This window comes from Camellia sinensis, chromosome 15 (assembly GCF_055761805.1).
Source record: "Camellia sinensis isolate YWXY chromosome 15, ASM5576180v1, whole genome shotgun sequence".
Taxonomy (NCBI): domain Eukaryota; kingdom Viridiplantae; phylum Streptophyta; class Magnoliopsida; order Ericales; family Theaceae; genus Camellia; species Camellia sinensis.
Genome location: NC_138975.1, coordinates 141637422 through 141709510, shown reverse-complemented (window position 1 = coordinate 141709510; position 72089 = coordinate 141637422). Strand labels below are relative to the sequence as shown.

Below are 72089 nucleotides of genomic sequence, written 5' to 3'. Positions count from 1 at the left end.
ATACTTCTCTTTATCATCGGTGCATTACTTCTAAGGGACTAACTTTCTAGTTAGACCTTTGGAAATCACAAAGGAAAGTGTCATTATAGCTTATTGTCAAGTTTGGATTTGGAGTCATTATTGCTCATTTTGGATTTGATTAGTCGTTATCGCTCTATTTGAGTTTGACTAGTCATCATCGCTTATTTTGGGTTTGACTTAGAATTCATTATTGCTTGTAAGTGAGTTTAATTCTTCCTTTGTAATTTTCCCCCATAGAAAAGGGCTTGAAAAGTTCATTTCTCGGGTTAAGTCGTGCTTGCTATTCTTTATTGCTTTGGATTTAGTGGACGTAATGATCACCTTTGGACAAAACTGGAGAAAAGATAAGAAATGGAAAGGTAATGTAAAAAAGGGCTAATAAATTGAAGTAAAAAAAGTAATAAAAGTGGGTTAGGTTTAATCAGACGTTATATTGAACCTATTGCGTCTTGAATCATTGCATACTTTTTTAGTGATGTTTAATGATTCATGAAGCAATGTATACCCCTTTCCTTCAGGTAACTCCATGATAGGGAGAAGGTATTGCCTATCTTTTGTTTAAATTATTGACCTCTTGTCCTATCATTTCTAAGATCATCACACAACAAATTAGTGACAATTGATGATTTGAGAAATGAATCTACTCCTTCCTTGATCATCTTCATGATAGGGAAGGACAGAGAGGATAAACATCTCTTAGAAGCACTCTGTTTTTGCTCTGTTTCAACTCTATGGTAGCAAGGTATCCTCCAGAAGCAGTGGCTGGCCGGCCGTCATTCTGTATGGCCGGCCACCTATTTTGTACAAGTAGTGGCATTTTTATAGCAGAACAAAGCAGAATTTGAGGCCAAAACAGAGTAATTTTCTAACTGCAAATAAAGCAGATTTTGGCAGATTTTGGCAACAAACAGAGAGGTTTCCGGGAGGATGTTCTCAGTTTTGCACATATGGCTCTTTGCCTTCCGTTCAAGTCCATTAAATTAGTGCTTTAACATTAGTATGTTGTAATTAATTATTTGCTCTACCTTTTATTTGGACTTGTAACAGATAATTAATTAGTCTAGTTTATTCATTTGAGTTTGTAATAATTAGTTTAATTAGGACATTCATTCGGACCCTCTTGTGTGAGGGCAAACTTGTAATATTTTGTACGTCTTCCAACCCCCATTTCTTTCTCCCTTTTATTTATATGCTTACTGTGGTAGTATCATATTTTTCATTTCATATCATTACCGTGCTTAATATCCATTTTTTGCATGCATTGAGTTCAGCTCATCATTCTAAACATTGTTGTCATTTTCTACTTACTTGAATACATGCGTTACCGCATGCTTTGAGTTGATCCATATGACATGTTAAATAAATCAAACCTAGTAGTCACATTTTATATGTGTTGTATTAGTCATTTGCATATTTAGGAACATGCATTTTTCTAATTATTTTATTTTCTTTGGCTTGTCTCGGAGTACTAAATGAGCATTTTTTGCTTTAGCATATTACATATATGTTTGTGTTGCCATATCAAGCATATTACCATGAGGCTAAGTGCTTATTTGATATACCTCTTTGAATGTTTGTGGATAAAGGCTATTTCGCTTAAGTTGGAATGATTTTGATAAATGTACATGTGAGCTCAGTTATTTAAGTAGCACATATTCAAAACTCTTTTCACACAAACATGAAATCAAAGCATTCCAAAATGGGTGACGTAGTCTATACTTGTGTGCCTCACATAGTAAGCTAGTATAATATTGAAAACATGAGCATATATTGTCCATAAAATTCACATCATGATTAGTAGAGGCCAATCTTTGATCGGGTGAGTGGGGTGCTCAATTCATGACCTTCTCCTCTCATACCTAAGTTCCCAAGCTGAGACACTTTGGTTATGACAAACAAGTGGCTTTTGGCACGAGTTATGGATTTCCTAAATTTTTCAAAAAAATATTTAGGTGACAACTCTGAAATCTAGCAATGCAGTCCATTTTTTGGCATTTCTAATTGTAAATAGATTTTTCAAAGATTTGTCAGATTTGGACTCTCATTTGTGTTTTTCTATTTCATATTACACTTGTGAAACCAGATTCAAAACCACGGGAGTCCGAACTGTAGGGTTATCATATACGAGGTGACTAAACCCCTCCAAGGAGCACAAAAAATCAATTACACCATCATGCCACACTGGAATTGGAAAAAGTTAAATGTAGGGTTCCCAAAACAAAGGGCAGTTGGGATAAGAAGAGGGTCCTCAAGAAAGACAAACCTAGAAAGACAAAGGGCATCGAGAATGCAGTGGTCCTCCAAGTCTTGTTCCAGAGCTCTGACTACTCTGTCATACCACTTTTCCCACTCAGTCTTCAATGTGGGCTAGCAGCGGTGAGGTCAGTTAACCCTCTAACTTCTCCAGTTATAGCTTCCTTCGTAGAGAAGGTAGTGTTCTTCCAAACGTGGCTATAAAGAAGGAAGTGTAGCAGGAGCCTCCTTAAAGATGGGGCCAAGGACGTATTCCCCTCGAGCGTGGTGACGAGGGACGAAGATTCTTCCATCAATCACGCTTTGGCCCTTAGGTGTCTCATATTTGGCTATCTCTTCAGTAATACATCTCCTCAAAGCCATTAAGGGACGTAAATGCTCGACAACCAGTACTTTTACAGAGGAAGAAGAAGTCATCGGTGAAGGATAGAAAGAAGGGTGAGTAAGAGAAGAGTAAGAAGTTGAAGATAACAACAATGGGAGTGAAAGTAAAGACTGGACAAACAAATAGGTAAGAGCACGAGAAATCAGGGCTTTAAACCTTCCTATCCAAAATTACCCATTTAACCTAACGGGTCAAATAGGCCCAAGTTATTTGACTGTTTGTTCTTAACACATGTGGGAGTAAGGCCTTTATTTTAAAAGTCCTGGAAACACATTTTTTACCTTCTATAAAGAAGTATTCCTTCAAAACAGCACTTTGGTACCTTGTAAAGGAAGAAAATATGCTTCAAAGTGTTTAGCCTGGCTTCGAAGTGTTTAGCTTGGCTTCGAAATAAGCAATTAGTTTCGGAGCCAGTTTTTTGTTAAAAGGGCTTACAACTATACCTTAACTTGAGTAAAGTTAGAGCATGTTTAACAATTCGAAGGTCTAAAAAGCATAATCCTAGGCGTTCTGCCAAAGAAGATTTCCTTCAAAAGAATATTTTATTATCTTTTGAGGAAAGGAAATGTACTTTTAAGTGCTTTGTTGGGCTTCGAAATAAGGAGGTACTGTGAGACTAATACTTGCTGGAATAGTGCGAGAGTTTGTGCAGATTATAAGATTTGCAAATTGGCAAAAAATTAAACCTATGCCTTTAAAATTTCAGAAATACAAAAGTCCATTCTTGGACTTTCTTCTGAGCAAAGCCCTTCGAAAGAGTATATTATCACTTCTTAAGGGAAACCATGCAAGCTTCGAAATAGATGGGTTACTTCGAAGCTAATATTTGTTAATTATATGAACAAGTTGAGTGACAAAAATCATGTATATTGACAAATATGAACCATTCAATTGGAACACTGAAACCCAATTTTATTGATGTAAACATCTACATTGGGAAAGCCTATTTGGCTACATTCTCAATTTCATAAAAGTAAGGAATAAACAAGGTTACAAGGTCATGAAACTTTGCCCAGCAAAATTCAATAAATACATGTTCCTTGTCTAACCTTTCCTCTATCCTATCAAAGTTTGGCTTGTCTAATTTGTGAGCCCTTATTTGGTAGAAAAATTATTGGGCCCTCATTTCAAATTCCCTTTGCTTCATATTGAGTTTGGATGCAAACAGCGAAAATCTCTTCTAATGATTCGCTGGTGGCCAAGGCATTCTTGTGCCAGTTGAACAATAAAGGGAGTTGGTTGAGAAAAGTGTGAAGTTCTGTTTAGGCCACAGGGTTGAGATTATGACTTCGAGAGATAATGTCACAGGCCCATAGAAAATTTTTATGAGGAGTGTGTAGCTTGCTTTTCGTGCTCCTTAAAGGGGTTTAGTCTCCTCAAATACGATAGCCCTACAGTTCGGACTCCCGTAGTTCAGAATCTGATTTCATAAGTGTAATGTGAAATAGATTAAACAAATGAAAGTCCAAATCTGACAAATCTTTGAAAAATTGATTTACAATCAAAAATGCCAAAACATGGACTACATTGCCAGATTTTAGAGTCGCCTTCTAAATATTTTTGAGAAATTTAAGAAACCCATGACTCGTGCCAACGGCCACTTGTCCGTCATAACCAAAGTGTCTCGGCTCGAGAACCTAGGTATGATAGGGGAAGGTCATGAATTGAGCACCCACTCACCCAATCAAGGATCGGTCTCTAGTAATTATGATGTGATTTTTATGTACATTATATGCTCTTGTTCCGATTTATTAATGCTAACTTTACTGTGTGAGGTACACATGTCATGACCCGAACCCGTCCCTATGGGTTAAAGACATAATCGGCCAGTAATCCTGAGATTACCTACGGCCTCAAACCAAAATCAGACATAACTCAACAGAGTAAAGGGGCCAAATAGAAGCAATAATTAAAAACTTTGTCCATAGAGCCATGCTTATATGCACTTTAAAACAAATCATACACATGTACGTTAATAACCCACATCAAAAGACATTACCATAAAATCCTTTACAGATAGGATCATCCAAACCAAGTCAATCCATAACAAAACCATATACAGATAAACACAAAGTCCTTGCCAACAAGACAAAATATAAATACATAACAAAGTGGCAAGGATGGGTCTCGTACATGAAACACAAGGGCTGACCCTCCAAAACTTTTGTTGTTCCTGACAGACTTCACTGGGGCTGAGTTTGGACTTCTCATGGCTCACCTACAAACACATGAATGAGCGTGAGCGATAGCCCAGTGAATAATATCAAATACAGAGGTTACATAATAATATGTAGAACAACATGCTCCAAACAACCTTGGGCCTAATTCATACTTCTATTTAACAGATATATAACTATACGAAATTTAAATCAAGTGACTGTAGTTCCAAACATTCTGGCCTTTGGCCCATTTAGATTTCCATTCATGACAAAACGGCCTTCGGCCCATTCACTTATGTCAAAACGGCCTTCGGCCCACTCATTTCTGTCAAAATGGCCTTCGACCCATTTATTTATGTCAAAACGGACTTTGGCCCACTCGTTCATGTCAAAACAGCCTTCGGCCCACTCATTCATCTCAAAACGACCTTAGGTCCATCCATATATGTCAAAACGACCTTTGGTCCACTCATTTCTATCAAAACGACCTTCGGTCCATTCATTTCTGTCAAAACGACCATCGGTCCATTCATTTCTATCAAAATGACCTTCGGTCCATTCATTTCTGTCAAAACGACCTTCGGTCCATTCATTTATTCATGTCAAACTTTTGTCCACAATCCCAATTAGCAACTCATAAAGTTTATAAGGGAATAAACAATTGGATATTGACAAGATTTCGAATATTGATATTACTCACAGTGATCGGCTTGCAGATTTGCCCTGGAGCTTGACCCTACACATTTCATGAACACAAAAAGGTCACTAACAGTTCAATCCGTTCTTTAATTCACATATGCCTCTTTAGGCTTTATTCTTATCTCATTAACTCATTTACAATGTTTAACACATGCCTAAGAGTGCTTACAAGTGAAAGAGAACGGAAAACGAAACACAGAACGAGCATACAAAATTTCAGAAAACAGGGTCCCCGCTCGAGTGTGGACTTCCCCACCTGAGCGGACCCAAGAGGTCTGCAAAAGTACTGGTTACTTCAAAATTACACTCGAGTGTGATTTAGGGCACTCAAGCGGAAGGCCTGTCTACAAAAGCTCCCCGCTCCAGCGTGAAATATCCTGCTTGAGCGGACATCCAACTCTGCAAAAAGTGCTGGGAGCACGATTTTCCCGCTCGAGCGGACATAAAAAATCTGGGTTTTCCAGATTAAGTTCTTGAGCTCCAATTCGATTTTTAACCAACAAATCATGCATGTTATGGCCCAATTCTCAAATATAATCATACTAACATGATGTAAACCCCAAATCACAACCCAATGAAGCTCAATTCACAAATAATTCACATGCATGCCCCAGTCTCCCATCAAACTCATTCTAACATAACAAATTCATACATTCAAGTTCATATCTTCATAAATTGTACATGCATGTGATGAATTGCCACATTCTCAACTTAGACAACACAAATGGTGATCAAAACATGAGTTTCAACCAAAACTCTACATAAATCATGTGTTTCAAGCTCAAACATGCAAATTCAAAGTAATTTCCTACATGCATGAGTTCTAAGACTTCAAATTTAACAAAATCAACTCATTGCATGCTCTTGATCACAAACAACCCTTGAACTTACAAGATCACAATTTCAAACTTATGAATTCAAGACCAAATGCTTACCTAGAGGCTCAATCTTCCAAACTATTGCAATTTCTTGAGTTTAATCCTCCAATTCTTCACAAATTTGAGCCAAACACCCAACTCTCTTCTTTTCCCTCTCTCTAGCCGACTTCGTTCTCTATTTCTTAAGTTTAATTCAGCCAAGAAGAATAACAAAGAGGGTATTTGAGTGTATAATGCCCCACTAAGTCATAATATAAATAATTTAGAGTAATTGGGTACTAATTCATCAATTAAATCAGCTTAATCTGGTCCGAATCAATTTTTCAATTAAACTTCACCGTAGGCTCTAAAATTTACGCTATTCACAATGGCGTAATCAATTTCGGGTTCCGTGGCCGATAAGGCCTTCAATTTAATTTCTAAAGCAGATTATTCAGACAGATATTCCTATGGTGAACAGATAGAAACCCAAAATCACATACATTCACATAATGGCATACAAAATCATGTTAAACACATAATCATATTCAAATTAAGGATCAATTAGCATATTACAGAATAGGGGTATCACAGTCTTCCCCCCTTTAGGAAGTTTGGTCCTCCAAACTTAAGCTACCTTCGTCGGGAAACAAATGTGGATAGCGTAGTCGCATTTCCTCCTTTTTTTCCCACGTGGCATCCGTCCCATAGTGTTCTTTCCATTCGACTTTCACCATTGGGATGGACTTGCTTCTCAACTATTTCACTTGCCGGTTAACAATTCTTTCTGGCCATTCAGCATACTCCATATTCTCATCAATAGCTACCCGGTGATAATCAATCACATGAAATGGGTCTCGAAGGTAACCCCTCAACATCGACACATGAAACACATTATGGATTTGCTCGAATCCCAGTGGCAACACAACTTTGTAGGCAACTGGACCGAGCCTCTCCAAAATCTGGAACGGCCCAATATAACGGGGCGACAACTTGCCTTTTTTCCCAAATCTAACTTGGCCTTTCATTGGAGAAACACGGATGAACACATGGTCACCAACCTCATACTCAAGGGGTCTTCTCTGAACGTCTGCATAATTCTTTTGTTGGTCTTGAGCTGTTTTGAGCCTTTGACGAATAGTCTTGATTTTCTCAGAAGTGTCTTGCACAATTTCTAGCCCAAGCAAAGCTCTATCCCCGACCTCTGTCCAGCAAATAGGTGATCTACACCTCCTACCATACAAAGCCTCGTATGGTGCCATACCGATGCTGGAGTGGAAGCTGTTATTATAAGTAAATTCTGCAAGTGGAAGATAATCCTCCCAACTCCCCTGAAAATCCAAAGCACAAATGCGAAGCATATCTTCCAAAGTTTGTATCGTTCGTTCTGACTGCCCATCTGTCTGTGGGTGGAATGCAGTACTGAACCTTAGTTCTGTTCCCATACCTTCCTGCAAACTTTTCCACAATCTAGATACAAATTTCGGATCTCTATCCGACACAATAGATACCGAAACTCCGTATAAACGGACAATTTCATCAACATAAATAGTAGCCAATCTATACGCAGTAAATGTAGTTTTGACAGGTAGAAAGTGTGCAGATTTAGTCAGTCTATCAACTATAACCCAAACAGAATCCATACTTTGAGAAGTCCGAGGTAGGCCAACAACGAAATCCATAGCCACATGTTCCCACTTCCATTCAGGAATAGGGAGAGGTTGAAGTAGACCGCCTGGTTTCTGATGTTCAACCTTAACTTGCTGACACTGACGGCACTTGGACACATATTCTGCAATCTCTTTCTTCATTTTAGGCCACCAATAGGTCTGTTTCAAATCCCGGTACATTTTATTGTTGCCCGGATGCATAGCAAATACGGATCTGTGGGCTTCATCTAAGACCCTCTTCTTTAGTTCCAGGATATCAGGGACACATATTCAGTTCCAGAATTTCAACATTTCATTCTGAATGCTAAATTCTGCTTTTGAACTCGTCTCAAATTCATCCATTACCTTTCTAAAGAACTCATCCTTTTTCTGTTTCTGCTTGATTTCATCAACAATTGCCGACTCGGCTGTAATAGCGGCTATCAATCCGCCCTGTTCACACATTACCACTTCAATTTCAGACTTCTCAAAATCTTGCAAGATCTCTTTCTGTTCGGTAAGCAAACAAGCCATACTCCCCATTGATTTTCTGCTCAAGGCATCAGCCACTGTATTAGCTTTCCCGGGGTGATACTGAATCTCTAGATCGTAATCTTTTATCAGTTCCAGCAATCTTCTCTGACGCATGTTCAACTCTTTCTGCGTGAAGAAGTATTTCAGGCTCTTATGATTCGTGTAGACTTCACACTTTGCCCCATACAAATAATGCTGCCAGATTTTCAAAGCAAAAACAACTGCGGCCAATTCTAGGTCATGTGTTGGATAGTTCTTCTCGTGTGGCCTCAACTGCCTGGAGGCGTAAGCAATAACTTTTCTGTTCTGCATTAACACACAACCCAAACCTTTATAAGATGCATTACTGAAAATTATGAAATTTTACGTACCTGAAGGTAATGTCAAAATTGGTGCAGTAGTCAATCTCGTCTTCAATTCATGAAAGGCTGATTCTCTTTCACCATTCCACTCAAATGGTTGCCCTTTACATGTCAATTGGGTAAGAGGCACAGCTAATTTCGAAAAGTCCTTCACAAACCTCCTGTAGTACCCAGCCAAGCCCATGAAACTGCAAACTTCTGTCACATTAGTCGGTGTAGGCCAATTCACAATTGCCTCTATTTTCTGCGGGTCCACTGAAATTCCTTCCTTGTTGATCACATGCCCTAAGAAAACAACTTCATCCAACCAAAACTCACATTTCTTTAGCTTAGCAAATAATTTCCTTTCCCGAAGTATTTGTAAAACAGTTCTCAAGTGATGTTCATATTCAAGTGTATCTTTAGAGTATATCAAAATATCGTCGATGAAGACTACAACAAACTCATCAAGGTAGGTTTTAAAAATTCTATTCATTAAGTCCATAAATGCTGCCGGAGCATTAGTCACTCCAAATGGCATAACAAGAAACTCAAAATGACCATACCTCGTTCTGAAGGCGGTTTTCTCAATATCCTCTGCCTTAACTTTTAGCTGATGAAACCCGGATTTCAAATCAATCTTAGAAAACACCTGTGATCCCTGCAACTGGTCAAATAAATCATCAATACGGGGTAGGGGGTATTTGTTCTTTACTGTTACCTTATTCAATTCTCGATAATCGATGCACAGGCGCAAAGTACCATCCTTCTTTTTCACAAATAGCACTGGTGCACCCCAAGGCGAAGTGCTAGGTTGGATAAACCCCTTATCAAGTAGGTCTTGCAACTGTTCTTTCAATTCCTTCATTTCAGCAGTAGCCATTCTGTAGGGGCTTTTAGAAATAGGTTGGGTGCCCGGCACAGTTTCAATGGTAAACTCTATCTCCCTGTCTACCAATTCCCCTGGTAAATCCTTCGGGAACACATCCGGAAATTCTCTAACAATAGGAATATTATTCAATTCAACATTTTCAGATTGTTCAGACAACACATAGCACAAATAATCCTGGCACCCTTTCCTGATCAGTTTACATGCTTTCATTGCAGATATCAAATAAAGTGGAGGCACTACCCCATTACCCACAAACACAATCTCCTTATGTTCTGGTGGTTTAAACACGACCCGTTTTGTTACACAATCAATGGTGGCACAATACTTGGTTAACCAATCCATGCCCAAAATTACATCAAAATGTCTAAAATTCAAGGGTAACAAATCTACATACAGGATAGCATCCTCAACACGCATTTCACAAAACCGGTATATGGATTCACACAACACGGATTCCCCCGATGGAGCAGATACACATAGCAAATATGACAATAATTCTAGGGGTCTATTTAGTCTAGATGCAAATGTACATGTCACAAATGAGTGTGTTGATCTAGAGTCAATAAATACAAAAGCATCCTGATTACATATTGAAATAGTATCTGAGACAACGGCATTGGCATTCCGTGTATCACCTGGAACAAGCACAAAAACTCTCCCATGTCTCACTGTATCCCCAGTAGTAGCAGATCTCAAAGTATTTCCCGGCTTTGGAACTGATGCAGTTGAACTAGCTACTGGTTTCCCACTATTCTGATTACATTCTCGGGCTATGTGCCCTTGTTTCCCACATTTGAAACAGGCTCCTGATGAACGGTAACAGACTCCACAGTGCCTTTTGCTACAAATGTTGCACATGGGAGCTGTGTCTCGGGAAGAACTTGAAGTAGTTGAGGAGCCCATGTTTTGTTTTTTCAGAAATTTCTTCTTCGAAAAGAAGCCTTGCCTTTTGTTGCATTTCTATTCTGTTGTTGGCTTAGCTTGTTTAGCTATGTTAGCCTCTGATATGATGGCCCTGTCAAGCACCCCAATGTAGGTCTCCAAATTCACTCTCTCTAAGATGTCACTTCGGAGCCCACTCTCAAAATGTCTTGCCTTCTTATAATCAGTGTCAATTACATGTGGTGCAAACCTGGCCAATTCAGTGAATTTGGCCTCATACTCAGCTACAGTCATGCTGTCTTGCTTGAGTTCCATGAACTCGGCTACCTTCCTATCCCAAACACATTGCGAGAAGTACTTGTCATAAAAGATCTCCAGAAATTTTACCCAGTCCACCTCTTTATGATTCTCATGCATTAGCATCCACCATCTTCGAGCCTCGTCTTCTAGCATAAAAATGGCTAGAAGCACCTTCTATGTCTCTGAACAGGGGAACACTTCAAATAATTTCTCAATGCCGAGGACCCACGCTTCGGCTTTCAACGGATCTAATCCCCCGTGGAACTGTGGTGGTTTCATTTTCTTGAATTCCTTGGTGAGAGCTATTATCCGGTCATCATTTTGATTATCTAGCACGGGTGGTGCCGGAGGTGGAGGTGGAGGTGGCGGGTGTGGTTGCTGCCACTGTTGTTGCCACTCCTGTTACTGTCTCAAAACCTTTGCCATTTCCTGAATCAGTCTTTCCATTCTGTCCAGTCTGGCAGTAGAAGATTCTTCTATCTCGTCACCTCTGGTTCTCACCATCTGATTAAACTTGCATTATATTTCATACAAAAGGTACATAAGTATGCATACATTAAGAAGCACATATTTCCAGATAATTTGCAATGCAAGTAGTTCACAACTTACACATATAATTGTTCATATCAAAACATTTAAGCATATAATCAATGCTTCCTAATTCATATTTATCACATGAATGCATCCTAGATCTTTTCTAGACGCTTATTGCTCTTTTTGGACAAGTGTGTGAGTTATTAACTCGTGCTCTAATACCACTCTATCATGACCCGAACCCGCCCCTATGGGTTAAGGACATAACCAGCCAGTAATCCTGAGATTACCTACGGCCTCAAACCAAAATCAGACATAACTCAACAGAGTAAAGGGGCCCAACGGAAGCAATAATTAAAAACTTTGTCCATAGAGTCGTGCTTATATGCACTTTAAAACAAATCATACACATATACGTTAATAACCCACATCAAAATACATTACCATAAAATCCTTAACAGACAGGATCATCCAAACCGAGTCAACCCATAACAAAACCATATACAGATATACACAAAGTCCTTGCCAACAAGACAAAATATAAATACGTAACAAAGTGGCAAGAATGGGTCTCGTGCGTGAAACACAAGGGCTGACCCTCCAAAAATTTTGTTGTTCCTGACAGACTTCACTGGAGCTGGGTTTGGACTTCTCTTGGCTCACCTACAAACACATGAATGAGCGTGAGCGATAGCCCAGTGAATAATATCAAATACAGAGGTTACATAATAATATGTAGAACAACATGCTCCAAACGGCCTTGGGCCTAATTCATACTTTTATTTAACAAATATATAACTATACGAAATTCAAATCAAGTGACTGTAGTTCCAAACATTCTGGCCTTTGGCCCATTCAGATTTCCATTCATGACAAAACGGCCTTTGGCCCATTCACTTATGTCAAAACGGCCTTCGACCCATTTATTTATGTCAAAACAGACTTTGGCCCACTCGTTCATGTCAAAACGGCCTTCGGCCCACTCATTCATGTCAAAACGACCTTAGGTCCATTCATATATGTCAAAACGACCTTCAGTCCATTCATTTCTATCAAAACGACCTTCGGTCCATTCATTTCTGTCAAAACGACCGTCAGTCCATTCATTTCTATCAAAACAACCTTCGATCCATTCATTTCTGTCAAAACGACCTTCGGTCCATTCATTTATTCATGTCAGACTTTTGTCCACAATCCTAATTAGCAACTCATAAAGTTTATAAGGGAATAAACAATTGGACATTGACAAGCTTTCGAATATTGATATTACTCACAGTGATTGGCTTGCGGATTTGCCTTGGAGCTTGACCTTACACATTTCATAAACACAAAAGGGTCACTAATAGTTCAATCCATTCTTTAATTCACATATTCCTCTTTAGGCTTTGTTTTTATCTCATTAACTCATTTACAATGTTTAACACATGCCTAAGAATGCTTACAAGTGAAAGAGAACGGAAAACGAAACACAGAACGAGCATACAAAATTTCAGAAAACAGGGTCCCCGCTCGAGCGTGGACTTCTCCGCTCGAGCGGACCCAAGAGGCCTGCAAAAGTACTGGTTACTTCAAAATTACGCTCGAGCGTGATTTAAGGCACTCAAGCGGAAGGCCTGTCTACAAAAGCTCCCCACTCGAGCGTGAAATATCCCGCTCGAGCGGACATCCAACTCTGCAAAAAGTGCTGGGAGCACGATTTTCCCGCTCAAGCGGCAGTCACCCCGCTCGAGCGGACATAAAAAATCTGGGTTTTCCAGATTACGTTCTTGAGCTCCAATTCGATTTTTAATCAACAAATCATGCATGTTATGGCCCAATTCTCAAATATAATCATACTAACATGATGTAAACCCCAAATCACAACCCAATGGAGCTCAATTCACAAATAATTCACATGCATGCCCCAGTCTCCCATCAAACTCATTCTAACATAACAAATTCATACATTCAAGTTCATATCTTCATAAATTGTACATGCATGTGATGAATTGCCACATTCTCAACTTAGACAACACAAATGGTGATCAAAACATGAGTTTCAACCAAAACTCTACATAAATCATGTGTTTCAAGCTCAAACATGCAAATTCAAGGCAATTTCTTACATGCATGAGTTCTAAGACTTCAAATTTAACAAAATCAACTCATTGCATGCTCTTGATCGCAAACAACCCTTGAACTTACAAGATCACAATTTCAAACTTATGAATTCGAGACCAAATGCTTACCTAGAGGCTCAATCTTCCAAACTATAGCAATTTCTTGAGTTTAATCCTCTAATTCTTCACAAATTTGAGCCAAACACCCAATTCTCCTCTTTTCCCTCTCTCTAGTCGACTTCCTTCTCTATTTCTTGAGTTTAATTCAGCCAAGAAGAATAACAAAGAGGGTATTTGAGTGTATAATGCCCCACTAAGTCATAATATAAATAATATAGAGTAATTGGGCATTAATTCATCGATTTAATCAGCTTAATCTGGTCCGAATCAATTTTTCAATTAAACTTCACCGTAGGCTCTAAAATTTACGCTATTCACAATGGCATAATCAATTTCGGGTTCCGTGGTCGATAAGGCCTTCAATTTAATTTCTAAAGCAGATTATTCAGACAGATATTCCTACGGTGAACAGATAGAAACTCAAAATCACATACATTCACATAATGGCATACAAAATCATGTTAAACACATAATCATATTCAAATTAAGGACCAATTAGCATATTACGGAACAGGGGTATCACAACACAAGTATAGACTAAGTCACCCACTTTGAAATGCTTTGATTTCATGTTTGTTTGCAAAGAGTTTTGGATATGTGCCACTTAAAAAAGTAAACTCATATGTCCATTAATCAAAGTCATCCCAATTTAAGTAAAGTAGCTTTCATCCACCAGCATTCAAAGAGATATATCAAATAAGCACTTAGCCTCATAGTAAATATGCTTGATATGACAACACAGACATTCATGTAATATGCTAAAGAAAGAAATGCTCAGCTAGTACTCAACCGAGATAAGTCAAAATAGAAGATAATAGTTAGAAAAATGCATGCTCTAATAATGCAACCACTAGGTTCAGTTTATGAACATGACATACGGCTCAACTCAAAGCATGCGATAGCGCACGTATTCAAGTAAGTAGGAAATGACAAAGATGTTAGAATAATGAACCGAACCCGATGTATGCAAAAATGGATATTTACACATGGTAATGATACGAAACCAAAATATGATACTACATGCAACCATCGTAAGCAAGTAAATAAAAGGGAGAAACAATGGAGGTTGGAAGACATACACAATATTACAAGTGTGCCCTCATACAAGAGGGTCCGAATGAATGTCCTAATTAAACTAAATATTACAACACCAAAATTAACTAAACTAACTAATTATTATAAATTCAAATGGAGCAAACTAGTTAATTACAACACATTAATATTAAAGCACTAAATTAAAGGATGAGAGACGAGGAGCCACATACACGCAACTGAGAACATCCTCTCGGAAACCTCTCTATTTGCTGCCAGATTCTATTCTGTTCGCAGTCAGAAATTTTTTTTTTTTTTGGACTCAGTTTTTGCTCTGTTCTGTCACAAAAATGCCACTGCATGTACAAAAAAATGTGGTCTGCTGGCCTTGAAAAGTGGTCAGCCGGATAGAAAAGTGGCCGGTCGGCCACTGTTTTTGGAGATTACCCTGCTGTAACAGATCTGAAACATAGCAAAACAGAGTGTTTCCAGGAGACGTTTATCCTCTCTACCATTCCCTATCATGAAGATGATCAAGAAGGAGTAGATTCGGTTCACAGATCATCAATATTTGCTCGTTTGTTGCTTAATGATCCTAGAACCGATAGGACAAAAGTTTAATAAAAAAAATAAAAAACCAACAACACCTTCTCCCTATCATGGAGTTACCTCAAGGAAAGGGGTGGGCATTGCTTCTTGAATCACTAAACATCACTAAAAAGTATGTAATGATTCAAAACGCAATGGGTTCAATATAACGTCCGATTGAACCCAACTTAATTTTATTACCTTTTTTATATTACCTTTCCATTTCCTTATTTTTTTTCTTCATTTTGTCCAAAAGTGATAATTACGTCCACTAAGTACAAAAAGCGATAAAGAGTAGTGTCAAACAAGAGGTTGTGCTTAGCATGAGAGAGATGTAATGCCTTGGTAATGAACCTTCGAAGAGATTAAACTATTAAGCATGGAAAGTCTATTTCTTATGCTTTGAGCAACAATCTAGTGTTGGACACAACTCTTAATCAAAGAAAGCAAAGAAATAAGGAAAATTACAGAAGTGATTATACAAAGGTGATTACTTACAAGTGAGACTATATGTATGAAAACTATGTAGAGAAAGCTATCAACTCAAATAGATTAGTGTCTATGGCCTAAACAACCAAATCTATGAGGACTTACAACAATACAAGCATAGTATTCAAAGCATAAATTAAATAAATACATTAAAAAGCCCCTAAATAGCACAAAACGATGTAGAAAGTCAATTTGAAAATGGGAGAAAACATGAACAAAATAGAATGAAAGAAGCCTAGTAAACAAACCAAAGAAAGGGTGGCTGACCCCTTTTCATTTTAGGACTTAAAATCACATTTTTAAGCTTAAAAACACTCTGAAAAACAGTGGCTAAAAAGCAAAGAAACAAGTGGAAAGAACAAGAATATAAGCTATGGGATAAGGTTCAAGAAAGGGTGGTTAATCCCTCCACCTTTAGTAGCTTTATATCACAAGTTTCAACCCTTAAAACCAGTCCAAAACAGTGTATATACGACAAGAAAAAGAGAAGAGAAGTGTAGTGTAAACAAGGCAAAAGATAGCAAACGTTATACCTCTTGAAGAGAAGATACTCTTGGTTAAGCAAACCACAAGGTGAACACTCTCAAGAGCTTAAATTTAGGGTCAAGAATCTCAGCAAGAAGCCTTAAGTTTTGTATGAAGTGTATGGATAGTGTATGTGTAATGCAAGAGTGAGAGGAAGTGTGTTGGACAAGTTTTTGGTTTTGGCCAAAATTTTCTAACCCCAAAGCATGAGGGGTGGTCATCTATTTATAGAAAAACATTATCTCACGTCAGAAATATCTGTAATAAGCCAGTTGGTGCAAGACATGCACTGGGGGGATAGCTGGCTGCAAAATATCTGTCTGACACTAAACATGGCCAGCCAGCCATGGAGAGGGACGATCGGCCAACCAAAAATGGCCTGCCAGCCACTTGTTGCCCAACAGTTTTTGGTTCAAAAGGGGTGCAAAGTTTAAGTTCTGAAGCTTGAAAACCAAAGCTTTTTGTTGAAGAATTTGAATGATTTGTACAGCGTAACATTTCATCATCGAGTGTTCAATATGACGCACCCAAGTCTTAAGGGCAATCAAAATAAGGTGTCTACAGAGGGTCATCTTGAAGGGCTTCAAAAGATAAATGAGAAAATGTAGCAAGCAGGGTCTAGGCTTTATACTGCTAATAAGCAATTAGAGGAACTGAAACCTGATAGAGAGCAAAATGCTGGCTTTCGAAGAGGGTAAGTTTCAATTCCTCTATTCAATTAGGATTGGGAGGAAGAGAAAGAGCAGTGGGGTCCTTTCCAAAAGAAGGTGGAAACTAAGGTTCATTCACACACTCTAGCCAGTTAGAAAAACAAAATTCTGATCTTTTAGCCAAAAGTGAGGGGCTCATTCCCAAAGCCTCAATGGGGTAAGGGGTCTTTCGCACTATTTTGGTTGACAAGGAAGTAGTATACCATGCCGAAAGCAAGTTGTCTTCGAGACAGCAAAGACGGTCGAATAGGATAGAGGGATATACCACAGAGCTACGCGAAGAGGGAGGAATTGCAGTGGGGTCATCAAATTCAACAAATTTGTGACGAATTCGCTCCCTTGTTTGAGGTTAGGTTGGTGTTGGCCAAGCATTGCAACCAGTATTTCCAGTAGAAGATAAGACAGCTTTATCCCATGCAAAAGGTTTTTGAGCAGATGAAGAACTTCCAAGATCCACTTGGGCAAGTTTTTGGTCTAAAGGCTCATATTTTGCGAAAGCCTCCATAACTTGAATAAATGGAGGAGGATAAATATGGCTAATAAATGCATGGAAGTTCTTTCGAGATGGATCATCATTGTCCAAAACCTCTTCATATGCTTGATCAATGAAAGAGACGGTTTGATTAGCCATTAGCCATCAGAGATGTATCAGTCCCTTTGTTTACATAGATAGTGGAGGTAGTGTTCAAGCACAAGGGAGAATTTAATGAAGTTCAGTGTTTCATTGCTTGGAGACAGTCACACTTCCAAGATAAATAAATTCCATGCATGTCCTAGGACGTGGGCAAAGCGCATTGACCCACTAATATTACCAAGTATTGGCTATATTAGTGCGAGGGGTAATGTTGGCTGTATATTTCGTGCAAACCTATCACAGCTTAACACGTGGATCATAAAGGGCAATTTGGAGAATAAGTAATGGTCTCCAATCATCAACAGACGTGTGGCAACTTATAGTAGTGGCAATGGATTCGCAACATATGGGAACAGTCAGGATACTCAATGTGACGTGGTCAAATGGTTGCTTATAGTTTAAATTCAAATTCATGAGGGAAACGCAACCATGAGAGTGGAAGAGTAGAAGCGAACTGTTCAAGGCCCCACTCAGTGATCATGGAGATCATTTCGACAGTTATCACCTACTTCGAGGGCTATCTTCAGAGCCTATAAATAGAAGGACTGTTGATAAACACTTCAAATTTCTAGGAGTAATTCTAAGTTAGTCTGTTACTATAATCCCCTTTGAAGCTGTGAAAGTGTAGAGGTACAATTGTAAACTTCTGTTTACTTAACGAAAGATTGATTTCTGACACTGTTGTTCTCTCTTTCTTTTATTTCACTTAGTCTTCTTAATTTTCTCCTAAAAACTAAGCCACCAATGAAGTCCTCTTCATTGAGGCTGAAAGAACTTCAAAGTAATCGCCTGACTAATTGGTTGGCATTTATTAATTTTTGTAAGGACTTATTGATCCTTGCTAGCAAGCTCAAATTACAATTCTAACCTTCGAAAGCCAAAAAAACCAACAGATGCATAACCAATACTAGAACTACTGAATATTTACCCTTGAGAGCAAAGGCAATCAAGGCCAACTTAAAAGTTGTTTGTTGGAGATTCGGAAAATAGAACTTGGTGAAGATGTACAATTTACAACCCCAATTCTTTTATTAGTAGAAGTCCTTGTTCTTTTTCTTTCTTCATCCTTTGGTGTTTTCTAAGTCTACATGATGTTCATGTTCTGTCATTGGGAGTTTTTCCCTTTGGATTAGCCAAAGATCTAGTAAATATATGCCAAGATGGAACATTGTACCATCAATCTTCAACTCTCAATTCTTTTATCCATGGAAGTCTGTTATTTCTGCACATGATTTCTTTTCTAGTTGCATCTTGTTGAGATACTCCTTTAAATTATGCAAAGATTGAAAGTTGTGTTTGGATCATGAATTTTGATAAAGATTTGGAAATTTCCTACTTTTTTTTTTTTTTGTCTTTTTTTGTTCAAATTCATGATCTAGCCTTAATAGTGTTTGTCCAAACTACAAAAATCTTTTCCTCAATGGGTTCAACTAATTGGTAGTGACATGCTTAATTGTCTCAAGGTATGTACTGGAATCCTTATGAATATTGCTAATCTATTAATAGTACTCATCCTCAATTCTTGATAAAATCAAAACATTTTAATTTTGTGTGAACTTGTTCCATTTCTTTAGTGACATTTCTACGAATATGCTACATAGAAGATGTGTGTGGCCATAAGAAATGTCTCGAAATGGAATTTATCAAAGCCAACTGTCTGTTGTAACAATGATTTCCGTAAAAGGACTCTCATCCATAGTAGTATACAATATACCTAAAGCTTGTGCATAGTTATCCTCTCGCTCATACACTTTGATGTATAAAAGCAATTGAAAGTTCACGTCAGTGGGTGTCACTCTAAGAGAAGCAAGCAATACTTGTTGATCTTGTAGAGCAATCCATGATCAACACATGTGAAAATACATGTAACAAGTCCAAACTAAAAAGTTATGCCCAAAACAAGTCAGTGACAGTCTCTCCGTATGATTGCACTTGTATTAATATACTTATATACACCAACAATTGCTCCAAAAGTTGTGGCATATTTGATCTCACAGTTTTCTATACCACTTTGTACGAATGATGAGTGTTATAGATTGTCTTCGTTGTCATTAAATTTAAGGCATTTCTTTATTTCAAAATAACAAATATCTTTTTTGGTTGCGCTATATTCTTTGACATATCAACTAACAACGATATTTTCTCCTAAGATTTCAAAATGTCGGATAATTGTGCACTCTACACAAGACATGTAATATTTAATCATCATTTGTGGGCAATTTTTTGCCCCTTAATACACAAATGGGCATCGACACTTTTTAAAATTGGTATGACTTTCAATTATTTTCTCTTGTTCTTCTATTGCCTTTATAGTAACCAACCCTTTTACAATTACGATTAAGCCTTGATTTTTACAATCACAAACTCATTTTTCTTTCCAACCATGCAGGTACATTTGATTAAGAACCAAATATTGAGGCTCGGTTTATTTTTATCTTATTCAATAGAATATAATTTGTCGTATCAAAATTGACCAAAAAATCACTTAGATCATCTCTAATCCAGACTCAAATCTTTCATCAAATTTAAATTTGATAAAAATTTGGTGAAAACGATGTTCCAACCATTTCACCAAATTGGTATTAAATAAATGGAGTCCAACTTTTTTCATCAAATTAAATGAGCGTTTAACCTTTCATCAAATCTCGTAGGTGACTGTTGGTAGAAAAATAAATTAAAATTATTTTTTTTTATTAAACCAAACCAAATCAAGCCTTAAGTCTCATAAAATGGGGGTTGGCAACAAGAATCATTCTTCTCTACTCGACTCTATCTAAGGCTATTTCGTTAGTCAAATTAAGGATATTTATATCTCTATTTACTACACTAATCCACGTCAATCTAGGTCTACTTCTTCTTCTAACACTACCATCTACCATCACTGTATCGTATCTTTTCATTACTGCTTCTGTTGGTCTTTATTGTATATGACTAAACCATCACAATCTATTCTCTCTCAACTTGTCTTCTATCAATATTATTTCTATCTATTCCCAAATATATTCATTCTTAAGGTATGTGTTTGTATTTTACCCCAAAAAAAAAAAAATATGACATTGGTTCACTATGATTTAAGTGTCCATTGCACAATATTTATTTATTTTCAGGTAATTTGGAAATGTTCAAAACAGTAAAAAGAAAAACTAAATACTGTATTTAGTTGAAAATTTTGAAAAAAAAAATTGAAAAAATATAATAAATAAATAAATAAAATATAAATAAAACATATTCACATTTTAACTAATTTAACACTTCTTCTCGTTTTTTCCTTATTAAGGGTTGGTTTGGCATAAACTAAATAATACAAAAAGTCACTATCCTATTTAAGTCGCATCATCTTATTTAAATCACATCACCTCTCTAACACATCACATCAAATCCAACCCAAATCCATTCCATATAAGTCAATAAATCAAAAAATACACTTTTTTAAAACATCCCAAACCAATCCTTAAATCGCCTAGCCAACCATGACTTAAAAGAAACAACAAACAAATAATAACGGTGCAATCCGAGGGGTTTAGACCCTCACCTCTCATCTGAGCCATCTAATTACATCAGGGGTTTACTTATTTTTGTACGAGGAAGAAAGAAGATTCACACATGGACGGTCGTGGTGTAGCTGTCATAATCCCAAAGACTGATGGTTGCTGTGAGATTAGCCTAACGGACCATTAGAAAATTCAAACTTTTTTTATTTTTATAGCCGTTACAAATCCAACTCCAACATTTCAAGCAGATCATAGTAAGTCTGTTGATTTCATTCGAAAAAGAAACAATGGGAGGGCTTAAATCAAAGAACCACTATGAAGCCATCAGAACTGCTCAAATTCTCCACAACCAAGTCCCTCTCTCTCTCTCTCTCTCTCTCTCTCTCTCTCTCTCTCTCTATATATATATATATATATAGATATATATCACTTTTTTGGGGTTTCTCTGCATTTTGATTGTGCGATTGTTGATATGAAATGAAGAACAGGCTCGATTGGCATCGATGGGATCGCGAAAGACGATCTCAGAGCTTCGATCCATGAAGAAGAGTCATGTCAGGAAATACCAAAAAGTCGATTATGGAAGCACTCCTCAGCGCCGTTCTGCTCGGTTGAATCGATTAATCGATGACTCAATCGCAACATCTGATCACATTCGATTTCGACGATCCAATCGGTTAAGAGGAACACATGGTGAACCAATTTCACCCCACAAAGGTATACATACATGTATATTTTGATTTGAACTGAGAGATGGGTTGTGTTGATTTCAAAATTGTTTTTTAGGCTCATTTCTTCTTGTTTTTGATTTGTGGGTTAGGTAAATTGGGGCTTTTTGGTAAGAGTGAAGAAATGCCGAGTAGTGAAAGGGAAGAGAAGAGGCCGGAGGTGTTGGATCGGCCTTGCGCAAGCGAAACCAGGATCAGTGTCTACCCCTCTGTTTCAAGGTTATGCTCCTTCTCTTATGTGGGTTTCAAGGTACTCTTAATTTGGTCATGCCATGTCCACTACTCTCTCTCTCTCTCTCTCTCTCTCTCTCTCTCTCGGTCAAATTTGAGTGAAACTTTGGTTAAAAAAGTTTAAGATCTTTTGAAAAATTCAAGAGCTCATCACAAAATGACCTGTTAACCAATCATTGCTCCTTGTAAAATTTCATCAGATTTGAGTAAAAAATATGACCTTTGTAAATTTGACTTATCATTTATTTGATTTGATGAAGGATTTGGGGCTCATTTTTAGCCCCTTTTCATTTGATGAAGGCTTTGAGATTTTCTTCTATAGTCTAGTTGAAGGTTGTAAACATCAGATAACTGTTCATTTTTAGCCCCTTTTCACTTCTTTTTTCCTTTGTCTTTGCTCTCTCTCTCTCTCTCTCTCTCTCTCTTTTGGGTTTGGGTTTGGGGGTGAGATCCAAAAGGAAATGACTGTTCATTTCTTGATTTATAAAAGTTTGAACATATTGTTTTGGATGATTAGAAATGGCCACCTTGAATCAGTTAAGCATCTCTGTCTTTCTCTTTTTAATGAATTAATTATTTATAGTTTTCTTGTTTACAAGTTGTACTGGATCATTTATCTTTTATGTTTTGTCTCTTTTCTTTTAATTGTTTTATAATGAGCTGTGTGTGTGTTCAAGGTGTTACTATTTTCGACTTCATTGTAGTGCGGTCATATGACCTGGTTTCAGGTAAATCTCTCGGTTTGCAAAGATGCAACATCTATGATTGCAGATATATTATAGGTGAAGAAATGAGAGGTGATCGCACCATAATTTGGTGGACCCTCTCAAACCCTTGGGGTGGTAGGAACCTTCCTGTAACATTGATGGGAAGGGCTGGGGATGGTTTGAAATAAAACAAACTTCACATGACACAACTCCTGTTTCTAGCACTAGGACAAAATTTTACATTCCTTAATGAGCTAAGATTAGCTCTAATATCACCCATTTCTATCTTCTTGACTCCTTTCCCTTCCAAACATGATACATAGTACCAGCAAGGGTCAACCTGTAAACATAATCTGTAATAGCCTTACCTCCACACTCTTCAGCAAAAGTCAGGCATTCTTCTACCAGGAAGAATTCTCCTCAAAAGAACAGTCCAAGTATATGCTGAAAAATCTTAACAAAAAAATAAATGATCGTTATCAACCCATTGCACAATACACACTTGTTTTCAGAAACAATCCCCCACTTAAACAACCTATCCATTGTAGCCAGTCCTCTCTGAACAGCAACCCATTACACAAAGCTCCACTTAGGAACATTTTGAGGAAACCATGCCAATTTATGTCAAGGGACGATAGGGTATACTGTTTGAATTGCTTGCCAAGCTATTCACCATTACTAGAGGGTAGCCAAAACACGGAGTCAGGCCTATTAGGATTCAATACAAAGCTAGCAGGGTATTAGCTTCAATCTCAGAACAGCAACCAATTGCACAAAGCTCCACTTAGCAACATTTTGAGGAAACCATGCCAATTTATGTCAAGGGACGATAGGGAATACCATTTGAATTACTTGCCAAGCTGAAGCCACAGTATATTCACCATTACTAGAGGGTAGCCAAAACACTGAGTCAAGGCCTATTAGGATTCGATACGAAGCTAGCAGGGGTATTAGCTTTAATCTCAGTAATAACCACTCTTCTACCTCTAGGCCACTTCCAATTCCGAAAATTAATGATAAGAGGAAACTTTGCTATTCAAAGCCATGCCCATATGAAAAGCAACCCTTTCCCCATATTTCTTATTCAAAGGACCCAAGGGATGCCAATTATCAAATCGCGGAAATGTAACAGTCCCATCACCAATGATATATTGATCAAAGGCTGCCCCACAGCTCTCAGTTCAAAAAACTTCCTGACAGTCCAAGATGCCCCAGTAGGAAGACACTTACCCTTAATTACACAAGTATGGACCCACTTAACCCACAAAGAATCAGCTTTCTTACTTAAAGCCCACAAAGGTTGTCTTAGCATAGTGGCCTTATTCCACTCTCTCAAATTTCTGAATCCCAAGCCCTCTTCAGCCTCTGGTGCACAAATATGCATCCACTTCACTTTTGCACTGTAGTACCTTAACTCACTCCCTGTCCGCAAAAAATTCTTCAGAAGTTTGTCAATACTACACAATGCAGTCTTTGGCAATAGAAATATAGAACTCCAGTATACTTGAATGCTGAATAAAATGGAGATTACAAGTTGTACTTGGCCCCTATATGATAGACATATTTAGTGGTCCAACTCTTAACTCTACCTAATATTTTGGACTTCAACAATTCACAGTCCTGGGAGGTTAACCTTGTAGATACAAGAGGGACTCCCAAATACTTAGTAGGGAAATGCCCTTCAGGAATTGTTAAGATATTTTTTAAACTAACAGTCATAGTCTCAGAAACCCCAGCAAAAAATATAGCAGACTTCTGAAGGTTAGGCTTCCACCCTGACATATAGAATAATTCCTGCAAAGTATCCTGAATTAACTGAAAATAATTCTCATCGGCACCACAAAGGATGAATAAATCATTAGCAAAAGCCAAATATGATGTTTCAAGCCTCACAACAGAAAACATTACACACTGCCTGATCCAATCCACAAACACCTCAGGAAACCCCATGGCCACCAAAGTATCAAATAAAAAATTCCAAGCAACTGAATCATATGCCTTCATGATGTCAATTTGAATAGCACATCGAGGCATACCATCATCTCTAAGATAGTTCTTCACAACTTCCTGCCTTTAATAAAAGCTGATTGGGCCACACCAACCACATAAGGAAAAACCTTATAAAACTCTGAATTGCTAAAACTAAATCCCCTCCAACAACATCCCAATTTTTCTGTTAAAAAAAAAAAAACAGCATTATACCCATCAGGTCATGGGGCTTTATCCCCGTTGATTGAAAACAAAGCAGCCCTTATTTCTTCATCACAGACAGTCTGAACTAAGCCAGTTCATTAGGAACTTTAGACTGAACAACTGTAGCCAAGCAACTTCTAGCATCCTTTTTTTGCTCAAAAGGAGTACCCAAAAAAGATTCTTATAAAAATCAATGATGCCATGCTTAATCTCTTTGGGATCATCCAGAAGCACCAACCAAACTTAGAATCCTGTTTTGCATCCTATAAATATTAACTTTGTGATGAAAAGACTTGGAATTTTGATCCCCCAAAGCAAGCCATTTTACCCGAGCCTTTTGTTTTCTAAAGGACTCTTGAACAACCAGCAATTCAAGGTATGTGCAAAGAAGGTTTTAACTTCCAACCCTTTCTTATCTATTTGAGAATATGCCCCGTTATTTAAATTTTTAAGAACAGGCTTCAACTGTTTCAATTTGAGATATAGTCTAGCCATAGGAGAACCAGCCACATCAGCCAACCAATGAATTAGCAAGTAAAGAAGGAAAACTCCAATGTCTCATTTAAAAATCAAAGAATTTAGAGGGTTTCCTTCTATTTGGATCATACAAAAAACAATCACAGTGATAGGGCAATGATCTGAAATACCTGGAACATGCATAACAGCTTCACAAGTAGGAAATTGATCCATCCAAGCCATATTCACCAAAGCCCTAAAATCCTACTTTTATTATGACCCGAGCCACCCCTTTTATTTGACCAAGTAAACCAGCACCCTTTAGCAGCCAGTTCTTCCACTTCAATAGCCACGATACATATATTAAAATCAACATCAGCAACAGCTTCAAATCCCTCAGTTTGGTATTAAAATCACCCAAAGTTATCCAAGCATTGTCCCGAAAACAAACATGTAAATATCGTAGCTCATACGGCAATCGTCTCCGATCCACAATAGGCAATAGTCACATAGACAATAGTCACATAGACAGTGTTCTTAAAACCATAGACAATAGTCACATAACTAAGTTTTTTACTAACTAAACTCTAATTCAAAACAGTAACGACTTGGTCAGACTTCATGAATTCAGAAACTTATCAGGTTCCAAGCCAAAATTACTCTAGCAATAGGAAGAGATCCCATATTATGAACATTTACCTAATGACAAGGAACACAATGACTAATAGTAGTATCCAAGTTCGCAGACCGAATTTTGGTCTCCACTGTACCCAACAAATCTAATTGATGATCAAGAATCAAGGATTTAACACCTTGCTGCTTAACAGGGTCATTAAGAGACCCCTAATATTCCAAGAACCAAACTTCAGCCCCACGTTTAGGCACACCGCCCCCTCAACTTTAGGCTTCAATTCCTGCAACTGATCATTTTCAATCATCTGAGCGAATTACTTCAGCATTGGAATCCTCCAAAACATCTTCTCCTTCCACAAACCCATGAGAAGGCCCACGTGTAAGGACGAAGATTTTCCATTCAAAATAATTCAAAGGCATAATCATTGTAAGGACGAAGATTTATATCAATCATTCTAAAAATATCTTTACTTTACAACCACGTAAACCACCAAAAACATGACACGTGTATAGCACTATCCGGCAAAGGAATCAAAAGTACTCACATCACTCGCACTTGGGCCCCGGGTGTGACTTCCTTTTAACCCCATCCATACTCATGTCCACAAGTACAATAATGGACGGTCCAGATCAGCACCAGCCCCCCCCCAAGTCACACCACTCACACCAGGTTTTTTAATTAACGCCCTTGTACGGCCGGTGTGAGTTTACTGTTTATCTCTACAAAATGCTTCGCCAAGCCTCTTTCCGTTTCTATGCCAATAATGCTTTCCTCACCTACCCACAATGCCCTTGCCCAAAAGAACAACTCTTAGAACTCCTCCAATCCCTTCTCCAACTAGCCTGTTAGCCATACTATATACTTGTCACAAGGAAGCTCCACGAAGATGGAAACCCTCACCTTCATACCATGGTTCACCCCCAAGCATCATGATTAAGCATACAATCAGAAGCACTATCCAAACAATTGTCATCTTGCCCCATAGCAGACACAATAATAGGTAGAGTTGGCAAAACCTTTGCACCAGAACTAGACACATCTCCAGCTACCACATTCAAAATTTCAAACATGTTAGAAACCTGGGACATGCTTTGCTTCTTGCCAAGAGAAGCAATAGAACCAACTAATTTCAACATAGATCCTTGTGCCAAATATCACATGCAGATTTAGGACAATCCAATTTGAATCCCTAGCCTTACCTGTACCTTCTTTCCTAAACATTAGAACCTCATTATGCCTAAACACCTTAGAACCTCATTATGCCTAAATATCACATTAGAACCTCATTATGCCTAAACACCTTACACACTCCACATCTACTAGGATGTCATGGATACTTCAAAGTAAGCTTAGCAAAACATAAGTCAATGGAGTCAGGCAAATCAACATTAACATCTACTTCAATGCAAATCATAGCAAAATTTAATTTTTGACAATTTTCCGTGAACATATCTACATACAAAGGCTTTCCAACTGCACTAACCACATAACTCAGGCCCTTCTCATTCCATAGTTCCAAGGGAACATTAAAACATTGAGCCCACAAAGGTACGTTAGTAGATGACTCCTTCTCCAACTTCATATAAGGCTACCATTGCTTCAGAATTATCAATTTCCCTCCAAAGTGCCATGGACCAGCTTCAACTTGTCTGTAAGCTCCATCCTTCTTGAATTGAAAGAAGAAAGAGGACTGCTCATTAGAAAAAACCACAGCCAAACCATACTTAGCTCATATTTTAAAGGCAATGCTCTTCACAGCAAAAAAATGCAACTTCTTATCCAAAAAGTAGCCCACTATGCATTCATTCCATCTCTCAACACCAAGGTTTTTTACTTCCACCAGAAAAGACCATGGACCAGCATCAATAGCTTGTCTGTAAGCTCCATCTGTAAGCTCCATCCTTCTTGAATTTAAAGAAGAAAAAGCCTTGCTCATTAGAAAAAACCTCAGCCAAACCATACTTGGCTCATATTTTTGAAGGCAATGCTCTTCGCAACCAAAAAATGCAACTTCTTATCCAAAAAGTAGCCCACTATTCATTCCATCTCTTAGCACCAAGGCTTTTTACTTCCCTCAAAAGAGACACAACCACCTTCTTATTCCTTAATGAAGGAGGATAATAAGAGAAAGACATTCTTTCATACTTCTGTTCCTTTGTAAACAACTTATTTTTCCATGAAACAGCACCAAAATCTTGACCAGTCGTGAACTTATCAGGTTTATCAAAACCTAGACTCCGGTTCACTTGCTAGTCGTAACACTTTGCTCGAGAATTCTGTTAGTTCTCACTGGGATTTCTTCTCTCACTGTTCTCTTTAACAACTTTCATCTTATGCATGATCAATACTCTTGCAGGATCACTTACCATGTCCATTGTTTACAATAGGGACATTGTTAGTGATTATTATCCAGAATGAATTAGTCCAATCTTAAGGTTGTGACCATTGGAACATAGAAAGGAATAAGTAGAGCATGAGAATTCTGCTAGTTCTCACTGGAATTTTTCCCCTCACTGTTCTCTTCAAAACTTTCATCTTTGTTCGTGATCAAAATACTCTTTCGGGATCACTTACCTATTCTCCATTGTTTTACCATAGAGACATTGTTAGTGATTATTATCTAGAATGCCCAATCATTTGATCCATTCTTTTGAAGGCGAACAAATGGTGACTCTTAGCATCCTGAGGAACTCCCACGACACTGGCAGATGGAAAGATATACCCATCTTTACTTCGGGGTTATTAGTCTAGCTCTTTCATTCCATAGGCATAAAGGATATAACCTGTTGTTTCAAGAATGGCAATTCTTGACACCAAATTCCTCGAAATACCTAATGTGGGTATCTATGTTATGCTTGACACGTGGCAAGCCCTACAGGCATCACGTCATCACCATCACACTTCCACGTGGCAAACCCCTGAGGCACTACAATGAGTTGGGGTTGTATGCCTAGCCTAAATGGGGGCATTCACACCACCAAGTATGAAACCAAAGTCACAATTCACTTTGATAGCTCTCTATGGTCCTTAACTCAAGAAATATATTCTCTACCCACTCACCCCAGCTCCATAGCAACATAGTTGGACTCTTGGCTCACGTATGTTTGGCTCACCAACATTTACTTAGCTGCTTAGGATGAGCGCTTGGCTCACTCATGCACTCACTCTCTTGGTTGCCTAGGTTGGGAGCAGGACCTAGGCACTCTTGGTTGGGATCATTAGAGGATTATGGATTAAAAGGCTAAGACCTTGGGATCGTCAAGGTCGTGTAGTTGTCTCCCTGCAATGACAGCTCCCCCCTTTTGACCTGGCTTAGAAAAAAGGACGTTGACCTTACACTTACACCTGATGCACATATGATACGCCTCTCAAGATATCATACCTACAGCTGCAGCTCCTATGATGCAACCTTCCCAAGGACTTGAATCATAGGACACAGCTATTAGGGATGATATCACCCTCCTGTCGAGTCGAGGAGAACTCACCACCACCTATCTAGAGGTTGTTTGGGCTCCAATACTCTTGGAGTTAACGGCATCATAAGTGCACCCAAGAACAACAAGAATTGATATACAACTAAGTGTTCAAAGTCTCTTACTGCCACCCCTTTCCTCTCTAAGCCTGCCTTAGTCTTCTCATCATCCTCCCCCGGTGATCTCAAGCCATTGAAATGCCTACCATCTTCCCAGAGGTCAACGACCAATCGCCTCTAATCTCTACAACCCACATTATACACCACTGGGGAAGAGTACACCTTTACATAGCACCCAAAAAGAACACCGAAACCAGCACAGCGGCATCCCAAGGTGGCAGTAGGGAGGGAGACTCTAGTGGAGACCTTGGAACACAACCCCGATGGCTTTCTGGAGGAACAATCTTCTCAACCGGCCATAGTGGAACAACTCCGTGCATTAGTCTCTCCAACAAAACTAACAACTCTTGATAGATGCCCACACTAACCTTATATTTTGTGAACAGCTCCTAGGTCTCTCCTTCAATTTTGTGAACAGCGTGAAAAGGAAACATCAATCCATCCTACCCTACATATGACTTCTTAAAGTCCAAAATCTAAAAATCATTTGCTTATGATAATTTTAAGTCAGAATTAAAACAAAAGTTAAATGAGAAATATCCCTCAATTTCTAAGAAAGATTTAGATCAAGTATAAAAAAGCAATTAAAATGAAGATGATCCAGCTCGTTGAGGCTGAACAAGTTTCCTCAGAAGAAGATAACTTATTGGACCCAATCTCTTAATGTTACTTATGTCCATTACCCTCCAAACTCACCACCAAAGATACCTACTCAAAACCTTGATGCTAACTACTTTGACACGTGTCAAGGTGTTGATCTCAATAATTTGTGATTTCAAACCCAACGCAAATATCTCACATGACAACAAATAACTTAACTTTCGGGTACCAACACATTCTACATCAAAAACATATTCCTAACAAAAGCAAGTTATTCCAAAGCAAAACTAGCAAACAAGACCATGTGATAAAAAGACTCTAGCTCATTATCTCTTCGGACTTCAAGCAATCTTCAAAACCAATTTATTTCTTAGGTCTATATAGCGATAGCCCAAAAGAAGAGAGGGACAGAGAAAAATTTTAATATCAATTTTATATTTGTGAAATTAGTGAAGTGTGAAGCTTGTGAATATATGTTGTGTTTGGTTTGCTTAGAATAGTGTGATAGTTTGTAAGTATTTTATGTACTATTTCTGTTTTGTGTATAAACGCAAATATCTCACATGACAACAAATAACTTTCGGGTACCAACACATTCTTTATCAAAAACATATTCCTAACAAAAGCAAGCTATTCCAAAGCAAAAGTAGCAAACAAGACCATGTGATAAAAAGACTCTAACATTATCTCTTTGGACTTCAAGCAATCTTCAAAACCAATTTATTTCTTAGGTCTATATGAGCGATAGCCCAAAAGAAGAGAGGGCATAGAAAAATTTTAATTTCAATTTTATATTTGTGAAATTAGTAAAGTGTGAAGCTTGTGAATATCTGTATATGTTGTGTTTGGTTTGCTTAGAATAGTGTGATTTTATGTACTATTTCTATTCTGTATAATATAATTATGTTTTATGGCAGTTCTTATTCATTTTTACTGTTTACGTAGATTAAGATATTATCAAGAATTATTATAAAAATTAGAAATTCAATATCCTCAGTTACGCATTTTACCTATTGAAACTTGGGATAAACAGCAAAGAATAATATATCAAATTTGGAAATGTCAAGACCTTTTAGATATGTTGTCTTCAATATTAAGATTTTATTTTACAATTATTAAGATTGACTACATGGGACTCCTTTTGGTATCAGAGCCATTTCTATATTGGAATTCTTAAATGTTCTTTAAATGATTAATAAGATAACCAGAGTAGCACACAAGTCACAGAAGTCTGTAAACCATTAGATCATTTAGGCAAGGAGCCGTGTTAAGATCGTGAGAGCTTAAGAATATTTAAGATGTTTTCCAATATCTTAACTGGTGAAGGTTCCTCTAGTAAGCCCTTAGTGGTTAATCAAAGTGATTTAGAAATAGAACACATTGAAGAACAATTATTTAAGGGAATTGTCCCACTATGTTGGGCTCGAATTCAACTGCTTTGGAATATCAGATGAATTTAGAAATCAATTGGAATCAATCTTACAAAACAATTATTATATTAACTATTCAAACAAAAAGATATAATATGGATTCAACTGCTTTGAATTTAATGGATATTTATCGTATTTACTACAAAGCTATGACAACTTCTTGTCCTAGATTCAAGAATACAACTAGTCTACAAGGATCTACAATCCTTTTCCAATCACATCAAGCTAGATCTGAAATTATAGTCCTTAGAGTTATAAAATGGAATGAAGTTTTATTAACAGATGGTGAGGATGATGACACTTGGCTCATCGATAATGCTATACACATACATAATACTCACACACAAACTAATCCCGACCACATTATACAAAATCCAAATGGATCTGTAGTATTGCAATTTCAGAAGTCTCGCTTCTTACGAGCTAGATCATTAAGATCTTCAAAGTCCACCCAATTTCACCTGCACAAACACCGTTTACTTTACATCATCATTCCATAAACACACACCTCTACAGGTTACTAGGCCACAACCAAATCACATTGCTCACACTGTCTGCCAAGACTTTAATCACTTCACAAATGATATTGGTTTTGATATCGAATTCCCTATCAATTAATAATATTGAAGAAGAATTTCAAATAAATCACAAGACACTAAATGAATATAATGCACCATATAATTCAAAAAATTAATTATTTTTCAAACGATCCCACGCTCAATAGGAGTCCCAAGTAGTCAAATCTTGATATTTCCAAATTTGATATAATATAGTCAACCTTAATGATTGTAAAATAAAATCTTATGTTGAAGAAAACACATCTAAGGTCTTGATATTTCCAAATTTGATTTTCTTTGATGTTCATCCCAAGTTTCAATAGGTAAAATGTGTGCCTGAGGATATTGTATTTCTAGTTTTTGTAATAATTTTTGATAATATCTTAATCTATGTAAATAATAAAAACGATTAAGAATTGGCATAAAACATGATTATATTATACAAAATATAAATAGTACAAAAAATACTTACAAACTATCATACTATTCTAAACAAACCAAACATAGCATATACAGATATGAAATTGAAAGTAAAATAGCATACTATTCACACCCACTAATTTCACAAATATGAAATTGAAAGTAAAATTTTTCGATGCCCTCTCTTCTTCTTGGCTATCGCTTATATAGACCTAAAAAATAAATTGGTTATGAAAATTGCTTGAAGTCCGAAGAGATAATGCTAGAGTCTTTTCGTCACATGGTCTTCTTGTTTGCTGCTTTTGCTTTGGAATAAATTGCTTTTGTCAATAATCTACTTTTGATAAAGAATGGGTTGGTACTAGAAAGTTTTTTGTCGTCTTGTGAGATATTTGCGTTGGGTCTGAAATCACAAATTATTGAGATCAACACCTTGACACGTGTTAAAGTAGTCATCATCATGGTTTTGACTAGGTATCCTGCTTTTGGTGGTGAGTCCGGAGGGCTAGTGGACATAGGTATCCTGCTTTTGGGTAAACACTGAGAGATAAGTCATCTTTTTCTTCTGAGGAAACTTTTTCTGCCTCAGCGAGTTAGATCATCTTCATTTTAAGTGCTTTTTTATACTTATGATTTAAATCTTTCTTACAAATTGAAGGATATTTCTCCTTTAGCTTTTGTTTTAATTCTGACTTGAAATTATCATAATGAAATGATTTTTATAAAATTGAAGGAGAAAACCAGGATAATGATTGTTTGGAATGGAATAATTCTTGCACCATTTGGTAGCAAATTGACGGGTTAAGAACAAAACATTGTATTATGAGGATATGAAGTAGTGTATTGCCAAGCCACGATCCAAAGAATTTTAAAGTCATGAATAAAATATAGAATTTGAGGGAAAAGAGGGTTGACCTTTTTCTAGTTAATTTCAAAAGTAAAGGTTTTTCTAGGAGAATATGGAAGTTAGGGCCAAAAGATAATATGGTTCAAGAGTCCTTTAGAAAACAAAAGACTCATGAATCCTTTAGGGCATCAAAGCCACTATATTTGGGATTCTTAAATGTTCTTTAAGTTATCTCAAGTCACTAAGATAACTGGACTAGTACCCAAGTCGCAGAAGTCTGTAAGCTGGTCATTTAGACAGGAAGCCATGTAAAGACCATGAGCTTAGACAGAACCACCTGTTGGCATCTACAGTTATCTCAATAGTAATGGCAAGAATATTTATGACATTTTTCAATATCTTAACAAGTGAAGGTTCCTCTAGTAAGCCCTTAGTGGTTAAGAAATAGAACACATTGAAGAACAATTATCTAATTGGACTGTGCTAAAGAAAAATATAGAACAATTATATAAGAAAAAAAAATTGAGTTAAAACAAACATATAAAATTAAAACAGGTGAACAAAATTTACCTGTAACACAGAATAATCAAACTTTTCAACTATTGGATACATAAGTATAACAAAATTAAAACAAAAATTCAATTATTTACATTTAGGATTAGTACAAGTTAACAAAATTCAATCATTTACATTTACATAAGTATAACAAAATTAAAACAAATAATTCAAAAATTCAATTATTTGCATTCAATTAAACCATTAACTAGAAACCAATTAAATAAATGAATAGTATGTAGACATCATGATTATGAGGATTCCTTATTGGGGATTAAATGTGGCTTCTTGTAAAGAAAAAACAGATTCGACGTCAACATCATGATCAACATCATGATTATGAGGATTCCTTATTTGGATTAAATGCGGCTTCTTCTTGTAAAGAAAAAACAGATTCGATGTCAACATCATCAAGATCTTCAAGCTGAAACGATGAATTGGCTAATTTGTCCTTTATTTTTATTTTTTTCCTTCTTTTCTCTGAAGACATCGCTTTGCATATTGGTCTTTTTGCCCCTAAATGTAACAACGGTCTGACTTCCATTGACCTTGCGTTAAAAAATAGCTCCATTTTTTTCTTTTGAGAAGAAGAGCCAGAAAAGAGTTCATAGCGGTGGATTTAAGCTACCATTTCTTGAAGTGGTTTTTCTTTTTCAGTCGGCAATAAAAAGATTGGCTACCTTTACATTTGATCTTGAAATCAGATATTTCACAAGCAGAACTAAGAAGTTTGCATTGTTATTCTAGTTGCTTAGGAATTTATGATGATTACACTACATTTCTAAGTTTTCTTCATTTCTCAAGCAGCAAGTGTTTTTTATTAGTGCTGCAACTGGAATGTGGATGACATTGTTCTTACAAGAAATAATGCTCAGTACCTTCATTCATTCAACAGCTCAATTCGGCTTTTGCAATGAAAGATCTTAATCTCTTGGTATTGAAGTTCTCAGATCCTTTTCAGGCCTGTTTCTATCTCAACCTAATATGATAAGGACCTGCTGTGTAAAGCAGCTATGACTGATTGATTGTAAGCTTGTTGCTTCTGCTGTCAAAATTAGTCCCCAATTGGATTGTGATGATCCGTTTCCTGATTTAGAACTCTATCAAAATCTTGTTGACTCTCTGAAATATCTTACTTTGATTAGATCTGAGAAGATATCATTTTGCATTCAAGGCTATTTGCATTCCTGGTCCACTCCATATTTCTGCATTTTTGGATGCAGACTTCGCTGCGGATTTTTGTGTTTATTTTGGACACCATCTTGTTTCTTGTTCTGCAAAGAAGCAACCTACAGTGGCAGATTATCTTCACTTTTCATCGGTTGCTCCTCCAATTCGTTGGTGTGACAAATATCTATGTGATTTCTCATCTCATAATCCTGTTTTTTCTTGCTTGCACAAAACGGATTGTGGTTTCACTTAGAAAATATGAGGAAGAAGAACTCCGAAAATATGAGGAAAAAGGAATATATTTCTGTTATATTCAAAACTTCTTATTTTACAAGACCAAATGACACTCCTTATATAGGAGATAATATTACAAACATCATTATAACCCATTATATGCCACTTACATATTATATATTACCACTATCTACCACTATCATATTATATACATGCCACTATCTACCACCAACACCACTATCATATTCTATACATGCCACTATCTACCACCAACACCACTATCATATTCTATACATGCCATCTACCACCAACACCACTATCATATGCCACTATCTTATTATATGCATTAACACAAATTTTCAGCACTCCCCCTCAAGCTGGTTTGAAGATATCTTCCATAACCAGCTTGCTAGTCAGCTTATCAAATTGCTTCTTGTGTAGTCCCTTCGTTAGCACATCAGCTAATTGTTCACCTGTTGGAAGGTAGGTCATACAGATTATGCCAGCATTGATTTTCTCCTTGATGAAATGTTTATCCACTTCTATATGTTTTGTGCGATCATGTAGAACTGGATTATGAGCTATAGATATAGCTGCTTTGTTGTCACAATAGACCTTCATAGGTGTCGGGTGAGAAAGCTTTAATTCTTCAAGAATTCTTTTAATCCACATTACTTCACAGATTCCATGGGCAACAGCTCTAAACTCTGCTTCTGCACTACTTCTAGCTACCACATTCTGTTTTTTACTCCGCCATGTAACTAGGTTCCCACCTACAAAGGAGCAGTATCCGGATGTTGATCTCCTGTCTGTAACACTTCCTCGGATGTTTCTTGAACAGTAAGCCTCTCCCTGGAGTTCCTTTCAAATATCTTAAGATCTTATAAACGGCCTCAAAGTGCTCTGCCCCTGGTGAGTGCATGAACTGACTTACCATGCTGACTGCAAAGGCAATATCAGGCCGCGTATGAGACAAGTAAATCAATTTCCCGACAAGTAGCTGATATTGTTCCCTCTCTTTGACTTCTTCAGCCTTAGCAGCTTGTAACTTCAAGTTAGGCTCGATCGGAGTCTCCACCATCTTACAACCAAGCATACCTGTTTCTCCAAGGAGATCAAGAACATATTTTCTCTGATTAACGAATATACCTTCCTTGGATCTTGTAAATTCCATTCCGAGGAAATACTTGAGGGCTCCCAGATCCTTAATGTGAAATTCTTTTGCGAGTTTCTCTTTGAGGGCTGCTAACTCTGCTTCATCATTACCAATTAAAATGATGTCATCAACATAAACAATCAAAATTGCAATTTTACTGTTTTTTGAATGTTTATAAAATATTGTGTGATCTGCTTGACTCTGCGAGAAGCCACAATTGATAACTGCCTTCCCAAAGCGTTCAAACCATGCTCTTGGTGATTGTTTGAGTCCGTATAATGACTTGTTCAATCTGCATACTCTGTCGCTTCCAAGTCTCTGCTCAAATCCCGGCGGTAGGCTCATGAACACCTCCTCTTCAAGATCACCATTGAGAAATGCATTTTTAATGTCAAGTTGATGTAGAGGCCAATCTGAATTTACTGCAAGAGATAACAGTACTCTGATGGAATTTATTTTAGCAACAGGAGCAAACGTCTCCTGATAGTCGATCCCATAAGTTTGAGTGAAGCCTTTAGCCACCAGTCTCGCCTTGTATCTCTCAACGCTTCCATCTGCGATACATTTTATCGTAAACACCCATTTACACCCAACTGTTTTCTTGTCTTTGGGTAGATCAACTATCTCCCAAGTACCACTTCTCCTTAAAGCATTCATCTCCTCCATGACTGCTAATTTCCAATTCGGATCATCCAATGCTTCCTGTATATTCCTTGGAACAAACAAGTGTGAAATCCTAGATGTGAAAGCTCTATGGTTTTTAGACAGTCTTTGATAGGAGAGGTAATTTGCAATAGGATGTTTAATGCAATTTCGGACACCTTTCCTAATTGCTATAGGAACATCAAGGTCGGAAATAGAAGGAATAGGATTACCTAAAATTTCGATGCCAGAACTCGGGTGGACATTCGGGTCATTAGGATGGACATTCGGGTCATTATTCCTCAGATGAAATCGCTTCCTAGTATAAACCTGAAGCTCAGGATTTAGATCATTTTGTAGTACTTCTCCCCTAAACAAGAATCTTCTTGACTAGGCACCATAGAACTTGGTTCTCCTAAGTGATCATTATCAGACAGATGTGGTTTTTGTGTAGGATAAATGACATTGGGGAGCGGGATAGAAATATCCCAAAAACGGTCTTCTACTCTACTTGTCTCCCCCTGAAGAGAAGTGTTGGGGAAATAGGATTTTGTTTCCACAAATGACACATCCATACTCACATGAAATTTCTTGGTTTGAGGGTCGAAACACTTATACCCCTTTTTGTTTGAGGAATAACCCAAAAAAACACATTTTATAGCACGGGGGTCAAGTTTTGAACGAAATTGACTAGGAACATGAACATAGGCAGTACATCCAAAAACTTTGGCGGGTAAATCAGAAAACAACCTCGTGTCAGGAAAAAAAGTTTTGAGACAATCGAAAGGCGTTTTGTATGTTAACACCTTTGTAGGCATCCTGCTTATCAAATAAGAGGCTGTTAAAATTGCTTCACCCCATAAATATTTAGGAACATGCATGTAAAACATTATAGCACGTGCTACTTCAAGTAGATGTTTATTTTTTCGTTCTGCAATGCCATTTTGTTGAGGGGTATCCCGACATGTAGATTGATGAAAAATTCCATTTTTTTCCAAAAACTCACCCAACTGCTCATTGAAATATTCTGTTCCATTATCAGAATGTAAAATACCAATTTTGGTTTGAAATTGGTTTTCAATCATATTGTAAAAATTTGTGAATAAATTTTTCACGTCAGATTTTTTATTCATCAAATAAATCCAACATAAGCGGGTATGGTCATCAATAAATGTAACAAACCATCTTTTACCAGAAAGAGTAGTGATTTTAGAAGGGCCCCAAACATCACTATGAATCAAATAAAAAGGTTTGGAAGCCTGGTAAGGTTTTGGCAAATAAGTAGAGCGATGAAATTTTGCAAAAATGCAACTTTCACAATGAAAAGAAGAACAATCAATCCCTTTAAATAATTCTGGAAATAAATGTTTCAGATAAAGAAAACTAGGATGTCCTAGCCTATAGTGCCATAGCATTATTTTTTCTCGAACAGAGATTGAACTAGTACTATTAAAGCTCTGAGTTTTTTTATTACTAACAGGTACTTCATCAAAGTAGTAAAGACCTTCAAGCATCCTAGCACGCCCAATCATCATCCCCGAGTTCTGGTCCTGAAATTCACAATGGGATTCAAAAAATGTAACACGACAATTAGAATCCTTAGATAGTTTACTGACAGACAAAAGGTTACAGGCTAAGTTGGGGACGTGAAGAACAGCATTGAGATTAATTTTCTCAGTTAGTTTAATAAATCCTTTTCCTGCAATAGGTGAAAAACTACCATCGGCTATTCTGATTTTGTCATGACCGGAACAAGGGAAATAGGTACTAAATAAATGGGAAAAACTAGTCATGTGATCGGAGGCACCGGAATCTATGATCCACGGAGAGAAGTTTAGGCAAGAGAAGGTTTTAGGATTTCTACCTGTTTGTGCCAACAAAACACTAGGAGTACCGGATGAGGAGTTGGATTTTATCAGCTTTAAGAGTTCATCAATCTGCTCTTTGTTGAAGGGACCTGAATCGGCTTCATTAGCGGTAGGAAAGCCACGATTTTTCTCTCCTTGTTTGCTGCTTTTCCAGTTGACAGGTTTGCCATGGATCTTCCAACACGTTTCACGTCTATGGCGAGACTTGTTGCAAAAATCACACCAGACCCGTGGCTTGTTGCAAAAATCACACCAGACCCGTGGCTTATCATCAAACCTGCGCTGGTAATTTGCAGCCTTGTTGGCCGCAGCATCGCTAATTAAAGCAGAAATTTCAATTGATTCACCAGTACCTTTTTTCTTAAGCATGACGCTCCTTCGGCTCTCTTCCCTTCTGACTTCGGCAAATACTTCGCCAATGGATGGGAGAGGAGGTCTGCCAATAATTCTTCCTCGCACTTCATCGAACTCAATGTTGAGGCCGGCAAGAAACTTGTAAATACGTCTGTCTTCCACAGTTTTCTTGTGGTGGTTGCAGTCGTCAACCGATTTCCATTCGTATGTGTTGAAGATGTCAAGATCCTGCCACAACCTTTTCAACGAATTGAAATATTTGGTGACGGAATCATCTCCTTGACGAATCTCTCCCAACTTCAAAGTTAATTCGAAAACTTGAGATTGATTTCCTAGGTCAGAATACATCTGACTAACATTATCCCACAATTCTTGTGCAGTAGGATAGCACATGTAATTAGAGCTTATATCCTCCTCCATGGAATTGACCAACCATGTCATAACCATGGAGTTTTCAGCGTCCCAACTGTCGAACAGCGGATCATTAACAGCAGGAGCCTTCTTGTCACCAGTGATGTAACCGATCTTTCCTTGCCCACGGATATACATCCGGACAGATTGTTGTTAGCATATTATATTAAATGATAGCATATTATATTCACCGAAAGGCACACTAGGGTCTGTCTGTAATCACTGTAATCATTTTATGCACTCAGGGATAGCACTCATGGATCATCCTGTAAATTGCATTTCTTGTAAACCCTAATCTTCTTTTATAAATAGGGGGTGATATTCTATCATTCCCCAAGCTGGTTACCCAAGCTTCATGGTATCAGAGCTACACCTCTAGGGTTAGGGTTCAAAACCGTACCTAGTTGGATCATCTGCTTCGTCGATCTTCAGCCACCGTCGTCACTCCGCTTCGTCTTCATCAGCCGCTTCGTCTTCATCAGCCGAGTGGATCATCTGCTTCGTCTTCGTTGATCTCCTGCTTCGTCGATCTCCTCAGGTCCTCAGCTCGTCTTCGTCTTCTCCTCAGCTCGTCGATCTCATCGCCCTCGTCGTCCTCAGCTCCTCTGTCGTCTCCGTCACTCGTCTTCGTCTTCCCCTCAGCTTCGTCACTCGTCGTCCCTCGTCGTCCTCACTGTGGTATGATCTCCGACTCTAGTATATCTACAAATATATATATATATATATATTGATATATATATATAAATAGCCTGATATATATATATTTATATATAGATATATGTATATATCCTGATATCTACATAAATCAAAAAAAAAAAAAATCAATATAAAAAAAAAAATCAATAAAAAAAAAAAAAAAACAAAAAAAAAAAAAAAACAAAAAACAAAAATGGTTTCTTAATTTTGTTATATCTTTATAGTGGTCATTGTGCCTGTTATATCACTACCACCTTCCAGGTTTGTGATTGCCCCTAGTTGTGTTGCGGGTTCGGTAGTATTGTATCCATGACAGATTCCACCAGTGTGTCCCCTTCTTCTCAAACACCAAAGAGTGAGAGTCCCATTCTACCTACTGCCATGATTGAGAATCCCAACCCTAGTCTGAAAATCACCACCTCTCTATTTAATGGTCAGAACTACCTAGCATGGTCCCAAAGTTTGACTATGTTTTTGAAGAGCAGAGGGAAGATGGGATATGTTGATGGCAGGATACAGGCCCCTAGTACCACTGACTCAAGTTATGAACAATGGGAGATTACCAACTCTTTAATTATGAGTTGGCTTATCCATTCGATGGTTCCAGAACTTGGTGAGGGCTACTTGTCTATGGAGACTGCCCAGGATGTTTGGGAGGCTGTGGCTGTTACCTATTCCCGCAAAGGGAATTTTTCACAGGCATTTGAGTTGCGCCGCTCTATTGAGAGCACACTTCAGGGGGAGCAAACTGTTCTTCAGTACTTCACTTTCCTCACCAACGGCTGGAAACGCCTTGATCACCTGGAAGACTATAAGCCCGTTTGCCCTACTGATTCTGTCGGGTACCAGAAGTTCATCGCACGGGAACGGGTCTTTAAATTTTTGGCCGGCCTAAATGTGGAGTATGATCCAGTTAGGGGTCGAGTTCTGAGTATGGATACTCTTCCTTCACTTCAGGAGGCATTTTCCTATGTACAAAATGGGGAGAGTCGCCGGTCTGCTATGATGTCCCCTGTCTCTACTGACCGTTCCGCATTACTGTCTACTCCTCGAGATGGCCTCAGCCTGCCTCATCCGTCTGCTGCTAAGGAGTCTGTATTTTGTGATTATTGCAAGAAGCCGCGGCATACTCGTGAGACGTGTTGGAAGCTTCATGGGACTCCATCCGGGGGTCGCAGTGATCGGTCTGGTTCTCGAGGAGGTCGGTCAGGTCAATCTAGGGGACGTGGTTCCTATTCCCAGGCTCATCAGTCTAGTGCCGTTGATACCCTTGATACTACTTCTACTTCTGTTACCCAAGCTTCTGATACTGAGCTGGAGGATGCTTTGTGCCAATTGTTGGACCGCCGATCTTCTACTGCTCTCAGTACCGCTTCCTCGTCCTTTGCCTGCTCAGGTAACTTAGCATCTTCTCCTTGTGCTTTCCTGTGTCATACATCTTTGCCTTGGATTATTGATTCTGGTGCCTCAGATCATATGTCTGGCTCCGCTGATCTTTTCTCTGTCTATAAGCCCTCTTCAGGTCAGGACAAAGTTAGGATTGCCGATGGAACTGTTTCTTCCATTTCTGGCAAAGGTTTAGTCCAAGTCACTCCTACCATACATCTATCTTCTGTTCTCCATGTTCCCAAGTTTTCTGTTAATCTATTATCCTTAAGTCGTCTTACCCAGGATTTGAATTGTCGTGTGACGTTTTTTTCCTGATCATTGTCTTTTTCAGGACCTTGTCATGGGGAGGACGATTGGCAGTGGTAGTGCAGCAAATGGTCTCTACTTCCTAGATCAACCTGACAAACTTGCTTATTCTTCCACCACGTCTTCTACTACCCCCGCTGATGTATGGCTGTGGCATCGGCGTCTTGGGCATCCCTCCTTTCATTTACTTAAGCATTTATTTCCTTCTAGTTTCGCAAATCATCATGTGTCTGACTTTCTTTGTGAGTCTTGTCAACTTGGAAAACAACATAGAGCTTCTTTTGCTCCCAGTTTGAATAAAAGTTTTGTTCCTTTTTCATTAATACATTCTGATGTTTGGGGTCCCTCTCGTGTTCTGTCTGTGAAAGGTCATCGCTGGTTTGTTACATTTATTGATGATTTTTCTCGTGTTACTTGGGTGTATCTCATGAAAGATAAAAGTGAGGTTTTCTCTGTGTTTCGCACTTTTCATAAGATGATTTGTACTCAGTTTGGGGCCACTATCAAAATCTTTCGTTCTGATAATGGCGGGGAATACATCGATTCTGGGTTAGGACAATATTTCTCTACTCATGGCATTATCCATCAGACCTCTTGCACCAATACCCCTCAACAAAATGGGGTGGCCGAACGCAAGAATCGGCATCTTCTTGACATGGCTCGGTGCATGTGTTTTTTTATGCATGTGCCTCGACCCTATTGGGGCGACGCTATTCTCACCGCTGCCCATCTTATTAATCGTCTCCCTACCCAGGTCTTGGCCAAACAGGCTCCGCTTCACGTCCTCCTCGGTTCTCAGTCCTTGTTTTCTATTCCTCCTAAAATATTTGGTTGTGTCTGTTTTGTCCATAATCACTCTCCCTCTCGTGGTAAGTTGGACCCTCGTTCCCTCAAGTGTGTTTTCCTTGGTTACTCTCCTACTCAAAAGGGGTATAAATGTTACCACCCTTCGTCTCGTAAGTGGTTTGTGTCCATGGATGTCACTTTCTTTGAATCCCAGTCCTATTTCTTGTCCTCTCCGGTGTCACCGTCCTCATTTCCGGGGGAGCCTTGGTGTGAAGTGAGTCCTGTGCCTCCTATGGTGGAACCAGTTGTTCTTGCACCACCCTCTACTACTGTGCTTCCTATGGTGGAACCAGTTGTTCTTGAACCCACTGTCACCAAGAATACGGACGGGCATGTTTATGTCCGGGACATAGACAGAAAACAAGTTAACTGGATACACGGGACCGTTTCTGCTACCCCACTGCCATCTCCTGCTTCTGATGAGAGTCGAGGTAACTTTGAATCTCTCGAGTCCATTGATCTTGATGTTCCTATTGCCAAGAGGAAGGGTGTGAGATCTTGTACTCAACATCCTATCTCACAGTTTGTATCATACTCTCATTTGTCATCCTCATATAGAGCGTTTGTGTCCAATATTTCCTCTGTTAGCATTCCTAACCATTTTCAGGATGCTCTTGCTACCTCTGAATGGAAACTAGCCATGATTGAGGAAATGAAAGCACTTAGGAAGAATGGCACTTGGGAATTGACTGAGTTACCTCCGGGCAAACGACCTGTGGGATGTAAATGGGTATATACTGTGAAACACAAAGCAGATGGGTCTATTGAGCGTTACAAGGCAAGACTTGTGGCAAAAGGGTTTACTCAGACATATGGCATTGATTATCAGGAGACCTTCGCACCCGTGGCTAAAATGAATTCAGTCAGAATACTTCTCTCTCTAGCAGCTAATCTAGATTGGCCGCTTTATCAGTTTGATGTCAAGAATGCTTTTCTCCATGGTGACCTCGAAGAAGAAGTATATATGGACATTCCTCCGGGTTTTGAGGATCATCAAACAGAAGGCAAAGTATGCAAACTTCGGAAGTCATTATATGGTCTCAAACAGTCTCCAAGGGCTTGGTTTGAGAGATTCACTCAGGCTATGATTAAATATGGCTTCAAACAAAGTCAGGCAGATCACACATTGTTTGTGAAACATTCCTCACACGGTAAGACTACAGCACTTATTGTTTATGTAGATGACATAGTTCTTACAGGCAATGATAGTGGGGAAATACCTCTGTTGAAGAAATATTTAGCTAAAGAGTTTGAAATCAAAGACTTGGGCAGCTTGAAGTATTTTCTGGGCATTGAAGTTGCTCGCTCTAAGGATGGGATATTTATCTCACAGCGAAAATATGTGCTTGACCTGTTGAAGGAAACTGGGATGCTTGGCTGCAAGGCATGTGCCACCCCCCTGGAACCCAATCAGAAATTAGGGGATGATGAAGGAGGAGAAGTTGTGGATAGGGGGAGCTATCAACGATTAGTGGGTAAGCTCATTTACCTCTCTCACTCCCGTCCTGATATTGCTATTGCTGTCAGTATAGTTAGTCAGTTTATGCATGCTCCTCATCAGATTCACCTTGAGGCTGTCATGAGAATCTTGAGGTATTTGAAGTCTGCTCCTGGTAAGGGTCTGTATTTTTCAAAGTATGATCATCTTCGTGTAGAAGCCTATACAGATGCTGACTGGGCTGGGTCAGTAACTGATAGGAGATCAACTTCAGGGTATTGCACATTTGTTGGCGGCAACCTAGTTACTTGGAGGAGTAAGAAACAGAATGTGGTTGCCAGGTCAAGCGCAGAAGCTGAGTTTAGAGCTATGGCACAAGGTGTGTGTGAACTTTTATGGATCAAATTATTGTTGCGTGATCTAGGTATTGATCAGACGGACTCCATGCGGTTATACTGTGACAATAAAGCCGCCATCAACATCGCTCACAATCCAGTTCAACATGACAGGACAAAACATGTTGAGATTGATCGCCACTTCATTAAGGAGAAACTCACTAGTGGTATCATTTGTACTCCCTTTGTCCAGTCTGGTGAACAACTTGCTGACATTCTCACCAAGGGAATTGGGAATAAACCATTTCATGACATCGTAGGCAAGCTGGGCATGAGAGATATCTTCGCACCAGCTTGAGGGGGAGTGTTAGCATATTATATTAAATGATAGCATATTATATTCACCGAAAGGCACACTAGGGTCTGTCTGTAATCACTGTAATCATTTTATGCACTCAGGGATAGCACTCAGGGATCATCCTGTAAATTGCATTTCTTGTAAACCCTAATCTTCTTTTATAAATAGGGGGTGATATTCTATCATTCCCCAAGCTGGTTACCCAAGCTTCAATTGTGACCAGCGGAGAAAATTATCACCATTTAGGCGGATGGTGGTGATTTGGACAGAGTGAGAGTTTGATGTTTTCAACGGAATGGCAGTGGCAGGGGTTGAAGTGGTTTCGGACGTGACTTCCGACATGGCTATGACGGTTTTAGGGCTGCTGTGTTTTTTGTAGCTCTGATACCAACTTAGAAAATATGAGGAAGAAGAACTCCGAAAATATGAGGAAGAAGGAATATATTTCTGTTATATTCAAAACTTCTTATTTTACAAGACCAAATGACACTCCTTATATAGGAGATATTACAAACATCATTATAACCCATTATATGCCACTTACATATTATATATTACCACTATCTACCACTATCATATTATATACATGCCACTATCTACCACCAACACCACTATCATATTCTATACATGCCACTATCTACCACCAACACCACTATCATATTCTATACATGCCACTATCTACCACCAACACCACTATCATATGCCACTATCTTATTATATGCATTAACACAAATTTCCAGCAGTTTCTTAAGTTGCTTCTTTGGAGCAAGTTGCAAGCCCTTACATGTCTCTTGGTTCCAGATGTTGGTTAGTAGTTAGTTACTCCTCTTCTTTTAACTGTTATGTGTGTGTTTGTGTGTGTGTGTGTCTAGTGTAAGTGAATGGCCTTAGAGCTGAGAAATGAACATTCAGTAGAGTCTGTTCTTTTGTTCATCTTAAAGTTCAATTTTCAGAAAAAGTTTTCAGTATTCTTATTATGAATTTGGAATATTAAATTCAGGCGAAAAACATTAAAAGGTGAACAAGATTGTAAGCAGCAGTGTGGTAATCTAGAAATGGATCAACGAAGCATTGGTTAGTGTCATACTTCAAATTCATTTTTTTTACATTCTGAAGTTACTTAAATAGCTTTAACATAAAAACATTTCCTAGACAGGCATGACAGACTGTTCTAGTAATGGTGTTGTCTGCCAAGCTTTTCTTAAGGCTACAAAAGCTCAGAAATGCTCAAATCATCATGAAACAAAGAGTGACTATGAAAGTATCAGAACTGCTCGAATTCTGGAGAACCAGGTCCCCCCCCCCCCCCCTTCTCTCTCTCTATATATATATATATACACATATATCTCTCTTTATTTCTTTCTTTTCCCCCTTTTTTTTTTTTGGTTCCATCTGCATTTTGATTATGTGACTCTTGATATGATGAGCAGGCTCGATTGGCATCGCTGGGACTGCACAAGACGATCTCAGACCTTCGATTGGCTTCGCCAGTGAACACTTATGTCAAGAAATACCAAAAAGTCGATTATGAATGCACTCCTCGGCGCTGTTCTGCTCGGTTGAAGGGAACAACTGCTGACTCAATAACATCTGATCAGTACATTCCATTGCAATGCTCCAATCGGTTAAGAGGGACATCTAGTGAACCAATATCACCACGGAAAGGTATGTGTAATGTACTGAGAGTAAGAGAATGGGTTGTGTTGCCTTGAACTTTTGTAATGAAACTCGACTTTCTTGAGAAAATAAGAAATATAAATACAGAAGAATCATTCTTCTTCTTTTTTTATGATAAATACAGAATAAGATAGGGAGAGAAGAATCTAACCAACCAAGACATTCCGCTAACTAACTTTCTGTTGTATCTGAGGTTAACAGAGAAAGTGAAGCTTTTTGGAAAGAGTGAAGAGAAGCTGCATAGTGAAGGAGACGAGAAGACATCTGCAAACAGACCTTTGGTGAGGCTAGCGGTGGGTACAAATATGAAGCTAGAGCTGTCACCCGATGTGTTGGGTCGGCGTTGCTCAAGCAAAAGCAGGGGCACTGTCTACCACCCTGTTTTCGGAATTTGCTGCCACTTTTGCAGGTTCTGTGCCTTTTCTTATGTGGGTTTCAATTTTTTTTAGCCAATTAATAATACTATATTACTATCCCACCTGACAATTGTCTGCATCAGATGAACAATAAATCAGAATACAGTTTTGCTCTATTTTTCCAATTTTCTATTTACTTCTCCCCACCTTTTTCTCTTTGGGTTGGGCTGAGATTGTTTCTTGTTACTCTCATCATGTTGACATATTTTAGAAGGAAATGACAGTCAACTTGATGATTGATTTTGTAGGGAAATATTGCACATCGATGTTACTTGTTTTGGATGATTAGAATCAATGGCCAGCATAAATTAGATGAACATCTCTATGCAACCTTTTATTTTTTTTTCTCTTCTTTTAATTGTTTTATAATGAGCTATGTGTGAGTTCAAGGTTTCTATTTTCGAATTCTTTCAAGTGTGTCAAGCTTCAATGTGAAATGATTTTAGGTTTAAATCTCTTGGTTTGCTAAGTTGCAACAGCTATGATGGCAGTTTGATTACAGAGACATTGTTAGTGATACTCATTATCAGTTTGAAATAATAAAATGCAGGCAAAAGACATTGTGTGTTGAAGAAGATTGTAAGCGGTGTGGTGATCTAGATATGGATCAACCGTGCTTAGGTTGGTGTTATACTAGAAGTTTTTTTTTTACATTTTAAAAATACTGTAGATGTGACATTTACAAACATTTTGTACACAGGCAAGACAGACTGTTCAGTATGTCATTCTAGCAATGGTGTTCTCTGCCGAGCTTGTCTCAAGGTTAGATACGGTGAAGGTAAGCTGAAAACATGACTCAAGAAATGGTTAAAGCCACATTCTGATCATGATCACATTATCCTATTATATTATATAAAAGCTCACAACTCAGCACAATTTTTTGATGCATTGTCTGCCACAATTTTGATTTCAAAAAATGCCCATAGAATTGCTAATTAGATAGATAAGCGTGTCCCAAACCAATATTTCTCATCCCATCCAAAAATTTAGATATAAAATTACACATGCATAGCGTGTCCTAGGGCTGCAAAAGAACCGAACTGAGCCGAGCTTTGCTCAGGTTGAGTTTGGCTCGTTTACTTATCTAGCTCGTTTATTAAGCTCGAGCTCGGCTCGTTAACATTAATAGAACTAGAGCTTAGCTCGGCTCGATAAATTTTTTTTAATATTATTTATATTGTTTAAATAAAAATATTATTTAATATATAAATAATTTATTTATATTATTATTTATATATATTTATTATTAAATATTATTTAATATATAAATAATATATTTATTATATAATTTAAATAAAGATAAACGAGCCGAGCTTATGCGAGCTCGAGCTCGGCTCGTTTACTAAACGAACTGAGCGAAGCCAAGCTGAGTTTGTTCATGAACAGTTCGGTTCATTTGTAGCCCCAGCGTGTCCCATCCAAAAAGATAACTAAGAATCTACTATTTTTTTTTTACTTGACTTGATTATCTGCCAGAAATGGAGGTGGTGAGAAGAAATAAGCAATGGATGTGCCCTCACTGCATAGAGGATAAAGGAATTAAACCATATTGGATATGTAACAGGTACATCTATTTTGCCGTACAATCTTGCACTGTGTATTTGTGGAATTTCTTGAAAATCTCCATGTTTTTATGCTCTTTTGTTGAATAGTTCATTGTGCTTAAGGAAGAGAAAGAAGGTTCCAACTGGGGTTGCTATATTCAAAGGTGTGTCCTAGTTAACATTTTTCAAATTCATGTTTTTGCCATCATCCAAATTCAACTCCTATTAATTGTATAATTTCTGTTTGGTTGGATTGAACATGTAGCTCGTGAGATGGGATACAAATCAGTTGCACATCTACTAATGGATGAGCTTCAACGAACATTGTAGATGAAGAGGTAGATAACTATGCGCATGGGCGGTGGGGCCATGCATGAAGTAGTGGGTTCAATTGAAACCACTGGACTTTGAATTTTTTTTTTAAGAATTATGTAGCAGTGATACCATTAAATTTGTTCAAATTAATTCTATGTTTATTATATTTTTCACTATTTTGTTTTGCACGCATAACTATTAATGGTTGAAGACACTTATATGGATACTATTACAACAACCATTATCTATGTCACACATTAAATATCATGTAAAAATATGGTAAGTGTAGGCCTTATTGACATAATAAATATGATGACATCATTTTTTTTAATAATGATATAAAAAAATACATACATAATTTTTGTATAAAATGATGTAATTTTTGTATATAATGATGTAATTTAATATTTTTGTGAACTTTTTTTTTTTTATAAATTTTATCACACACTCTCTCTCTCTCTAACACAGTAACTGCCTCGACTACCACTACTAAAAATTCAACTAATTTGAGCTTGGTCATTCTTCACACATTCATATATACACATAAGAGAATCAATATACCTGTAATTGACTCTGATGTGAATTGACATGATGATAAACTCTAGAAAAGAGCCAGAGAGATTAAGAGTTCCTTTTGAAAACTCTGATGTCTATTGCAGATGAAAGCAACATAATCGTTGCAGATTGGACCAAATTTGTTTCTATTTTCATTATCACACACAGTCTCTAACCCTATTTTCATTATCATCATGACTAGTTTTATTCAATTTTGTAGTTCAATTTTCTCTGATTTGGTCAAAATACAGAAAAAAAATTGTGATCAAACTAGAGAAAATTGGTCAAACACAGCGAAATTTGTGAGGAAATTAGAGAAATTTCAGAACATAGATCAAAATCTCTTTTAATCGAAGTTCCTCTGGAAAAATATTGAGACCACTATGAAAATATTACATGTCCTTTATTCTATAAAATCTTAATATTAAGGACCTTAAAAAAAAAATTCCTAAATTTTATATGTAAATAGAGCTTATATATGTATATATATATATATATATATATATATCTTTGCTTGATTGAAAATCATAATCTCGTTGCCATTAATTTTATTGAAAAAAATAGTATATTAGTATACCTAAGTATTGTTGTGTAATTTGACTAGGTTGAATTATTTTATAATATTAATATATACAAGCAGATTCTCTCCAATCTAATATGGCACAGTTTGGGTCTGTGGGATCCATCATGAGCCTCATTTCAATGATTTAAACTATTCATTTTGTCAGATATTTCATGTATTTCATCCATAAAAAAAATTAGGTCGATCTGATAACTTTAACTTGTTTAGTTTACCATTTTTTCACCTTTTTTTTTTTTTTTTTTTTTTTTTTTGGTAGGAAACGCGATAAATTAGATTACCATGCACCTTCGATTCTTGTTGTGCCCTTACATAGTAACCACCGTTGTACAACCAATATGGCCCATTTCGATGATTTATACTATTCACTTTTTAGATTAAATCAAGTATAACACACTTGAAAAAAATTAACTTGACATCAACAACTCTTTTATTAAATTAGATATGTGTTCAGTTTTATGTTTCAAATCATATTTAATATTTATCATTGTTAGATACAAAATGCAATTCGACGAAAAGGCTACCGATATCCGATCAAGTTGATTATTTGCAAGTATATTTCACTTGACGTAATCTAAAAAAAGTACACGGTTCAAATTATCGAAATAGGCCCTGTCAATTGCACAACATTAATTGCTATGCGGAGCACTGTTGACACCCCAATTATGGATTCCTATTTTAGGAAAATGCAAATCATTTAAGCGTAAAACAAATGGAGAATTCTACAATATACATCCATTATCATATACATCCTTAATTATGTTATTTTCTTCTCTAGTTATGACCAATTTTATTATTTAGTTATGGTAGTATTTTGATGTGTTTGATTATGCCTTATGTAGGGTTACGTTATATTTTTATTTTTTTTAGTTTTGACTTAAAAAATATGAAATTATATCTTTTTTTTAATAATAAAATGTATATGATACACATCCTTTAAAGGGTGTATACCGTAACATTCCCCAAAACAAATAGACACCCTTAAATTCATGTAAGCATACCAACATTTGATACAAAATTTTATAATCAAGGTCCCGTTTGGCATGGATTAAAAAGTTACTTTTTGACTTTAAATCTGAACTTGACCACCGTGCATGTAATTTATATAAAAAATTAAATTGATTTAATAATCATAATATTTTTCCTTTTATAGCGTTTGTCTCTGAAAATTTAAATAACAAGATGATTTGACACACACAAAAACAAGTGCAATAAAATGAAAAATATTATGATTATTGGATTGACTTAATTCTTTTCATAAATAATATATATGGAATATAACGATTCCAAGTTAGACCTTGTTTATTGTTTTGGATCCGGAATTCACTGTCTTATTTGGTTGTTCATATCCATACTCATCTTACTCTTGATTGAGTTTGGTTGCTTGGATGTCTTGGTTGCATTTGGAACAAGTCGGTAGGTTATTTTTCAATTGAACTGTTGCCTAAATTTGGTTAATTCACTCGAGCGGTCCTTTGGTCACTTGAGCAGTCTTTGAAAACTTTTGCAAGTCTGCAAATATACTGGGCGGGTGTTTTTTTCGCTCAAGCAGTGTTTCTTGAGCTCGAGCGGTCTTGGCTCGAGCGATCCTTCTTGCGTTCGTGCGGTCTTTGCGAACTCTCAGTACTCTTGTAGGCTTGTAAAAGTAATGGAGGGTGGTGTTCTTCGCTCGAGCGGTCATTTTGTTTGTTCGAGCGGTGTTTTGGTTGCTTGAGCGGTCTGTGCGTATATCAGTTCCGAAAACTCACTTTTTGAGTCACTTTTTCATATATATCTCTCTAAACATTTTAAAATCTCTGATCTTCTTTCTCTCTCTCTAGAAGCCATCTCTAAACCTCAAATACACCTTGATCTGTTGATTTCTACACCATTGTCCTTTGGGAAAAAGAGTAAAGCTTGCCTAGAGCATCCTTTTGATCAAAGCAAAACTCGTTTTGGGCTTCATCAAGTTCCAACCTTTGATCTTCCTTATCTATAACTTTGAGGTAAGGGTTTCTCCGCACTTTAGTATGATTTTTAACTTAGTTATTTATTTTTCTTAACAATATGGCGATTTGGGGATTTTTTGATAAACCTAAGGTTTTAGTTTTGAAATCAAAAGAGGGGTTTTCAAAATGGGTTCTTAAATATGATTATGGGTTTGTAAATGCGGTTGAGTTGTGATAAAATGATGGATTTTATCCTTGGAATTGATTTATAAAGAAAATAAGATAAATTGCTAATATTTGATTTTGTAAAGAGGAAATGGAAATAATGTTAGATTTTATGAAATTGGAACGATGATGATGATGGTGGTGGAGTCAGATATGTATTATCGCTCTCATCTTGAAATTTTAGAAAGTTTATCTTTATTGGAAATTATCTATCTGTTTAGAGATATCTGTTTTGGGCTATCGGTGGAGGATAGCTATGATTATTGTAGAAATTGCATGAGAATTAGGAGAATGAAAACTAATTTCTCAGCCATTTACATTGAGCATTGTTGCATATATTAACACATTGAAAATGTATATCGTTTTGAGAAAAAATAGGTGAATACCTTGGTGAATTTGAATAGGGAGTGTGGTTGTGGTATTATTGTTGGCCTGTGTGTCCTTAGTGAAAGTCTAGAAACTCACGTGGTTAGGTGCCGAGCCTTTTGGTTAGTACCGGTAAAAATGGCAATTGGTAGTACTTGTATAGCCTACTTGCAGACATGTACCTAAAGATTCCCAATGTTGTATCTATTGCCCTATTTTCTATTGTAAAGGAAATGATTTCATGAATTTTGATATAAACTTGGCATTGCATGGTTTTGAAAAGAAATATAAAATGTTTTGGCACGAACATTGCATATACATTCACCTTATAGCTTTGTTAAGATTCATACACTGTATTAGAGTATCTCTACTAGGCTTTGGCTCACCCTATATGGAAAACCATTTTCAAGTACTGATGATATGCCTTCGCCAAGACAGTAGCTTGGGAGGACTTGGAGCAAAGAGCTTCTCTTTTTGTTATTGTTGAATTTATTTTGTACAAGCCTAGGGCTTTTGTTGTATTGAGTTTAAACTCATTTTTGTTGTAACCAAGCACCATCTTGGAAAGTTGTAGCCAATAGGGCATTAATTTATCTATTTTGACTTTTATTTCATATATTTTGTTTATGGCACATGCTATAGATTCAAGGTTAGGGCTTATGAATGTATAGTTACATGTGCCATCTTTTGTAATCATTGATTCATATGAATGTAAAGATATCATATTCAGAACTGTGTTTGTTATTTAATTAATATCGCAGGTTGAGTTATGGTTATTATTTTTGGGGTGTTACAACTTGATATCAAAGCTATCGGGTTTAAATACTTTGGGATCATAGGATGTGGTTTTTACCACAATAGGTTATCTTTCTAGTTGTGTTAGGAGTAAACTTAGTATGCTATGTGATAACATGCTTATATGACTAAGCGGGTATGGAATTTAATTTCTAAGATATTGACTGGGTTTATGAGTTTCTAGAAGTCTTGTTAGCAGAGCACTTGATCACTGTTATTTCTAACTGGAACTTTAGCAACATCGCAGGACAATCATTATCTAGAAAGGGAATTCGTATGTGCTTATATGACTACGTGCTTATTTGGAGTGAATTAAATGTTGTCCACTGTATTAGGACACGAGTGAGTTAGCTTCGACATTTTATAAATGTGTTACTCTCTTGTATTACCTTCATTAGGATGTCAGGACGTAGACATGATAGTGGTAGGCATGGTAGGCCTAGATGACAGGAAGAGCCGTTACCAGATGATATTTCGGAGTAGGATGAAGGGGTTAGTCAGGCCAATATGGTCAAACCAGTTGGTCAACAGACCATGGGTGCTTTAGCCCGTGAGAAGGTTGGGGTTTTGCGGGAATCCATGGACATTCTCAGGGTTGAGAATCAAGTCTAGGCCCATGTTGCTGAGACAGGGCCATCGTTTCTTAAAAAGAAGTTCTTCCGATTGAATTTGGATGAGTTTTTTGAGGATCTGAAGGAGCCATTAAAGGCGAGAATGGCTGCAGCAGATGGCGAAGACATTCGAGATGCTTGGCATCAAGGACAATAGGCTGAGAGTGACCTTGGCATCCTTCTAACTGAAGGGAGATGCGGGTCAGTGGTGGAAGTATGCTCGTGGACACATTGGGGTGACTTGGGAGGCCTTTTGTCAATGCCTTCCAAGACAAGTTCTTGCCTCCCATTGCTAGGGAGAAGTTAAGAGAGCATTTTTTGAAGCTGAAGCAGCTTAATACACCAGTGGCCGAGTTTGAGACTGCCTTTACTAGTTTGTCGAGATTTGCACCAAAACTTGTGGCAAGAACGCCGTTGCATTAAGTTTGAGAAGAGGTTGAGGATCAGGCTTCTTTTCAAAGTGACTAGGTTCATGATTAGGGACTACGGATGCCTTATGGAGGCGACGATGGCTCATCTTGAGACTGTGGTTCAATTGGAGAAGGAGTAGATGAGGGGCTCCAAGCAAAGAAGTCAAGAGGTTCAAGAAGAGACTTGAGACAGTAAAAGACAGAGGGGTTCCACCCCACAACAGTCCCAGGGAGCACAGTGTAGATCCACTTTTCCTGTATTGAGTTTTGGGTCAAGGAGAAGTGGTCAGGGTGGGATTACTTGTTTCAATTGTGGTCAGCTGGGCCACAAGTCTTTAGTTTTCCCGTGTAGAAGAAGAGAGTAACTGTGTGCACTGTCTGCAGCTCGTCTTCAGAGCCAGAGTCAGGAAAGAGGGCAACCGCCTACCTGTTATCAGTGTAGACAGTCAGGACACATGAGGAGGTTTTGTCCTCAATTGGGTGGCACATCTAGTGCATCTAGTTTGAGGCAAACACAGAGCCATCAGCCTACACCATCAGCTCAGGCCTTGAAGGCCAACTAGGGAGCCTCTTCGGCTCAATCAGTGTATTAGACTCATGCTTTGAGAGGTGGACATGTAGAGCAGAGACCTAATGAGCATTTGTATGTTGTTACCATGCCAGATTTGTTGTCAGCACCTTCAGTGGTGAGAGGTAACTTCTTGTTGTGTAATTCTATTGCCAATTTATTGATTGATACTGGTGCATCCCATTCTTTTTTTCGTTTGCATTCGCATTAACATTGGGATTAGAAGTAGCGCAATTAGCATCTCTACTCAGGATAGAGTCATTTGTTGGTGGTGAGATTGTGTTGGACCAGAGGTGTCGGGGTTGTGAGATAGAGGTTGCCAGTTGCCGACTTCCTTTTGCTTTTGAGTTAATTGATATGTTGAGTTTTGACGTCAATTTGGGCATAGATTGGTTGTCGTCCTATCAGGCCATTATAGACTGTTTCCGTTAGAGAGTTACGGTGTGCACCTCAAGTGGTGATTGTTTTTATTTCCTTGGGGACCGAGTCGATAGAGCCTTGTTGCCAGTGTGTGATCCGCACGATCGGGGTGAGCTTAGTCTCCTTCTTGCTATATTCTTGGGTGTTGAGAGTGATGTAGTCCAAGTTAAGTTGCTGAGGGTAGTTTGTAAATACCCGGGCGTCTTTCCTGAGGATCTTACAAGTTTACCACCTCACCGTGAGATTGAGTTCTCCATTGATTTAGTGCCTAGCACGACACCGATTTCCATGGCACCATATAGATTTGCACCAATCGAGTTAAGTAAGTTGAAGATTCAACTCCGAGAATTGCTAGATAAGGGTTTTATCCATCCTAGTACTTCACCTTGGGGAGCGCCGGCTCTCTTTGCCAAGAAGAATGATGGTACTTTGCGACTTTGTATTGATTACAGGAAGTTGAACCAAGTAACGGTTAAGAACAAGTACCTATTGCCTTGCGTAGATGACTTGGTTGACCAGTTGAAAGGGTCATGTTGCTTTTCTTAGATAGACTTGAGATTGGGTTATCACCAGTTGAGAGTGAAGGAGAAAGATATCCAGAAAATAGTATTCCGTACGCGGTATGGCCATTATTGGTTCCTAGTGATGCTTTTTGGGTTAACCAAAGCATCGATCTTGTTTATGGATTTGATAAATCGAATCTTCCGTGAGTTCATAGACCGTTTTGTGGTTGTCTTTGTTGATGACATCTTGATTTACTCACCCTCTAAGGAGGAACACGAGGAACATTAGCGGATTGTGCTTGAGTTTCTTAAAGCCCACAAATTGTATGTTAAGTTCGGGAAGTGTGAGTTCTAGTTGAAGAAGTTGAAGTTCTTAAGCCACATGGTATCCAGGAAATGGGTGACTGTAGATTCTTCTAAGATAGAGGCAATGCAGGATTGAGAACAACCTAAAAATGCCTTTGAGATCTAGAGTTTCCTGGGATTAGTCGGTTATTATCAATGTTTTGTGAAGGATTTCTCTAGATTGGTCTCACCTTTGACTAGACTGACGAGGAAATGAATCAAATTTGTGTGGAGCAAGACTTGTGAGAAATCATTCCAAGAACTTAAGGTTAGACTTACCACTACTCTAGTGTTGATTATTTTGGAGAGGAGTTTGGACTATTCTGTGTATTGTAATGCATCTCGGGAAGGTTTGGGTTGTGTCTTAATACAAGAGGGGAAGGTAGTAACTTATGGCTCACAGTAGTTAAAAACACCCGAGAGAAACTATCTTACTCATGACCTAGAGCTAGCATCTGTGATCTTTGCCTTGAAAATTTGGAGACATTATCTTTATGGTGAGAGATTTGATGTATTTTCCGATCACAAAAGTCTGAAGTATCTATTTTCACAAAAGGATTTAAATCTGAAGCAAAAAAGGTAGATGGAGTTTATGGAGGATTACGACTTTGAGTTGTATTATCATTCCGGAAAGGCCAATGTAATGGTTGATGCCTCGAGTAGGAAATCCATTAGCAGTGTAGCTAGTATTGCCATCTGAGAATGAGAGATGTTTGGTGCTATTGGCAAGTTTGACTTGCCCCTTGGCGAGTCTATCAAGTCTGCAGCCTTGCTTACTATAGTTGCATAACCTACACTTGTGAGCCGAGTTATAGAAGTGCAACAGGGTGATCATGAGGTAGAATCTATCCGAGAGAAGATATCTATTGGGAAGGTAGAGAAGGGCTTGAACGTGTATTCTGATTCAAGTGTTAGATATCTTGGCCGACTTTTCATGCCAAAGTCTTATAGAGATGAGGTACTCCGAGAGTTTCACCATTTGTGCCTTGCGGTACATCCGGGAGACACAAAGATGTACCACGACCTTAGTTGCCAGATTTCGTGGAGGGGAATGAAGAGAGACGTAGCCTTGTTTGTATCGAGGTGTCTTACTTGTCAACAAGTGAAGGCAGAGCATCAGAGGCCAACGGGTTTGTTGCAACCCTTGCCTATAGCCGAGTGGAAGTGGGAGCATGTCACGATGGATTTCGTTGTGGGTCTTCCGATGACTCAATAGAGTAATGATGTCGTATAGGTGATAGTAGATCGGTTAACTAAGTCAGCACATTTTGTACCTATGTGCACGAGTGACTTGGTAGATTACCTTGCTGACCTTTATGTTAAGGACATAGTTTGACTTCATGGCATCCTTGTGACTATTGTTTTGGATAAAGATTCGTGCTTCACGGCTTGGTTGTAGCAAAGCCTACAAAATGCCTTAGGCACTAGGTTGACTTTTAGTACCGCTTATCATCATCAAACTGACGGGCAATCAAAACGTACTATTAAAATCCTAGAGGATATGCTTCAGAGCTGTGTTCTTGACTTTAAGAGGTCGTGGGAAAGACACTTGCTTTAGTGGAGTTTGCCTATAACAATAGCTTTCAGGCGAGTATTGGCATGGCACCATTTGAGGCCTTGTATGGCCAACCGTGTAGATCACCAGTGTGTTGGGCCGACGTGGGTAACGCACCTATGTTGGGTCCTGAGTTAGTCTGGAAAACAACGGAGAAGGTTGCCTTATTTGTAAAAGATTGGTTTCGGCTCAAAGCCATCAAAAGAGTTATGCAGACTACAGGAAGAGACCATTATCATTTGAGATAGAAGATCATATCTTCTTGAAGATATTGCCGAGATGGGGTTTGATGAGGTTTGAGAAGAACGGGAAGTTGTCTCCTAAATTCACTAGGCTTTTTGAGGTCCTAGAGTGCATTGGGGAGGTAGCTTATCGTTTGGCCTTGCCGCCACAGCTTTTCAGGGTTCATGACGTGTTTCATATCTATATGCTCCGAAAGTACGAACTGGATTCGACACATGTGTTGGATTGGACCGAGTTATGAGGAAAGACCGATTAGAGTCTTAGATACACGGGACCAAATCTTGCAAAACAAGACAATTCCTTTGGTAAAAGTGTTGTGGCGACGCCACAGGGTTAAGGAGGCAACTTGGGAGTGCGAGGCGGAATTCCGTGAGAAGTATCCAGACCTTTTTGTTAATGTTTGAAACTTGTAATGAAAATCTTGTTATGTTGATTAAATGTGAACATTGCATATGTTTTGAGAAAAGTGAATTGCATATTCAGTATTGAAAACTTGTTTATCATTGTTGTGAGAATGAATGACTGGTGGATGGGTCATCGACTTGTTATCATTGTTGTAATTGATGTAACACGATGTTGTTATTGATTTAAAATTTCGGGGATGAAATTCCTTAAGGGAGAGGTTATAACTATTCCAGTTTAAACCAGATCTATTTATTGTTTTGGATCCGGGATTCCCTTTCTTATTTGGTTGTTGATGTCTTTATTCATCTTATTATTGATTGGGTTTAGTTGTTTGGATGTCTTTGTTGCATTTGGAATAAGTCGGGAGGTTGTTTTTCAATTGAACTATTGCCCAAATTTTGGTTAGTTCGCTTGAGCAATCTTTTGGTCGCTTGAGCAGTCTTTGAGAACTTCCAATATATTTACAGGTCTGCAAAAATACTAAGAGGGTGTTATTTTTTCTCGAGCAATGTTTCTTGCGCTCAAGATGTCTTGGCTCAAGTGGTCCTTCTTGCATTCGAGCGATCTTTGTGAACTCTCAGTACTTTTGCAAGCCTGCAAATGTACTGGGGGGTGGTGTTCTTCGTTCGAGCAGTCACTTTATTCGCTCAAGCAGTCTTACTCTTTGTGAATGGTTGCTCGAGCGATGTTTTGGTCGTTCGAGTGGTCTGCGCGTATTTCAGTTTTGAAAACTCACTTTTTGAGTCACTTTTTCATATCTCTCTCTCTCTCTCTAAACATTTTAAAATCTCAAATCTTCTTTCTCTCTCTCTAGAAGCCATCTCTAAACCTCAAATACACCTTCATCCGTTGATTTCTACATCATTGTCCTTTGGAAAAAAAGGTACAGCTTGCCTAAAGCATCCTTTTGATCGGAGCAAAACTCGTTTTGGGCTTCATCAAGTTCCAACCTTTGATCTTCCTTGTCTATAACTTTGAGGTAGGGGTTTCTCTGCACTTTAGTATGATTTTTAACTTGGTTATTTTCTTTTCTTAACAATATGGCCATTTGAGGATTTTTGGATAAACCTTGGATTTTGATTTTGAAATCAAAAGAGGGTGTAGACGCGCTCCCGGGAACCCCCCGACATCCGCGCGCGCAATTGGCGTCAGATCTCATTTTGTTCCGAGCTACTATAGTTCGGACTCAATGTCACGGTTCTGAATCTAATCTCATAATGTGCGATGTGAGATTGATAAATCACCAAAGAGTCCAAATCCGGCAAATCGTTTTGGAAAACTAATTTTTAGAAAGAAGTGCTAAACATGGATTGCTTTGCTAGAAACAGAGTCGCCACCTAAATATTTTATTTTGGAGGAATTTAGAAAATCCTAACTCGTGCTGAAGGCCACGTGTCTGTCATAACCAAAGTTGTCTCAGCTCGGGAACTTGGGTACGAGAGGGGAAGGTCATGCAATGAGCACCCCCGCTCGCCCGATCAAAGATCGGCCTGTACTAAGCATGATATTTCGTTTTTGAAAACACATGTGCTCTTATTCCGGTTATTAACCTAGAATTACTATGTGATGCGCGCAACAAACAAGTATAGACTGGATCGCCTAATTCGGAACAAAACATTGCATATTTGTTTGAAAATTGTTTAAAGTTTGCTACTCACAAGTAGGCTAAATTAGGGATTTCAACGAATTGTTCCAATTCAAGCAATCCAACATTCACCCACAGGCATTCAGGCAATTAATCAACTAAGCAATTAGCTTTATGGCAAGCATGCTATCATGGCAACATTAACACACATGCAGTATGCTAAAGCGTAAACACTCACAGTGTACTCCGAGCCAAAACAAAGAACTAGTTAGAAATCATGCATGATCCTAGTTCATGTTAAGATGGCTAATGCAACACATGCGAGAATGCAATTAAGATAGGCTCGGCTAACTAGAATATCATGTGAAATGCAACAATTTGATACATGTATTCAAATAGGAATTGAAATACAATGCAGTTAGTACGAAGCGCCGAGCCCGGTGCATGCAATACAGATGAATGGATGCACGCATACAAGCATAAGGTATGCCAAATGAAATATGCCCTAAAACTAACCATCGTAAGCGATTAAGTAAAAAGGAGAAATGAATGGGGGTTGGAAGACATGCATCACACACACGCACGCTTATTACAACAATTGGGCCCTCTCGAATGAGGGACCAAATAGGAAGCCAACTAGCTAATCTAAGCTAATTAAACTAATTATTACAACACAATTAATTAACTAATCCTAGTTAACTAATTATTACAAAATAAATTGAAATAGCTAATGCATTAACTATTAAGGTACAAAACAACGCAAAAGCTAGCTATCTAAGCATGGCAGTTAAGGAAAGCAGTAAAGCAGGAGGTTCTCAGAGGGAGAAGACTGAATGCATGGTCGCCTCGTTCGGAAATCCAATGCGATGCCCCGATTTGCCTCTGTTTTCATTTGTCCTCAGAAACTTGCACCAAGCTCCAGAAAGCTAAAACTTCACCTTAGGAATCCTGTGGGAGGGTGGCCGACCACTTTTGGTCTCTGCAACCACCTACCTACCACTTTCTTTGTTGAAAGCTAGAAAAAGTGGTCAGCCAGCTAGTTTTTCTGGCTGGCCGACCAGTTGTTGCTGCTGAATTCTAGTTTGCTGCAACAGAGAGTAAGAAAGGGCATGGCAATGTATTTGCAAGATATGTGTGCACAACCACCCTCCCTATCATGTCATGAACTCAAGGAAGTGTGGTTCTCGACCCTCAGGCCACCAATCACGCATTTCAATGCATGATGGCCGAGAGGCGAAGTTGCACAATTCAATGTAAAATGAATGCACAAGTAAACACATAAAGCCTAAAACTCTGTCATGTATGATCAAGAACATCGGCGACCGAGAATTGAGGCACGTTTCATCACTTTAAGTATAAAACGCCCCTCGTTTTCCGTGTTTGGACTAACGCCTATTCCAAACAACAATGCAACACATAACATGGCATAAACAATGTGACTCAAGCATGCAAACATGCAATATGACTTAAGCATGCAAACATGCAATGCAACATGAACAACCTAACAAGGCTAATGGCATGCAAACAATGCTAATGCATGCATACTCAATGCAAGACAACATAAGCATGCAACAACTAGCATGCATAATGCAAATGAACATGGCATACACAAATTCAATGAACCTCATGGCATACTCAATGCAATGACTATCATGGCATACTCAATGCAATATGATCATGGCATATACAATGCGAATCAAGAGCATGGCATGCACAATGCCAACAATAACATAACATGCATGATGCGATGTAACATGGCATACACAATGCTCAATGGACTTAAACTAAAATGGATAGACCTCAGCCATGTCCAAAATAGAGGCCATAGCACCAAAACAAAGGCACCAAAAGGCAAGGCATGCATGCACAATGCATTGGCCAACCAAGTAGGCCTAAGAGCACAACCCTGAAGAAGGCTCAAAGAGTGACAAACATAGAAGTGTAACAACACTAAATGCACTAAAATTAAGTAAGAAATGATGCCAAATCATTCAAACAAAGTAAGCATAGCATGCAAAGGTCCTTAAAACATGAACCTAGTAAAGAGGACTACAAAGGGAGCATACAATATATGGCACATATGCATGAACCAACCATGGATAGAGCTGAAATAGGTCAAAACAATAACCAAAGATGGAGGCTCAAAGGCCTAGGTAAGATGGCATACATGCTAGGCCATGAACTAGGCAAGAATGCACAACACTCAAAGATACTTAAAGAGTGAATGAAGTAGGAACATAAGCATGCTATAAGCTCTTAAATGAAATATTAAATGATGCCAAATCATCTAAATAGCTCAAAGATAGCATGCATAAGCCAACAAAACACAAAGCTAGTAAGGCCAATTGCACTACAGCTATACAAAGCATGAAGCATGTGACCAAGGCAACCCAAAATAGTCCTAGATCATGTCAAAATGATACTAAAACATGCATGGAAGAAAGCCAAAACAAGCTAGCATGAAGGGCATAAGGCATGATGCATGCAAGGCATATAAGGTGGATCACACTACACCTATTAAGACCAAGCATGGGATGACTTAACCAGAAAAATTAAAAGTTATATCATGGCAAGATAACCCCAAATAAGCACTGAAATGATGGCTCGCAAGCTAAGGCATGAAGGCATACGCAATGGTTCATGTTAAGGCATAAGGGGCCAACCCTCCAACGCATTGAATGGATAATAAATGCAAGTGCATGAGCATGAAACATGGACTAAAATCTCATAACAAATGATGCCAAATCATTCAAATAGTCCAAGTAAAGCATGCTAATGGACTTGGGGCACAAAGCTAACAAGCTAGATTGAACCATGGCTATACAAAGCAAGTCATGCATGGTCAAAACAACCAAAATCAGAGCTAAGGCATGTTAAAACATGGACAAAAGTTTCACGAAGTTAAGCTAAAAGCATGCTAGAATGACATGTTAAAGCATGATGCATGTTAGGCTATTTTTATGGAAATGCACTACAAGTGCATGGAGCATGCAAGGGCCGACCAAACCAAACCCTAACAGAGGTATGACATGGAAAAACATCACCAAAAACATGCTGAAATGGAGTCAACATAAGCTAGAATGACATGCTACCTCATGAAGCATACAAGACTAATGCGTGTGATTTATACTACAAGTGTATAAGGCATGCAAGGGATGACCAAACCAAGCAAAAACAGTGGTAAGCCTCAGCAAAATAACCACAAATATATGCTAAAAACAAGCTTAAAACACATGCTCAAACATGAGGCACATGAAGCAAGTAAACAAGACACAAGGAGAGGGGATGACCCTATCCTATTTAGGACTCCAAAACCACCTTTCCACCACTAAAAATCCTCTGGATTCCAGTGGTAGAAAAGTCATGCAAAGGCAACAATAAGAGCCTAAAGGGATGGCTCAAAATAAGGCCTAACAAGGCCTAAGAAGGGGTAGATCACCCCCAACGAAAAAGTGACCTTAAACAAACTTTTTAAGCACACAAAAATAGAAATTTTTCTAGTTAAGAGTTAAGCTTAAAAAAGTATGCAAGAAGGGCTAAAAGCTTAAGCAAGAATGGGGGATTTAAGGGTTAAAGGCTCACCCTTGAAGACCTTCTTTACTACTGCAACTCCAGCAACCTCTTTGAGCTCAAACTAGCCCAAGAACTTCAAGAACAACCTCAAGAAGCCTCAGCAACACAAGCAAGGTGTTTGAGTGTGTGTTTGTGTACAAAAGTATGACAAATCTACACTTTTAAAGCATAAAAATGAAGTAAAGGGCAAGATATATACAAAACTATATCTATATGTCTTAAGGCAATTTTTCTGAACCTAGAGGAGGGAGGAGGAGCCTCCCTTTTATAGAAACGAAAAGGCAAAGCTTCTCCAAGAAGCTAAGGGCCAAGGCAATCCCTTCATACACGTGTATGGAGGATGGCTCTGGTGCCCTCCAACTGTGCCAGCTGGAGGAAAATATCTCCAAAAAGGTGCCAAAAAGCAGCCGACCACTTAAGTGGTCGGCTAGCTACTTTTTCTGGTCGGCTAGCCACTTCAAGTGGTCTCCCAGAACAACAACTGGTCGGCCAAGGTGGGAGAGAGTCCAGAGGATGAAAACAAACAAATGATGTGGTGGCCGACCACTTTTGATGGTCCCAAGATCAAGGAGACCAGTTGTCAGACCAGAAAACTGGCTGGCAGGAGGAAAAGTGGTCTCCAAGGGGAAATACTGGTCTCCCACCCTCGTACCACCTTCTAAACAAGGAAAACAAGGTTTGTACAAAAAATAAACCAAAACGGATGCAAGATGAAAGTTCGGAAGGCAAAGCGCGCAGCCGGGAGCCTTGAAAACTAGTTGACAAGCACCAAAAGTGGTTTACGACCACAAAAGTGGTCTCCCAAACCACAATGGCCCTCTAGGCCAAGGAAATAAGGTGTGGTTCAAAAACCACGCCAAACGGAGAACGTTAAGCGGTCCCGAGACAAGACGTGCGGCCGAAGGCTCCGAAAATCAGAAACTAGTCTCTAAATGGGAAAAGTGGCCTACGACCACAAAAAGTGGTCTAAGACCACAAAAGAGTGGTCTACAAGACCTCTCCCTCCCTCAGGCAAGGAAAACCAGACTTGGTCCGCAAACCGAGCTGAAGCACAAAGAGTTCAGAGGCCCGGGGGCAAGGCACTCGACCAAAACTCCGGAAACTCGGAACGAGCACAACATGCGCTATCAACGAGCGCTCAATCGATGACATCTGAGTCTTAAGGTCAGTCAAAAATAGGGTGTCTACAGAGGGGTTTTCAAAATGGGTTCTTCTATATGATTATAGGTTTGTAAATTTGGTTGAGTTATGATAAAGTGGTGGATTTTATCCTTGGAATGGATTTATAAAGAAAAGGGGATTTGCCCTAAATTGCGGATATTTGATTTTGTAAAAAAGAAAAGGAAATTATAGCGATCCCGGTTGTCCCTTTACTATTCTGTTGTATTTTGGACTCGGTTCCGTGGAGTTGGTAGTTGTATCCATCTTGTTATCGTCCTTTAATTCCATTTGTTTGAGTTTTAGGATGTGTTGGGCATGTTTCGAATAGGTGGGTTGAACCTTGGTCTATAATCTTGTTGCCAGGTTTTTGGTCGTTCCGCTCGAGCGGAGATTGCACACTCCCAGTATTTCGTATCCCTGCAAAACTTCTGCAGGTGTGATTTTTGCGCTTGAGCGGTCGCGCTTGAGCAGGTACTCTGGCGCTCGAGCGGGTAGTACTTTTTGGTGTAAGTTCTGGGAGGGAGAAATCTACGCTCGAGCGGATGTACTTTATTCTTGTGTCTTGGCGCTCGAGCGGGCCTTATTGTGCTCGAGCGTACCTAGTTTTTGTTCTTGACGCTCGAGCGTTGTGTTCTCCGCTCGAGCGGGAATGTCGTATATCAGTTGGCAGCTGGGCATTTTAAAATCACTTTTTACATTCTCTCTCTCTTTTTTACTTTCTAAAAAGATATTTTGAGAGCTCCTCTCTCTAGAAACTCTCTTCTCTCTAGGGTTTGATCTAGTTAGAGTGTCTCACTATCCTCCGGCCTTTGTAAAAAGTGTGTTGATCGTCGAGGGCTCCATTTTGATCCGTGGATCTTTGAGTTTGGAGCATTTTGGTTTTCTTCAACTTCCCCGTTTGAGCTCTAACTTCGAGGTAGGGATATCCTACTCCTTCTCATGAGTTTTGTCTTTGAGTTTTAGTATTTTGATGAGTTGGGGGTTGTTGGGTAATTTTGAGAAAGTTTGGGCCTTTGTGTAATTTTACAAAAATTGGGGTTTTGTTTATATAAACTTATATGCATGTTTGGCATAGAGAAATGAGATTAATATGGGATTATTGGTGAAAATGGAACCTTAGGGTTGTGATGTTAATTATGAGAAATGTTCTAATTACATTGATAAATTATTTGGTATAATTAATTTGAAGAAAAGAGGAATTAAGTTGAGAATGTTGGAATTGGATGTGTATTGGATTAAAGGGTGTAGTAGATTCGTTCATCGCTCACCTAGTTGAAATGTTGATTATATATCCATTTGGTGCATTTATTTTCAGTATAGAAATAACTGCTTTGGGCTATCGGTAGAGGATAGTCTTGATTGTTGTAGACACTGCATGATGATTAGGCAAACTAAAACTAATCGATTGAGTATGCTATTGAGTATAGCGACTGGAATAATACATTAATTCTATGTATTGATTGATTGTATATGACCTATGTTTATATACATGTGTTGTGTGGGAGGAGATAGGGGATATATTCCACCGTTTAGGGGAAGATAGGGGATGGACCTCTAAATCGGATTTTGTGTGACATTGATACAGCGCTACAATGTGTATCAGGTGTTGATTATGGAAGTGTTTGAATTGATTTGATATAGCACTAAAATGTATATCGTTATCAATTGAGGAGTATAGAAGTGATTCTATGTTATGTTGATACAGCACCGAAATGTGCATCTTTCGCAAAGTGTGAAATGGTTTATGTGTTATTGATACACCATAAAAATGTGTATCCCTCATGAATTTCGAAAGTGTTTTAAAGATGAGTCTAAATCTCATTAAGATATGTGGCTAGGTGTTGAACCTTGTTTTCAAACTCAAAGTTGGAAAGACATGGGAAATAAATTATAACATGGACTTAATGTCATGAAACCGAAATGTAATGTATGTGGATGTAGTTGTGTTGACCATCTATCAATTGCTAATCTTTTAGTCATTGTTCATGGCTAGTTTAGTGTATTTCTACTGGGCTGTGGCTCACCCTTTATGGGACATCATTTTCAGGTACAGGTAGCATGCCACCTCCAAGGACATAGCTTGGGAGGCTAGAGGCAGACAGACTGCTTTGTTATTTGCTTTCTTTTGATGTATTACATGTAAATTCAAGCCAAGGGCTTAATATGTATTGACTTAGCACTCTTTTTTTTGTAACCAAGTGTTAACTTGGAAAGCTGTAAGCCCGTAGGGCATTTGCTTTTGTTGTTAACATGTAATACTTTTGTAAAGAACTACTCTGATGAATAGAAGAATATTTATCTTTCATACCAATGCATGTCTAAGTTGATGAGTTTTAATGTTATTATTTTGAGGGTGTTACAGAAATAATGTTGGATTTTATGAAATTAAAACGATGATGACGATGGTGGTGGAGTCAGATATGTATTATCGCTCCCAATCTTGAAATCTTGAAATTTTAGAAAGTTTATTTTTATTGGAAATTATCTATCTGTTTAGAGATATCTATTTTAGGCTATCGGTGAAGGATAATTATGATTGTTGTAAAAATTGTATGAAAATTAGGAGAATTAAAACTAATTTCTCATCCATTTGCATTGAGTATTGTTGCATATTTAACACATTGAAAATGTATATCAATTTGAGAAAAATGAGTGAATACCTTGGTAAATCTACGTATGGGGTGTGGTTGTGGTATTATTGTTGGCCAGTGTATCCTTGATGAAATTTCATAAACCCGCTCAGTTAGGTACCGAGCCTTCCGGTTATATCGGTAAAAATGACAATTGGTAGTGCTTGTATAGACTACTTGTTGATACGTACCTAGAGATTCCCAGTGTTGTATCCACTGCCTTGTTTTCTATTGCAAAGGAAATGATTTCATGAATTGTGATGTAAACCAGGTATTGCATGGTTTTGAAAAGAGATATAAATGTTTTGGCACAAGCATTACATATGCATTCACCTTATAGCTAGGGATGCAATAATGGCCCGGCTCGGCCCATCCGAGCCCAGGCTTGGGCTAGCCTAAGCGGGCCTCGCTGACTCCCTCCTTTTTAGTAGGCCGAGCCATCCCATGGGCCAAAAAGTGGGGCCTAAGTCTAAGCCCAAGCCCACTCATAATAGAGCCTAGGGCCTGGGCCACGAGCCGGGCCTAGTCAAGCTCTTTTTTTTATATTAAGAATAAAAAATAAAAAAAAAATAATTATACTACAATATTTTAGTTCAGATTAATGAGATGTTTTGTTTGGTTATGTTTCATGGTGATATTTAAATTTAATTATGTATGACATATGTTTTTTTAATTAAGAACTTATAACTAAAAGAGTATGTAATTATGTAATTTTTTTTTTCTTTCGAAATGAATAATTTTATATATATAAAAATGAAACTTTCAATATCACAATATTAAATTATTTATATAACATTTATTGAATAAATAATTTTTATTTCAAAATGAAAGAAAATATTACAAAAACTAATACTATCAAATAAAATATGTGTAGATTATTGATGATGATAGAGTAATTGCATCACTATAGATCAAGTACATTCCAACTAGGTTGGCACCTACTAGCCTACCAATCATTTGCATTATACTCCACCTCAATAATCTAATACAAAAAATAATTGAAATGAAATAGTAAAAAATAAATTGTTGATCAATCATCGGAGGAGACAGACATTTCAATTGCGTTGCCCGAGGATGTCATCCAAATCATTTTAAATTCGCTATTTTGCACTATAATTTTATCCTCTTGTAAGTGCATGCATATGATCTTTGGATATCATCAATGCCTCAACCATTTGGGGTAAAAGCCTGCTCCAATAATAGTTCAGCACCCGTACACCTACACTAAAAGCTGTTTTCAAAGCAATTGTAGAAATAGAAATGGTTAGTATATCACGGGCCATCTGTGAAACCACAGGCCACATAGTTTCATTTTGTTTCCACTATTCCAAAATGTCAAAATCATCGGAATCATCCACTGACGAGCTTTCCAAAAAACGTTGTAGTTCAGAACTACTTACACTTGTATGTTGAGATATTCTTCTACTTTTTATTGCTGAAAAAACACTTAATCTCCCGCCTCGAGATGAAACTGCTAGTGTAGTGTGTGTAGGTGTATTTACAGATGTAGGTGCCCTGTATTCTTCAAATAATCTGTTGCATGTTTGCATAATAGGGGCAAACTGTATTTGATCAACGAAAAGAAGCTCTAAAAATTCTTGTAAACTAATTTCTTTACACCTAGGATCAATTATTATGGCTAAACCTAATAGATGAGACAAAGGATCAAAATACTTATCAAATTTTACTTTCATTGAAGTAATAATGGTTACATAATATTCATTACTCATATATTTTACGAAAATTTTAATTATTTCTACTAGCATATGTAAAACAAATGGTGAAGTAAGAATATATATACAAGAAAATAATTTTGTTGAAGTATTGAAAACTTTTAAAAAAACTTTATACAATGCTACTTGGCGCCAATTAAGTTCTGTGGGAGTCAGTACTCCTCCTATTAATGTTGTTGCAAAAAATAAATCTATTGCTCTTCTTTGTTTATAAGCTATTTTTAACATATTATATACTGAATTCCACCTACTATCTACATCTAAAATTAATTTTCTAAATGCCATATTTTCTCGTTGACAAATTATCCTATATTCCGAAATTCGATTACCAAAAGACATAATAGTAACAACTGGATTTTTTATTATAAGTACAAAAGTCTCGTATACATGCGTAGCTTCTTTAACAATCAAATTTAAAATATGGGTACAACAACGAACATGAAATAAATCACCATCAACAAGTAATTGTAAAGTTGATTTTAAATAGGCTACAATTTGATTATAATATGCTGCATTATCTAAACTAATCGTAAATATTTTATTTTGTAAAACCCACTTATATAATACATTTCTTATTTCTACACCAAGCGAATAACCAGTGTATGGAAGTTCAACTAATTTAAATAAAATAATTCTTTTATTTAATTTCCAATCATTATCAATAAAATGTGTAGTGATACATTGATATTCCAAACCATTATTTGACCACAGATCGGATATTAAACAAACTATTCTATTCAAATTTTTAAAGATGTCAAATAATTCACTTTTAACATCCTCAATTTTCTTTAAAATCCTATTTCTAGTAGCATTTCTTGAAAAACTTTGATATTGCGGTGCAAAACTTTCATGAATCATTTTGGTAAAATCAGGACATTCACTAGTAGTAAAAGGTTATTCTTTTTTAATAATATAATTAACTACAGAATTTTATGTACGTATAAGATCATATGAAAATGTTTGCAAATTACCAATTAATGAAGCCCCTAATTGCATTTGACTTCAAATATCAGGTTGTTGACTTTGTAAATGTTTGTTAGCATGCCTTTTTAGATGACTAGTACCCCTTGCAAATGCAGCACTAAATAAATGTGCACAATATTTATATTTTGCTTTAAATGTAATTGTACCATCAGGATTATTTATAGATATTTTTTCAAGATATCCTCAAACACTACTACTTCTGCTCCTAGATGATAATCCAACTATTGGAAGAGGGATATTAGAAGGAGAATCAACAGATTCATGTTGTATAGTATACATATCAACATCGACATAAACATTAGGAATATTATGATCCATAGTAATGTAAGTAAAACAATATATAAGAATTAACAATTAATTTAAATAATGTATAAATATAATCGGTAAAAAATAATAATTAATATATGTGCACAAATAATTAATGAAAAAAATGAGTTGTTCATAAATTTAATTAAACTAATTACTGTTACCGACTAACGGATGCGATACAGAAATTAACTTCTTCTGATTAAAGTTTCTTGTTGCACAATCGCCATTGTCACTTAAGGATGACATTTAAAAATTAATTGAGAGTTGAGAGAGACTGAGAGTTTAAGAGAGATTGATAGAGAGAGAAAGAGAGAATTATTTGTGAGATTTATTTTGAAAAATGAAGGAAATTTATAGTAGTTTTAAAGAGTGAAACAAATTTATAAAAAAATATATATATTAATGTCTGAATTATGACCGTTTATATATATTACCGTTTGAATTTTTTTATGACTGTTCGTCTCTACTAATTTATGACCGTTTGAATTTTTTTTATTATTTTTATTTTTTTTTCCATTCAATGTATGAAGAAGAGTGTGAGCTGAGTGATTGATGAGATGCAATAGACCAGAGTAGGCTAGGCTAGTAGGGGCGAGGCAGCGCCGCAACGGCAAACTCTTCTTTTCTTCAATGCAATGTCATTTCGGCTGCTATAGCAGCTAGTGGGTCCCACTCTCATACTCCATTTCTCTCTCCCTCTCTCTCTCCCCTTCCTCTCTTGTTTCAGTTCAGCTACTATAGCAGCCACAGTGGGCCGTTCCACTCCCACACTCCATTTCTCTCTCTCTCTCTCTCTCTCTCTCTCTTTCTCTCTCTCTTATCCTCCTCTCTTATTCCTGTGGCTGGCCAGAGAAAAAACAAAATAAAGTTAATTTGATTTTAATTTAATAAACTGTTATTATTTTTTGTTTTTGTTTTTAAATTATTAATGTTATTTATTTAATTATATAAATTTTTATTTCAGTTCTTGTAATTCAATTACAGATAATTGTATAAATTATTAACTATTAACTATATGTTATTTTGTTTTTTGTTTTTATTTTTTTTATTTTTAAAAGATCAATCTTTTTATTTATTTTATTTTTTATTTTTTAATTATTTAATCGTTGCAAGTTGTTTTTTATTTTTATTTTTTAAAATTTGATCATTGATAGAGAGAGGACCGAATGGGTGGGCCGGGCTGGGCCGGGCCACAAATGGATGGCCCTAGCCCAAGGTACTGGGTTGGGCTTGGGCCCGGGCCGAAATGGGCCGAGGCCCACCTCAGGCCTCGGGCGGGCTACGGGCCGCTCACAGGCCTCGGGCC

The 72089-nt window shown here is 37.8% G+C and overlaps 1 protein-coding gene across 3 annotated transcripts; it reads left to right on the top strand.

Annotated features, from left to right (window-relative positions):
* Positions 1–21389: 21389 nt before the first annotated feature.
* On the top strand, positions 21390–49537 carry LOC114289135 (uncharacterized). Of its 3 annotated transcripts, none has more exons than XM_082907678.1 (12): positions 21390–21547; positions 21683–21911; positions 22015–22141; positions 46348–46421; positions 46504–46640; positions 46778–47012; positions 47226–47433; positions 47991–48061; positions 48141–48218; positions 48917–49004; positions 49093–49148; positions 49250–49537. In XM_082907678.1, the coding sequence occupies exons 1-12, from the start codon at positions 21482–21484 to the stop codon at positions 49312–49314; spliced, it is 1434 nt and encodes a 477-aa protein (XP_082763804.1). In that variant the 5' UTR covers positions 21390–21481; the 3' UTR covers positions 49315–49537. The 3 variants fall into 3 exon arrangements, with proteins under 3 accessions (XP_082763804.1, XP_082763805.1, XP_082763806.1); XM_082907679.1 differs by having other exon boundaries at positions 21437–21547; positions 22015–22172; XM_082907680.1 differs by lacking the exons at positions 21390–21547; positions 21683–21911; positions 22015–22141 and adding an exon at positions 46117–46154.
* The last annotated feature ends 22552 nt before the right edge of the window (positions 49538–72089 follow it).

Excerpts from the sequence above, each read along its gene's own strand:
- LOC114289135 (XM_082907678.1), top strand. The coding sequence starts at position 21,482 with ATGGGAGGGCTTAAATCAAAGAACCACTATGAAGCCATCAGAACTGCT. Across the intron at positions 46,422-46,503 it reads AATGGATCAACGAAGCATTG|GCATGACAGACTGTTCTAGT; the intron begins GTTAGTGTCATA and ends TTTCCTAGACAG. Across the intron at positions 46,641-46,777 it reads CTCGAATTCTGGAGAACCAG|GCTCGATTGGCATCGCTGGG; the intron begins GTCCCCCCCCCC and ends TATGATGAGCAG.